The sequence below is a fragment of the Podospora anserina genome, chromosome 4 (genome assembly GCF_000226545.1).
Source record: "Podospora anserina S mat+ genomic DNA chromosome 4, supercontig 4".
NCBI lineage: Eukaryota > Fungi > Ascomycota > Sordariomycetes > Sordariales > Podosporaceae > Podospora > Podospora anserina.
In genome coordinates this window covers 1,601,107-1,669,353 of record NW_001914850.1, presented here as the reverse complement: position 1 = coordinate 1,669,353, position 68,247 = coordinate 1,601,107, and the positions used below count along the sequence as shown (strand labels likewise).

The 68,247-nt window shown below is 52.3% G+C and overlaps 14 protein-coding genes across 14 annotated transcripts, besides 1 other annotated feature; 5 read left to right on the top strand and 9 right to left on the bottom strand.

Annotated features, from left to right (window-relative positions):
- Nucleotides 1–6,447: 6,447 nt before the first annotated feature.
- PODANS_4_6350 (uncharacterized protein) lies at nt 6,448–10,077 on the bottom strand (the record flags this gene model as incomplete). Its single annotated transcript, XM_001906172.1, has 1 exon — nt 6,448–10,077. One exon carries the CDS (start codon nt 10,075–10,077, stop codon nt 6,448–6,450), a length of 3,630 nt encoding a protein of 1,209 aa, XP_001906207.1.
- Nucleotides 10,078–12,511: 2,434 nt separating this feature from the next.
- Nucleotides 12,512–15,700, top strand: PODANS_4_6360 (uncharacterized protein; the record flags this gene model as incomplete). Its single annotated transcript, XM_001906171.1, has 1 exon — nt 12,512–15,700. One exon carries the CDS (start codon nt 12,512–12,514, stop codon nt 15,698–15,700), a length of 3,189 nt encoding a protein of 1,062 aa, XP_001906206.1.
- A 486-nt stretch (nt 15,701–16,186) lies between these two features.
- On the top strand, nt 16,187–17,815 carry PODANS_4_6370 (uncharacterized protein; the record flags this gene model as incomplete). Its single annotated transcript, XM_001906170.1, has 3 exons — nt 16,187–16,216; nt 16,275–16,702; nt 16,750–17,815. 3 exons carry the CDS (start codon nt 16,187–16,189, stop codon nt 17,813–17,815), a joined length of 1,524 nt encoding a protein of 507 aa, XP_001906205.1.
- Nucleotides 17,816–18,083: 268 nt separating this feature from the next.
- On the bottom strand, nt 18,084–19,796 carry PODANS_4_6380 (uncharacterized protein; the record flags this gene model as incomplete). The annotated part of the gene is made up of 1 exon (XM_001906169.1): nt 18,084–19,796. The coding sequence occupies one exon, from the start codon at nt 19,794–19,796 to the stop codon at nt 18,084–18,086; it is 1,713 nt and encodes a 570-aa protein (XP_001906204.1).
- A 1,008-nt stretch (nt 19,797–20,804) lies between these two features.
- On the bottom strand, nt 20,805–24,935 carry PODANS_4_6390 (uncharacterized protein; the record flags this gene model as incomplete). Its single annotated transcript, XM_001906168.1, has 3 exons — nt 20,805–22,346; nt 22,472–24,650; nt 24,709–24,935. The coding sequence occupies 3 exons, from the start codon at nt 24,933–24,935 to the stop codon at nt 20,805–20,807; spliced, it is 3,948 nt and encodes a 1,315-aa protein (XP_001906203.1).
- Nucleotides 24,936–25,981: 1,046 nt separating this feature from the next.
- PODANS_4_6400 (uncharacterized protein) lies at nt 25,982–27,580 on the top strand (the record flags this gene model as incomplete). The annotated part of the gene is made up of 1 exon (XM_001906167.1): nt 25,982–27,580. One exon carries the CDS (start codon nt 25,982–25,984, stop codon nt 27,578–27,580), a length of 1,599 nt encoding a protein of 532 aa, XP_001906202.1.
- Nucleotides 27,581–27,984: 404 nt separating this feature from the next.
- On the bottom strand, nt 27,985–28,284 carry PODANS_4_6405 (uncharacterized protein; the record flags this gene model as incomplete). Its single annotated transcript, XM_001906166.1, has 1 exon — nt 27,985–28,284. One exon carries the CDS (start codon nt 28,282–28,284, stop codon nt 27,985–27,987), a length of 300 nt encoding a protein of 99 aa, XP_001906201.1.
- Nucleotides 28,285–29,876: 1,592 nt separating this feature from the next.
- PODANS_4_6410 (uncharacterized protein) lies at nt 29,877–31,689 on the bottom strand (the record flags this gene model as incomplete). The annotated part of the gene is made up of 2 exons (XM_001906165.1): nt 29,877–31,476; nt 31,544–31,689. 2 exons carry the CDS (start codon nt 31,687–31,689, stop codon nt 29,877–29,879), a joined length of 1,746 nt encoding a protein of 581 aa, XP_001906200.1.
- Nucleotides 31,690–32,907: 1,218 nt separating this feature from the next.
- Nucleotides 32,908–33,021, bottom strand: a tRNA (tRNA-Pro).
- Nucleotides 33,022–33,814: 793 nt separating this feature from the next.
- Nucleotides 33,815–36,109, bottom strand: PODANS_4_6420 (uncharacterized protein; the record flags this gene model as incomplete). The annotated part of the gene is made up of 4 exons (XM_001906164.1): nt 33,815–35,423; nt 35,480–35,710; nt 35,888–35,907; nt 35,978–36,109. The coding sequence occupies 4 exons, from the start codon at nt 36,107–36,109 to the stop codon at nt 33,815–33,817; spliced, it is 1,992 nt and encodes a 663-aa protein (XP_001906199.1).
- A 2,151-nt stretch (nt 36,110–38,260) lies between these two features.
- On the bottom strand, nt 38,261–40,764 carry PODANS_4_6430 (uncharacterized protein; the record flags this gene model as incomplete). Its single annotated transcript, XM_001906163.1, has 2 exons — nt 38,261–39,648; nt 39,702–40,764. 2 exons carry the CDS (start codon nt 40,762–40,764, stop codon nt 38,261–38,263), a joined length of 2,451 nt encoding a protein of 816 aa, XP_001906198.1.
- A 683-nt stretch (nt 40,765–41,447) lies between these two features.
- PODANS_4_6440 (uncharacterized protein) lies at nt 41,448–43,363 on the top strand (the record flags this gene model as incomplete). Its single annotated transcript, XM_001906162.1, has 5 exons — nt 41,448–41,457; nt 41,528–41,545; nt 41,607–41,655; nt 41,729–42,845; nt 42,905–43,363. The coding sequence occupies 5 exons, from the start codon at nt 41,448–41,450 to the stop codon at nt 43,361–43,363; spliced, it is 1,653 nt and encodes a 550-aa protein (XP_001906197.1).
- Nucleotides 43,364–44,365: 1,002 nt separating this feature from the next.
- Nucleotides 44,366–45,546, top strand: PODANS_4_6450 (uncharacterized protein; the record flags this gene model as incomplete). Its single annotated transcript, XM_001906161.1, has 2 exons — nt 44,366–44,800; nt 44,923–45,546. The coding sequence occupies 2 exons, from the start codon at nt 44,366–44,368 to the stop codon at nt 45,544–45,546; spliced, it is 1,059 nt and encodes a 352-aa protein (XP_001906196.1).
- Nucleotides 45,547–46,056: 510 nt separating this feature from the next.
- On the bottom strand, nt 46,057–46,866 carry PODANS_4_6460 (uncharacterized protein; the record flags this gene model as incomplete). Its single annotated transcript, XM_001906160.1, has 1 exon — nt 46,057–46,866. The coding sequence occupies one exon, from the start codon at nt 46,864–46,866 to the stop codon at nt 46,057–46,059; it is 810 nt and encodes a 269-aa protein (XP_001906195.1).
- A 10,286-nt stretch (nt 46,867–57,152) lies between these two features.
- Nucleotides 57,153–58,651, bottom strand: PODANS_4_6470 (uncharacterized protein; the record flags this gene model as incomplete). The annotated part of the gene is made up of 2 exons (XM_001906159.1): nt 57,153–58,469; nt 58,517–58,651. The coding sequence occupies 2 exons, from the start codon at nt 58,649–58,651 to the stop codon at nt 57,153–57,155; spliced, it is 1,452 nt and encodes a 483-aa protein (XP_001906194.1).
- Between the last annotated feature and the right edge of the window lie 9,596 nt (nt 58,652–68,247).

Below are 68,247 nucleotides of genomic sequence, written 5' to 3'. Positions count from 1 at the left end.
GATTTAAACAAGCCGAAGGCCGGCATGACTTGGCTTGGCACATTGACCACCTGGTTTTAACTGGAATAGCAAACGCTTAACTTGATTGAAGGCTTAACTAAACTTTGAAAGTGGCTACAAGTTTGGCAGGACCCGTGCTCTACTGGCACGTCATGGAGCCACGGCGCAAAGATGTGAGCCCATCCTCCTGGAGTTACCTTATTTGAAACCCTTAGCCTTTGTAATTGGTTTCTGCGTGCTGACCAATCACACACCTTCAAAGCGACCGGGGTTAGGGTACTTGAACCACCACCCATTTGCAAGGCTCACCATCCAAGATTCAGCCACACATGATTGCACACGATTGAGAGCCTTCGGATATATAATCCTTTATGTTAACTCCTTGTTGGTGACAATTTTTGGAAAGTGCTGGAGTTTGCAATCGCTCCATCCGTAAATTTGGGATTAACGAAATGTAGATCAATTCAGAATCAGGCATTTGGGTACCTCTTATTGACTCGTGATCAAAATCCGTTCCTATCCTTATCAATTTATATAGTTTTTCTATAAATATTTGTTGATAAGCGCGATTAGGCCAGAGGGAAAGAGAGATTCGGAGTCCGGGTTAGGAGTTTCAACTTGCTTCTTTTCCACAAGGTAAACCAGGGTAATCTTAGGGGATGAGTCAATTCAACATCAAACTTTGGACGGAAGGAGCGAATGATAGCATAGGCTCGCAATATATAACGAAGTCGGGGTCAAGCTTTGCATTTAGAGCAACCACCCAAGAGAGCCCCAAAGAACAACCGCGTCGAGGTGGCCATCTCGCGTCAGGACGCGCCAGGCTACTGGTCAACTCTCTGCCGGCCTCCATGAAGAAGTTGGCTTTTATTTCCTCTTCTGGCTTCATTTCTCCCGCCTCGCAAGCGCACACATCTCCAAATATCTGACACTCACATTACCACCAAATCAGACCTGTCAGGTACATCATCATCAAACCCGACACCTACATTGTCATCAGACCTAAGGTACCATCTACAACTGAATTCCAAGATGGCCACCCTCGCCTCTGCAGCCTGGCAACAAATCGCCACCTCCGCGAACCCCAACGCGCTCCCTCAAGCAACCCCATCCAATTCTTCGCTCCTACTGCTGAGGCTGCCTTCCGGCGCCGGTACATACCCTTCACCTGAGCGCGTGGCCGCGCGATCTTTTCTACAAGTCGTGTATCAATTCTAACCAGTAGTTGATTTCGATGTTCTAAGGTTTTTGGCCGTCAGTGCTCAATAAGGATCGTTGCGGTGGAAATCAATACCATGGAGCACTCACTGTTCAACCCCCTGATGATTGGAGAAGAGGATCCCTATGCCGACTCCTCTGACTCGGAGGCTGAGTCTGTGTTTTAGAGCGCCATGAACAGGAGTTAGTCAAAGCTTGCCAACCATTACGTTCCATGTCGTCGCTAATTCTTCAACCTAGGCCGCGATCCATCTGTTTACTCCTGGAAATGGTTACGAGGCTGTGGTATCTTGGTCACTTGGATTCTCAAAAGGCGCGGAATACGGCTAGATTCAGGAGGGGCAAAAGTGTATTGTGTGTTCTTATAGAGCAGATCAACCCCTGTGGAAGTCCGTTTGGGAAAAGGAAGCATTACGGACAGAAACCTCTGGACCTCCAGTTCAGGGGTGTGTAAACCTTATCAAATTAATCAGAATCAATTCTGCAGGGCCAGCGTTACCTTGCCAGTTCAGGGGTAGGTTTCCACGAGAAAAAGATATCAGGTAGCATGTCAAAAGATCACATTTTGATTTCACGTACGAAACACACTTACAAACCAGTTCTATGGTATGAAAGATCGCACCTGTGACGAACACACTATCCACCGTATCCCCACAGGTCAGCGCCGATAGGTCTCGAACCTACTTTGGGTTCAAAGATAGAGCCTCACATATCCTTAGACCTCATGTTTACCCAGAGCTTCGACGAGTCTGATACCGATATTGAGTCGGAGAAGAATATTCGGTTGATGAAACATGTTTTCAGACACCGCTTCTAATTCTTTGAAAGTTGAAACCTTGCATATATGCCGGATAGAGCGATTAAGTTTCTGACCAAGTTAGCATACCATGCGAGAATCCCGAGAGTCATAGAAGGTCATCAGAGCCACAGCGACTACTCGACTACAAGGGTATATATAGGGAGAAATCTGCAGGAGTAGAGGGAAATAAAAGGAGCCAGCGCATTGCTTGACATCAAAAGCTATACTGATGCGGCATATTCGAACATTGAGATTATGATTGCAGGATACAGTGCAATTCGCGACACACCCAGATTCAGACTCCCCCTTGTGCCCGTTCGAATCTGGTTAGCACTCATGAGCTCGCTCAGTCTGTCACGCAGGTTGAATGGCCGGGATTTTCTGAGGAAGGAGACGCAGCTTGACCCAAGACTCACATAAAGATGAGCTGACGCCAGCGCAGTCCTTCCTGCACATATGTATTGCCTGTTGGACTGACTGTCAGACATAAAATTGGTGCTGATGAAGCATATAAATATGTAGGTATCTTTGGTCCTGATATTAGGCTTTGAGCGCCACTTGACTGGAAACAAAAACTTTAAACGCCACATGAAATGCCACTTCGAGGTCGTCTGTTGATGCTTTTACTCTGATTTGGAACCAAACATCGATTCAGAAATCACGTGCGCCGTATTTTCCATAACAAACTACCCTGCTGCCCGCCACGCATCACACCGCAAGTGGTCGTGGCCACGCGGAGCAATCAATTCCTGGTTTGCGCGCAAGTCGGTCTACCCTTTGTTTGACCAGACCTTTGTTCTCCCACCTACTCTTGCATCACGCGACCTCCCCTCTCCATTGTTTTCTCTCTCACTTCAAATCCCAAATCAGGTAAAAAAAACATTCTATCACGGAGCCCTCCAGTTACATAATGCCCTTCGGTCACATGATACCGTCCCGTCCAATAATGCCCTCCCAGCATCGTCCGGGTTCGGCCATCGCTTGGCAGCGCGTGGTGAATCAGCCAGACTCAAACACAGTGCTAGCGACGAGTATCAACATTATTATCGACGCGGCGTACATTCATCATCAACGGTGAGTTCCCCCCCAGAAACCGATCCCAATGGTCCGCTCCTTTTCTGATTTAATCGTTGTTTCTAGTCGTATGGCCGAAATGTCAAGACCTCCTCAGTCGCGGACTCCATTGGACGTTCGCCGGGAGTCCAGTTCATATTGGACGATAGTGTCTTTTGTGCTTGTTGCTTGGTATCAGGAGTCTGAAACAGATGATGAGGAGCATGAAGTCTTGCGTCGAGTTTGGAGTTAAGACTTCCAGACGTATGCCGGAGTTTACTTGATAAATAAGCAAAGCCATTTGCTAATCGCTTTTTGGGGCTTTAGGAGGAGGGCAGGAGCGATTTGATTCATGATAGAGCAATCTCACCATGTTGGGAAAGCGCCAAGGATTGGAGTGACATCAATAGAGTAATAGACATGGCTTTCGTGACAAAGTTTTGCAGCTCCGGAACTCTCTGCATGGAATTTGTTGTGGAAAGGAGTGTCTGTGAGCCTACCGAATAGCCACAAGCCCAATCGTCAGAAAGGTCAGAAAACTGGAGCACATCTTGGCCGGACCTTCAGATAATAAGGTTCAGAGGCTTGCAAAAACTTCGTCACAGACTCACAACCTAAATTCATGTCTAAGCTTAAGAGAAATACATGGAACAATGCTTCATTCCCTCTAAAAGATCAAAAACGTTGACACCTCCAGTTCAGCATCCGGAACATCTCCATCGTTGTCTCCCACAAAAGGTCTTCAACATGTCTTCATCAACCGTCAACACCGTCGCGGGTTCGCCCACCACCAACCCTCTAAACCAAGCCACCGCACTCTCTGGTGGTGTCATTCCCCCACCACCATCTACCGTGACAGTCAGCACCGTCTCCCACCATACATACTCATCCAACCGGGCAGACAACGCCCAGAATAGTCTCTCTCAGCAGCAGCATCGGCAGTCTTCATTCGCAGCCCCCCGACGCACTGTTACCAGAAGCACCCGACCAAGGACACAAATCCCTGGCCCAGCACCCCAACAAACCAGAAAATATACAGGTCGCTGGCCACGAAGGACAGACTGGGCCGAGTACGACGAGTACCTACGATCAGGCATCAGGCATGAGGCGCGCGCGTGGAGGGAACGAGCAGAAGCGTTCCCCAAAGAGAGAGAAGCGTGTTTACGACGTGTAAATGAGATCTGGGACCGCTGGACAGCTGTATTCGAGGACCAGGTCCGTAGGTCGGACATCAGATCGTCTATCGTGCGTGTCAGGGATGCCACGGCGGATTTGACAGCTAGAAATTGGTTGAGGAAGTTTGACGAGATTATGGGTGCGGATGATGGGGAGGGGGGGTTTGTGGTTGATGCGGAGTCTGATGTTGATTCGGATGAGGAGAAGGGGGATTTCTGGGCTTGAGGGGCGGATGTCGGAGTCCACCTATGCTTATGGCGCTGGAAACATAATGAAGCGGGAGGAGCTGACGCATTTATGCGCAGTTGTAGTTAAACCTAGATGTTGGGTGTGTTCTTTAAGCTCTGCTTCGCGCTATGCCCATGCTGGCATGCAATGAAATAAGTGTCCGACCTATAAGCTGCTGATATTTCATATATAATTCAAATGTAAATCGGGCTTTCGTCTCCAAATTTCACTGGCCGAGACTTTGCAAACATGGAAGTAGCTGTCTTAAAGATTTCGAAATCTCCTACATGTCCATTCCTGACACCTACCACTTGACACAGTTCATCGTTCGAAGTCTAGAATCAAACTTAAAACCTCCTTACGTCCCTAGCTCATACACCCTATTTAACATCCCTTCTATTCACATAACCAAGACTATTAACACGACAAGTACCATATAGACATCTGCCGTTATACAATAGTCACAACCCTGATTCCCCCAAGACGCCAAACTTCCCATCACCCAGACTTTACACAGTTATATCAAATACCACCACCGTCCAACTCCACAACATTAACTCTCCATTGCCCAAACCCCACCTATCCCCATCAAATACAACCCCCATCCAGTTTCTGGACACGTAAACCATCTCTCCCCCTCTCTCCCGACCCTAAACACCTACTCTGGCTCTAAACCAACACAGCCAGAACGACATCACCCCCCCCCCCCTCCCTCCCCGCTCATCTCCCCCAGCACTAATTAATCCTCATCGAATCAAACTAAACCCTTCCTGCCCCCACCCCTTCAAAATGGGTTCAACCTCCATTCGAGACCAGCCAAAAGTTATCGTGTTTCCAGTTTCCCCACCCCACACTCGCGCGTCGAATAATATATCAGCAGGTGAGCTATGAAGGAGAGGGGGAACAGACACTGCGAGCGTAGACTTCTCCATGGCTGATAGTAGTAGTTCTCTCGCCTTGGGGAATCATCAAAGCAACGCAGTCGTTGCGGTCAGTGTTGAAATGGGCTGGGAGCCGTGCACTGTACCTCCGGCATGGGCCTGTCTCGTCCTCCCTACCTAGGCTCGGCCAATCGCTTCCGGAGCACAGCAGAGGGATGGAGAGCAGCCGCTCCACACATATATTAACTGGGGGAAACAGATGCAGTTGTGCCCAGCCCATTCCAGGGAACAGCGCCATGCTGGGGCAGCAACAACTGACTAGTTGGACGCCTGCGAGCTGATGGTTCTTTCTGACCTCAGGTAGGCAACAAGTACCTAGGTAGTAAAAGGTCCTCAGGCTCGTCGCATGTTCTGGTCTGGTCTGGTCTTGCCCGCGCCCGCTCCCGAGCGCTGTTAATGACCAACCGGAGCGCCTGTGTGGGTGAGACCGGTCGAAGGAGTTGGGAAGGCTGAGAGAGAGAGAAGAGAAAGTGGTCAAGCAGAGGGATGGCTGGGTTATGTGCAATGTCTCTAGGCTTGTTGGGTATACTCTTCTGTACCTGCCTGAGGCTGTCTGGCTTTACGGTTAATGCACATACCCAGGTATGCAATCTCGGACAGATAACGAGACAAGTTGGGATTCATAGAAAAGACATTGGGCCTGATATTTCAAGACGCTTAGACTGATAGAAAAGGAAATTAAGTCGAATATATCGAGATCCGACCTTGTCAAGGAAAAGGTTGAGCCCAACAGACTCCAGATCTATACCACACGCAGCGCAATATAACCCCCATTATCCATTCTGAACTGCCGAGTAAAATCCAAGTCCAATTTGCTACCAAGACCTACATCACCTGCAGAAACATTAAAAAACATCGCAATTTCACGCTATCCGACTACAATCCGCTCGTTTAAAGCCTCCAAACCCCTTCCCAAACCCAGAACCTAGCCCATAAGAAATTAAAACTCTCCATTTGTACCAAGGGTATCATTCCACCTATGTGTAATTTTCTCTTTCTCTTCTCTTTCTCCCCCCTTCTTACACCATTCCTCTACTCCCCAACAACAAACCTCCTCTCCCTAAACCCCAACCACCTCCACCTCAACGCCAAAGAACTCAACACGACACTGATACTACTCAACGCCATCGCCAACGCCGCCCACGCAGGGTCCAGACTAACATGCTTCCCCTGGCTCACAATCGGATAAAACACCCCCGCCGCCACCGGGATCATGACCGTGTTGTACACAATCGCCCACCCAAAATTGAACTTGATCCTCCTAAACACCACCCTCGACAGATCCAGCAGCGTCACCACCGTCTTGAGGTCCGACTTGACAAGGACAAAGTCGGCGCTGCTGATGGCTACGTCTGAGCCTGAGCCGATGGCGATGCCCACGTCGGCTGTGGCGAGGGCGGGGCTGTCGTTGATGCCATCTCCTACCATGGCGATCATGGCGCGTTCAGTGGAGGACTCGGAGTTTGTACCCCTGCGGGCCTTGACGGTGGACTGGAGGTACCTGATCTGGTCGGCTTTTCCCGCTGGGAGGACGCCGGCGATGACTTGGTCTGCGGGGATCCCGAGTTGTCGGGCGACGGCGGTGGCGGTGGTAGGATTGTCACCGGACAGCATCCAGACGCGTGTGCCAGACTCTTGAAGAGCGGCGATGACAACCTTGGCTTCCGGGCGAACGGGATCCGAGATGGAGAGAGCGGCAGCGAGTGTCCAACCGGAAGAGGGCAACTTGGTGGCAGCCAGAGCGATAGACTTGGCCTCCGTCTTCCACCTCTCAAGACTCTGTGAAGTTTCGGGTGAGATCACGACACCAAAGTCCTTCATCAGAGCCTCGTTGCCAACGATCAGCTCAAATGAAGCCTCAGGAGTAGCAGCCTGGCACATCGCCTTCATGCCCTTCCCAGGAAGCTCCTGTAGATTGTCGGCTGTGACCTGGGGCAGCTCCTTGTTGATGGTGCAGAATGTGATAATCGCCTTGGCAATCGGATGGCTGCTATTCTCCTCGACACCCTTCAAAGCAGCCAAAAAGGTACTCTCCTCCGGTGTTCCCTCACCGTGGATCTCAGCGTCGGTTATCTTGGGCTCCCCTCCCGTCGTCAAGGTTCCCGTCTTGTCAAAAACCACACAGTCGATCCGACTCGCCTTCTCAAAAGCCTCACCACCTCCCTTGGCCAAAATGCCATGATTCGCCGCCAATCCACTCCCAACGAAAATTGCCGTCGGAGCCGCAAGCCCAAGACCACAAGGACAAGCCACCACAAACACAGCAATTGCAAACTGGAGGCTGAACGCAATCCACCCTCCTGTAGTCTTGCTCAGAAAGTGCTCCGGCAGCCTACCCCCATACCCCAACGAAAACCAGACAATCCACGTCAAAATCGCAAAAGCCGTGATGGCGGGCACGAAGTACGAAGTCAGATAATCCGCCACTCTCTCAATCTTGGCCTGCTTCGTCTGCCCCTCCCTCACCACATTGACAATCTGATCCAGCAACGACTTGCCCGCCACCCCTGTAATCCTCACCAGAATCGACGACCCCTTATTGACCGTCCCCGAAAAGACCCGATCCCCCGCCCCCTTCTTCACCAGCCTCGACTCCCCCGTCAAACTCGACTCATCAAAGCTACTCTCCCCACCAATCACCACGCCATCGCTCGGCGGGGACGCCCCATGTGGCACCCTGACCACATCCCCAAAGTCAAGCAAATCCGCCTTGACAACCTCATCCCCTTCCTTCTCGGACCCAAACCCACTGACTAATATCGCCGTAGTAGGCCTCAGCCTCCCCAGCAGCTCCACCGCGTCTCCCGTCCTCTTCTTGCTATAACTCTCAATGTACCTCCCCAGCAGCAAGAAGAAAGTCAAAAACACCACAGTATCAAAGTAAAAGTTCCCATCATGCGTCTCGGTAGCACGGCTTGCTGCAGCAGCAATCATCTGAGCAACCGACGCAAAGTAGGCCACCGACGTGCCAAGCGACATGAGCGTATTCATGCTGCCAAATTTGTAGAAGCGCTTCAGAATCGGCACTCTGCTGCCGCAGCGCCATAGCGTGGCGATTTCCTTGACGGCGCTCCTGTGGAAGACATCGGCGGCGCCAAAGTAGACTGGGGTGGCGAGGATGAAGAGCGCGATTTGGGCCCGGTTGATACCGGAGGTCCAGGGTTTCATGAGAGTGTGCGCCTTTTCGTGGGGAATCAGCATCATGTAGACGATGCCAATGACAAAGGTGGGGATGCAGACGAGGCCGGTGAAGATCACCCGGTATAAGATGGCCCTCTGGTGCTTTCGTTGGATGAGCTTGGATCTTTCTTCCAAGGAGGGAGGATGGTAAATGGATGCCCTGAAGCCGGGGTCGCTGGCGTCGATGGCCGCGAGGATTTGTCGGACTGTGAAAAAAGGGGCGTCAGGGACGTAGGTGACCCTAATGACAGGCCGAGAACGAGTGGGGGGGTTGTTGATCTCAAGCTGACGTCGAAATCCACCAAGACAGTTTACCACCCGTGCTGGACAAAGATCGCAATGTAAACCATCTATCCTGATCTCCACCGCTCTTTCGTTGTGTTCTGTCTCCTTCTCATCCAAGCTGATCACGCTGTCAGCAACTGCGTCAAACCCTAGCTCTTCGATAGCCTCAACGATCCTCGACGCGTTGTGCTGACCATGGAACTTAACCGTGGCGCTGTTGGAGAGCAGGTTGACCGCAACATCATCGATCCAATCCAGCTTCTTCAAGCCCTCCGTGATCCCGTTGGTGCAGGATGCACAAGTCATCCCGCCGATGGCCACTGTAGCTTGCCATGTGTCCGACTTGTTTTTCCGCTTGTTTGGTTGGACAACAACTACTTGGCTGAGTGTGGCCTCGTATCCCAGTTCTTCGATAACTCGGACCAGGTTGTCTGTTCGATTTGGTTCTGTCAAATCAACAATGGCGCTGTTGTTGAGAAGATTGACAGTGGTCTTGGAGATCCAGTCGTATTGCTTCAGCCCTTCCGATATCATGTTGACGCAAGCTCCACAGGTCATCCCTCCAACGGCAAGGGTGGCTCTCCATATTGGCTGTGGTGACAAGGCGTCGGCACTTTCGATCGCGACAAAGGTGTGTGGATTCTTTTCCTGAATGACAGACAAGCTGGTACGATTCGTGTTTGTCTGCACGGGAACAAGGCTCTCGATATGGTGCATTTCTTCCAGTTCATGCTCCTTCGAGTTTTGGCAGTGCGCGCAGTTTTGAAGATGGGCCTTTACTTTCTCGGGTTTCGAGGCAAGGGGTCGAAAAGGGTTCATCCATCGGGCCAGTGCGGAACCGGACGGCTCATTCTGAGAGGAGCTTCCCTCTCCATAGGGGTTGAGGTCTCCCATTTCCATGCCCATGTCGATATCCGAGATGCTACCAGACGATGTTGTGACACCGCATACCTCGAAGCCGTTCTCCTCGAGCAGCTTATGCATGTGCTGGAGGGAGGCGGCTGGACTGTGCTCAACAGTGACCACGGACGTAACGATGTTCGGTGAAACCCATTTGACGATGTTGCTGCCATACTCTTGTAAGACAGTCTTTATAGTCGAGACACAGGTGGGACAGTGCAGGTTTGCGAGGAGGAACGAGGTCGTGGCAGTCTCAGTCGGCAAGGCGGGCGCAGGCGTGCCGCTGGTGGGTGCCATGGCGGATAGATTGGGCTTGTCTGCCGGGTACAACGACGGTGGGTGACTCGATGATGTATCAACGGTAGGCTGTCGTCCGTCGGCTACCTGATGCCGAGCCTTGGGCAACGGCCAGTAGCGATGTGAGTGGTGATGGGCAACGGCGGTATATTAATACTTGCCGTTATAGGAAGTGCGGACCTCTGGCGAGCAGAAGCGCGATATAGCCTGAACTCGCCAAGGTTGTCAAAACCTGCACACAAGTGTCCTGTTCGGGCTGTGGCCGAGAAGATGCCGGAAACAGGTCGTCGTCAGGCTGGAATGTACCCAGTATAAGTAGTTCGGAGTGCTTGCGCCTGGTGGTGTACGCTGGGCGACGAGATGAGCTGTGAGAGGCAAGCTCAAGCAGATATGAGCAGATTGCAAAGATAAAAACCTGAGCAAAGGGGTCGAGTGGCGGGCGATGATGCAGCCATCAGATTTATCAACTGGCTGACTTTCCGCACAATTGACGCAGTCGATAGAGTCACCCTGCAACCTGTCGTTGTGGCGGCACGCTTTTGCGCAAGACTTTGGGGACTCGCGGGACTGCAGTCGACCACGCCTTCCATCTTCGATCTGATGCACCACCCAACCAGCCGGCTCCACAGTAGCCATTGGCAACCGAGATACCTGTCCAACATGTTGAAGTTTATCTTTGTAGGCATCGGATCGAGGTCAGAGAGCATCACCGGAGACACGGCCCCTGTCCGGCACCTACCGACCGTGTTCATCATCATGGCTGTCTTTGTTCCCCATCTTCCGTCAGTCTGGTCCTGTCATTCTCGCGGCAGAATTAGTCATTGAATGGGACCCGGGCACATCTTCTCGGAAGAGTCTCGAAGTTGGAAGACATGTCGTCGGGTGCTGACAACGCCAAGGCCATCTACAATTGATGGGCGCTGTTTGTGGCTTGCATTTTGACAGAGACGTTCTTGCGGCAGCCGGGGCCTTATGCAGTTGATTGGCACAGCGCGCCGCACAAAACTCGCAGGCTTTGCTGCCGAACCGGGAAGTGTGAAATCGGAATCAGTGACGCATGGGATTGTTTGCCGTCCCGATAAGCATATGGCTCACCGGGCCTCGACGTCTTGAACTCATGTTTCCATTTCCAAGCCGGGTGCCATATCCGAAGCTGCGGTGGTGTGCTACCTTCCCGGTCCCGCAAGATACCTATTTCTGCATTCTTCCGAGCTATCTTTACGATTGCCATGTGGTGATGGGATGAGACATCAGGTTGGACGGAAATGCATCTGGAAGGCGATGGTGTTCCCGGCGATGGTTGTGGTGGAATATCAGACTGTTTCTATTTCACAGGCACAGCATCCAGGTAGATTGTTTCCATATTGTCTTACCATCACCATCATGCTGTGCTGCGATAGTGAGGAGAGCAGATGATGCCCACTCCCCCGCAGAATGGCATTACCCCACATCAAAAACGTGCCCTGCCTGACAGTGGACAACCCGCATGCCAAGAGATGGAGGGGCCAGGGACATCCTGTCTGGCACACATTTCCTGTCAACGACACATCGCCATGAAGGCATCTCCATCTGAAGCAGCAACAGATGATTGAGGCCACAAAGGACAGAATTGAAACTCTCTTCGTCGAGATCAACACGTCTCTTGGATTTCCACCCCAGTACAGTCACACGAGACCTCACATTCGCCGCCGAGATCACGTCATTGCCGCTAGAGTGCGACATCGCAAGGTCTCCAACCAGTTGAACATGGATCGTTTGATCTGTTCAAGACAGGCCGTTGTTAATCCTATCTCGTGGGCTACAAAGAAATCGTCCTAACAATAGCAAATTATGCCTGGTCGGCTGTCGGTCAAAGAAGCCGAACAATCACCAGCACCGACAGCCGACATCGCCACGAGATACAGACATCTTGTCAGGCATAACCCCAACCCTGACTGTGCTGCATTACAAACCAACATCCCCAAACCTCCAAGTCCCCCCACATTTCCACCAAATGCGGTTAGCTCACAATCACGCAATCGACATCCATCAACGCGAGCCTCGAATCGCAGCAAGGGTCCAACGCCCCAAAGACTGCTTTTACCAAAGATTTTGGCTGTGAGATGCGGCACTTATGGGGAAGTTGCTCCGGCCGAGGAGAACGGTAGGTTGTTATTTTTTGTTTTTATTTTTTTCCCAAGACTCATCTCCAATTTTTCTCCTTTTCGCCTTCTTCAAAACCAGCTGTTCCCGCTGGCGCCGTCTCTTCTTTCTGTCTACTCAGTTCGTGAGCGCTTCGAGGCAACCCCTGGGCCCCTTACTACGCTATTGCCTCGATATTTCGCGAGCGGCCGAGTCTTTGCTCTTGAAGACGCCTTCAAGAGTACCCCTCCTTCTTCTCCCTCCCTTCTTGCCATTGAACCCCCCCCCCCCCCCCCCCGAAACCGACATTAACATGCAGCTGAAGCACGAAGAGACCACCGGAGGCGTTGCCCCGGTCGTCGAGACTAGCACCGTCTCCTCCGGCTTCGAGAAGACCGTGCCCCTCAGCTCCATCTCCGGCCCAACCTACGTGACGAGCCAGCTCCTCGTCCAGCAGGCTGCTTACAAGCTTTCCGACAAGATCTTCTCCTTCTCCCCCGAGACCTTCGACCTCGATGCGGCCGTCAAGGACTGGTCGCAAGCCCAGGAGAAGAACATCCATGGCGAGACCACCACTGTTGTCCCTCTCCAGACCAGAGCCGGTGCCGGCACCTTTGCGCTTGGTTACATCTTCTCCAAGGACTTTGACCTCAGCAAGAGGCGCATTCCCCAGACCCTCCTTGCCCCCTCTCTGAGCCTCCGGCACTTGCGCGCGGCCTTGGACCAACTGTCTCTCCTCTATGGCGTCTCGAGCCCCTTCGTTGCCCACGTCGCCGCTGCCGACTACTCCAATAGCGATGGCCTCATCACCGAGTACGAGAGCGCCCTTCAGCTGGCTGAGGACCTTGGTCTCGGTCTCGTCTCGACCTCCTCGGCTCAGGAGGTCCAGCACATGGCTCTCTTCGCCACTCTTCTGGCTTCCCTTCTGCCTACCCTCCACGTCTACGACGGTCTCCGCACCGCCAGGGAGACTTTGAGGGTGGTGGATGCGCTCAGCGAGTCCAGCATTGCCGAGGTCTACAAGTGCATCTCCCAGGAGGCTGGTGCCCTGAACAAGAGGTTGGACACCGCTGGCAAGGTTGTCGAGCTTTTGCGCCTGTTCAACAGCCAGCTCGGCACTTCGTATGCTCCTTTTGAGTACCACGGTCACGAGGCCGCTGAGACTGTCCTTGTTGTCTTTGGCAGCGCCGAGGCTCAGCTTGCCAAGCAGGTCGTTGATACTTTGGCTGCTCAGGGCCAGAAGGTTGGTGCTCTCAATGTCCGCATCTACCGCCCATTCATCGAAGAGGCTTTCCTCGAGGCCCTCCCGGATTCGGTTCGCCAGATTGCCGTTCTTGGCCAAGTCCGTGATGCTTCGGCTGTGGAGGATGCCTCTGTCCAGTCTGCCCTCTACTCTGATGTCCTGACTGCGGTCACCTTTGCCGATAGATGGTCGCAAGAGCCTGCTGTCGTTGATTTCAAGTACCCTGCCTCCGCCGTCCACACCCCCAGCTCCATCGCCACTGTTCTCAGCAAGATCACCAGCAAAGACGATCACGCCGAGGTCTCCTTGACCTTGAGCTCCCTTGAGCAGGCCCAGCAGTACATCTTCTGGGATGTCGACAACTCCGAGGCCGTTGCCTCGGCTTCCGTCCTTGGCAGGCTCCTCTCTCGCGAGTCGTTCAACAACATCTCGGTTCACGAGACTTACAACAGCCTCATCCAGGGTGGTGTTGTCCGCACTGAGATCAGGAGTTCCGAGAAGCCAGTCGATGCTCCTTTCGCTGTCGAGGAGGCGGATGTTGTTTTCGTTGGCGAGGAGAAGCTTCTCAAGGAGGTTGCTATCGTCAAGAGTGTAAAGGCTGGCGGCAAGTTGGCCGTTCGTCTGCCCAACTTCAAGGCTGAGGAGATCGAGAAGCGCATCCCTGCCTCCGTCAGAAAGGAGATCCAGGAGAAGAGCCTCCAGCTCTTTGCTCTTGACTCTTCCTTCTCCCCCGCTTTGGAGAACCGCGCGCAGCTTCTTGCCGAGCTTGCCTTCTTGCAGGTCGCTCGCCCTGACCTTGAGGCTGAGAAGCTCGTCAAGCTTGGTGGCCTCTCTGGCGACCAGGTCACTCTCGTTGAGGTTGCCGATGCCCTCGCCCAAGCCCTTCACAAGGTTGAGGTTCCCGCTACCTGGGCTGAGGAGGACGCCGCTGCCATCTCTCTTGTAGAGGAGCTCAAGCCCACCAGCTTTGTTGCCTTTGACAAGAGGGAGGCTGAGTCGGCTCTGCAGGTCAGCACCTGGCAGGAGATTGCCAAGGGTCTTGCTTTCCAGGAGGCTTACAGCCTCAAGACTGAGCTTCGCCCTGATCTCACCGTGAAGACTCACACCATCCACGTCAAGGAGAACCGCAGACTCACTCCCCTCACCTACGATCGCAACATCTTCCACATCGAGTTCGATCTCGGCACCTCTGGCCTCACCTACAACATCGGCGAGGCGCTCGGCATCCACGCCGATAACGACCCCAAGCAGGTCCAGGACTTCATTGAGTGGTACGGTCTTAACGGTGATGACCTTGTCCAGGTCCCCTCGCGCGAGAACCCGGCTGTCTTCGAGACTCGTACCATCTACCAGTCTCTCCTCCAGAACATCGACATTCTCGGCAAGCCTCCCAAGCGCTTCTTCGAGTCCCTCGCCGAGTTCGCCACCGATGAGGCTGAGAAGAAGAAGATCGAGTTCCTCGGCAGCAAGGAGGGTGCCGAAGAGTTCAAGAAGCTCTCCGAGGTTGACACCGCCACCTACGTTGATGTCTTCCAGACCTTCAAGTCGGCTCACCCATCCTTCCCTGACCTTGTCCGCATCGTCTCCCCTCTCAAGCGCAGAGAGTACTCCATCGCGTCTGCTCAGGCCGTCACTCCCACTTCCGTTGCTCTGATGATTGTCGTCGTCGACTGGGTTGACAGCCAGGGCCGCACCCGCCAGGGTCAAGCCACGCGCTACCTCTCTGGTCTCAAGCCCGGCACCCCCGTCATCGCCTCCGTCAAGCCCTCGGTCATGAAGCTGCCGCCCAAGGACACGGCTCCCTTGATCATGGCCGGTCTCGGTACCGGTCTTGCTCCCTTCCGTGCCTTTGTCCAGTACCGCGCTATGCAGAAGGCTCAGGGCAAGGAGATTGGTTCCATTCTCTTGTATCTCGGTTCCCGTCACCGCAGAGAGGAGTACCTCTATGGCGAGGAGTGGGAGGCGTACATGGACGCCGGCGTGCTCACCCTCCTCGGCGCTGCCTTCTCTCGTGACCAGCCTGAAAAGATCTACATTCAGGATCGCATGAGGCAGACGATGAGTGATATTGTCAAGGCTTATATTGAGGAGGAGGGATCTTTCTACCTGTGCGGTCCCACTTGGCCGGTGCCGGATGTTACTGCTGTGTTGGAGGAGGCGATTGCTACTGAGGCTAAGCAGAGCGGGCGGAAGGTTGATCCCAGGAAGGAGATTGAGAGGCTGAAAGAGGACGGAAGGTATGTGTTGGAGGTGTACTAAGTTGCCGTTTTTGGACATGTCATTTTAGCGAGGGTAGTTTTGGTAGATACAAAAAGGCGTTGTTTATTTTTGGTTTGCTTCATCTTGGGATATCTTTCCCCCCTGAATTGATGATGGATGGTGTTGTTGCTGTTGAACGGTGCGGGGGAATCTCCACTCGGTGGGCCATGATCTGCAGCTACCCCAACCCCGGATAATTGGTGGCCAATGGTATTACACAAAGAAGACGCGGAAGACGCCAGCCGGAGTGTGGGGTAAACCGGGCTTGTTTGGAGGAGGGAGAGGGGGGGGTGGAGGGGTGGACTTGGGACGACCTCGGGCCTCGCCGCTTTGCATCGCATGCAGGAACTGGAACCTACATCATCACTTATTTTGTCTCCCATTTAAATAGGTCTTGTCTTGGTTGGCCATTGGATGTATTTGTCGCCTTTTGTGACCGTTTACTCACGCGTGCCTTTGAATAGGTAAGCTTTTGGAACCATCACCATGTCCGGCGCTATCCGAGCCCTGCCCAACGTGAGTTCTTTATCGTCAAGGTCATGAATCATGGAAGGAGAACTGATGAGATGAACAGCGGGCAACCAAAGCCGCCTCCCTCCTCCGCACAATTCAATATACTCATCCCCCAAATTGCCCATGCCACTCCAACCCCGGCCATCACCACCACACCCAGCACCAACAAAGAACCCAGGTCACCCGCTTCGCGGATAGGGTTCAGAATGGCAGCAAGAGGGGATATGCCACCCCGTCTCAGGACCCTTCCAAGCTGAAGGAGTACGCCTTCGAAATGGCTGCCTCTTCCATCCGGTTCGGTCCCGGGGTGACGAGGGAAGTAGGCATGGATCTGAGCAACATGGGGGTCAGAAAGGTCGCCGTCGTGACAGACAAGACAGTGGACCAGCTGCAGGCGATGAGAGCGGTTCGGGAGGCACTCGACAGCCAGCCAGGGATCGAGTACAAAGTCTTTAACCAAGTCAAGATCGAGCCCAAAGATTATTCGCACGTCCCTCCCCTTTTCTCCCCGCCTTCCCTCACTAACCCCCTCCCAGCATCAAAGAAGCCATCGCCTGGACCCTCCCGTACAACCCGGACGCCTTCCTCGCCGTCGGCGGCGGCTCCGTAATCGACACCGCCAAGCTAATGAACCTCTACTCCTCCTACCCCGAAGCCAACTTCATGGACTTTGTCAACGCCCCGCTCGGCCTCGGCCGCCCGATAGACCGCAAGCTAAAACCCCTAATCGCCATTCCAACCACGGCCGGAACCGGCTCCGAAACAACCGGCACCGCCATCTTCGACCTCGCATCCCGCAAGGCGAAAACAGGCATCGCCCACAGAAACCTCAAACCCACGCTTGGGATCTGCGACCCCCTCAACACGGCAACCATGCCCTCGGCTGTTAAGGCCGCTTCCGGTCTGGACGTGTTATGTCACTCCCTAGAATCATGGACCGCAATCCCCTATTATGAACGCACACCCCGCCCTACAAACCCCATTTTACGGCCGGCATACCAAGGCTCGAACCCCATTTCCGATATTTTTAGTTTGTCCGCGCTGAGGTCAACGGTCAAATACCTCCCCCGCGCGGTCAGAGATCCGGAAGACACGGAGGCACAGTCGGAGATGCTCCTCGCTGCCACCCTTGCCGGTGTCGGGTTTGGCAATGCAGGTGTTCACCTCTGTCATGGGATGTCGTATCCTATCTCGGGGCAGAACAAGGGGTATAAACACGCCGGTTATGACGTCAGCGATCCGATTATTCCCCATGGGGTCAGCGTGGCGGTGACTGCGCCTGCGGTGTTCAAGTTTACGGCGGCGAGTAACCCTGATCGACATCTCCAGGCGGCGGAGGCGTTTGGGGTTGATGTGAGCAATGTCAAGAGGGAGAGCGCGGGAGAGGTGTTGGGCGAGGCGATTAAAAAGTTTTTGGAGGAGCTGGGGGATCAGCCCAGGGGGTTGGGCGAGCTGGGGTTTGAGAGGAAGGATATTGAGGGGTTGGTCGAGGGGACGATACCGCAGGCTAGGGTGCTGGTTTTGGCTCCCGGGTTGGCGAAAGAGTTGGAACAGGAGAGGGAGGAGTTGGGGCAGCTGTTTGAGGAGAGCTTGAAGCATTAGGGCAGGGGAAAATGGAAATGTGAATTGGGCAAGTAGGTGAAGCAAGTGGGATCTTGAGATGATTTATGCAATCGAATCATGGAACTTGAAACAACATCACAGAGTCGCCGGTTTGATACCAACTACCGCATCTCTTCTTGACATTCTCCATCCGACAGTATTTTCCACGTCATATATATATCACACTATGTAACCCCCATCTACCGCGTCTCTAGTCAAGAATCCCTTCCCATCAACCGCTCCAAAATGGACCAAACACACTCTCCTTCTACCCAGTCTTCAGCGGCCAGCTCTTCCACTTCGTAGCCCACCCGTCACTCCCAACCGTCACGGCCTGCGGCCACAACTTTGCAAAAATCTTCCAAAACAAGTTGTCAGATTCGATCCCCCCCACCCGGTCCCGATTGAAAGCAATGTCCAACTCCCGGATGGTCGTGCCTCCCAGCCCCCTGTTGTCAAGAAAATACGTCCTCTGAAGTCCACGCCCCCATCGATCGAGCTCGAGATTGCTTCGAGAACCAGCTAGCCAGAACGACCCGTCCCACAGGAGATGGGGTATCCAGAACAATTCAAAGCCCCGGGCTCTTAGTAGCATTGTTTTCAGTTGGCAGGTGCTACCGCTGGCGCAGCTGGCTTGGATGATGGTGTGAAAGATGGCTTTGGCCAAATCAGAATCCACGGCGGCATTCACCATAGCTTCCATAATGTGGCCATTGGTGTAATAGCGCCCCAACTTACCAGGCGCAAGCTTTCGGCCGAAACTGTTCTGAAAATGGGACGTGGCAAACGCAGGGCCTGATGGTGGTCTATTGCGAATCACGGATCTCGAGGGCGAGGCATCCAACTCCAACGACAGCCTCTTTAGCATCTTGAAGCTACCACCGATAGCTCTATATCGATCAACCTCATCCCTATCGCCTATCGACCGCTTCACCGAAATTGACAGGTCCTCAACAGCAGGGTAGCGGTTGCCCAGCTCGATGATCTGTTGCTTTGCTGGGGGCGGGCCCAAGTTATGTCCATCCGCGGCATATTCGTGCGATACAGGTGCAAGCCACAACCTTTTGAGTCTGTGATTCGGAAGCCCCGAGATGTTGCCGTCATGCCCGGCTAGTGAGACGACCCCGTGGTTCCATCCAAGCAGATGCAACCTTTTCAGCTGCGCCAGGGTGCTTAGAAAATGTCTGGCCGCTTTGTAATAGTCGACTGCCTCCAAGTCTTCCTCCCTTAGTGCTCTGAGATGGAGGGATAGCGACGTCAGCAAAGGGAAGCTCGGTGCCGAGAGGCTCTCGATTGCGTCTTGGCGAAGAGGCGCCAACAACGTCAGGCTTTCAAGCGCAGACATATCGATGCGAGCTCGCCATTCGGCAACATGTCTCTTTTCAAAAGGTTCACCTCTTTTCATGTCACTTCTCGAACTGCAGGGCCGCGAAAGTTGAAGGTTTCGAAGGGGAAGAAGCCGAGTTTCTTTCCCAAGCGCATTCTCACAACTTTGTTCTGCCCTGAAAATGAAGGGATGGTCTCGTGGGACTGGTTCGGGATAGTGACACTTGCGAAGGTCGCGCAGGTTGGGTGCCAACCCTTTCGTCGTTAACATCTGATAAACTGCCTCCACCTGGGGGCATCGTTCAACTGGCCGTGCGTATGGTTCCAGGCACTCGGCGGGAGACAACCAGATGCTGTAAAGACTTGATGACCTGATGAGCGCGAGCTCGTGGGGGTCTTTCACCGTCCAATTGTCGAGACTTCGCAGATGCCAGGTTCGCAAATGGAGGCGTGCAATTCGCTTCTCGTGCACTACCAGCAAAAGGGAGGGTGGGAACTGGCTAAGACACTGAAACACGAGATCCGTTAGACCCGAGAGCCGTCGAACCAGCTCGACGACCGGTGTCCAAACGTGATCTGTTTGGTACATGTAGTCAAGAGAACTTGTGCTCGGGATGTCGCGAACGTCGTGTCCGAATTCGAAATCGGCACCCATAATCTTGCTCTGCTCGAGCTCCCATTCGGTGTCGTCTCTCAGCTTGGCAGGAAGTTGCCTTTCGAAGAGACTCCAGATCTTAGGCAGGGCTTGGTCTGTCGGAAAATCGTGGGGTGTTTGAACAAGCGGCACAAGACTGTAACGACGCTTTGAATTTTGAATCAGGGAGATGTTGCGAACCTTACCCCAAGCCTCATGACGGAGGAGAAGGGCTTCACATTCTGATACTTGTCGAGCGAGTCGAGATGGAGTTGAGACGTAAAATATGATGGTATGAAATAGACTGTCCTTCGCGCCTGCATGGGAACTTCTGCTGGTCTGGGCCAAGTTCCGAAGGCTCTCCAAGTCGTCATCAGTTCGGAGGTGTTCACAAATGAGAGTCTTGAGCTCCACGGGAAGCCCATCAAACGTAGCGCTCCCCATGTTGAACCGTCGAGCTTGCTGTTTGAGATAAGATGTGGGAGAGTGAAAAGTTGAAAATCGCAGCCGAGTTCGCAGCCCACTTCGCAGCCACGCAGGAGGATATTTAACAGCGGAAAGTTTGGGATGGAGCGAGCTTTAAGGGCCCGCGTGATGCTCTCTGTGTGGCAACCGCTAACAACGTGATAGGCGGTGCCTAAAAGTTTAATCGATTGAAACCTACGTTATCGCAATCTCTGTCTCTCCGTCGCTGCCTCGTATCCCATTTGACTTCACGCCTCGCACGTCAATCAGAAAATAAACACTAACCCCAACATCACCCCATTACACGAGCGCAGGAAAGAAGGCCAGGGACCCCAAGGTGTTTCTCAACGGTGGCCCTTGAACTCACCTCCTGAGAGCACCCTGTTCAGCTAGTTTTTCTCCTTCCTCCTCAGGCTCCCGCAACATTCGAAATAGGCTTTTCGACACCGGTGATAGTAACAGCATCTGGCAGTCACATATACATCATTGAATAAACAACCATCCAAGAATTGGCTAAAAATACCACCACTTTTAACATCTCCTTCCCCCGCGCTAATCATGACCCTACGCAAACCCAAACCCCCTCGCATTCTCCAACGCCATCCCCAACCTCTCCCTCAACGTCTCCTTATCCTTATACTCGGGCAACAGCAACGTGCTATAACAAGTATAGCTCGTCGGCAACCTCCCCCTGTTCCCCGTCCCCCCCGGTCCCAGCTCATCATTCTCCACCCCGTTCTTCTGAATATTAAACACCACATACTTCATCCCCCCGACAGGAACCCGATCGCTCGCCGTCACAAATTCGAGCAACTTTCTCTTCATGTCCTCGTCATACCTCTTCACAATCGACCAAAAATCTTTGATTGTCCGGTGGTGTTCATCATAACCAGTGTATTTCGCGTAGCGTTTTAATTCAGAGATGTCAATTTCCTGCACACCCTCGACGAGTGACTGAAGGAGCGAGGGTGTGAGGAGGGATAAGGATTTAGGCTGGAGGCAAGTGCGGAACCCACGGGCGAAAGCTTCGAACTGAGGGCGGACAGAGACCGTAGTCAGGTAGCGAATGTAATCAGCAATGTACTCGTCCCTGTTGTGGATAGTGACTGGCTTGGACTCTTCTTCCGGGTTGTACTCATGGGGAGCCGGATTGCACGAGGCGTGGGAGGCAGTTTTGGAAAACTGAGGCCACTCCTCCTCCGAGGGGGTGTGGGTGTCCCAATCACCGCCTTCTTCGTCACCCCCCGAAGCAGACGGCCGCATCTCCCTGATGACGTGGTGGCCAAAGGCCGACGTGGAAAAGTCGTACGTGATGCAAAGGTCTTCGAGCTTTCCTTTCGAGCCATTGTCATCCCACTGCTCAACTTCCGTAAGCGAGCTTGCAATATCTGGCCAGCCGTCGGCGATATGGCGGAGCTTGTCTACCGGCTTGCCAAGTAGCTTGCGGTAGAGAGCCTTTGGAAACGTCACCGGCAACGTCAACCCGTTGTAGACCGCAAGAGAAACAAGCAGCCCAATCAGCTCAAACTTCCACTCGTCCTCCAGCGACCCAGGCACAAACCACGCCATCCGACTTCTCTCATCGACCGTAAACGCACCATAATCCGGGTTCAGCGCCTCAGCCAGCGCCAAGCGGAAAAACTCCTGCTGAACACCACCCAAATCAAACCCTTCCTCTCCCGTAGACTCCCCAAGACGGACCTTGAGCGGCCTCAACAACTCCCTCTCCTCCCTCCTCCACAACTGGTTAAACGCGTCCTCGATAACAGCTTCCCTACGGATATCGAGAACCAAGTACTTTGTAGCCGCCGCACGCAACCGCTCCGTCAGCACCTCCTTGTGATGCCGCGTCAAGCTGGAGCGTGAAGCAATCACGTCAATCCTGTCCTGTAACGATGTCGACTCCTCGTACGACCTGCTCATGCGCGAAAAGTTGATGGACCGGAAATAGGTAACCAGAGTAGAAGGGTTGAACAGAAACGGATAGTCGAGAAGGTGGATCTTTTGTCTTGTTGACACGTGTGATAACCACGCGATGGGCATCTGGACTGTGTCGAGCCTCTCGGCAAAGTACTCGGAGCGGAACTGAGCATCGCCCAGCAAGAGCTCATGACGTTTGTTGTCTACAGGTCTGTCAGCATTTGACCAGGTCAATCTTCACAATAGAGGTGCTCACATATAGCCTGCATCAACGCCAGTGCGCCACCAAAAGGTCCATCCCCCTTGATCACAGGGGAGCCACTCCAGTCGCTAAGCATGACAGCCCTCGCCCAGTCCAGCAAAAGGATCGGAACACGGGTCTCATGCAGAGCCCGCTCATTGAAAGAAAAGTCCAAGACGTAATACACCGCACCGGCATGAAGAAAGTTTAGTTGAGAGAAGAGAGGCGCCAGCACATCAGGCTCTGGCTGCGAGTCATCACCGTCTAGGTCTCCATTGGATTCGCACAGGGCATCAAAATATCTCCTGGTGTTGATGGCGGTAAACAGCCGTCGAGCCAGCCTCAGGGCCAAGTCGTCCGTGAAGGCGTCCTCGTACTGAAGACACAGCTCCGTGGGCTGGTCGGCAATGGCACCGCTACGAGTGAGGCTCAGACCGTGCGACCGGATTCTCGACATATCATACAGCCGTTGGGTAGCCTTTTCTGGGTCAGATGGATCCGGTGTTATGAGTGGCGCAGCGGCAATCAAAGCGTGGAGGCATATCGACATGAGACGACCCGCCTGTGTGTTTGAAAGAGATTCCTTGTCCCTGAATAGCTTCGCCGTCGGGGATCGGGGCGCTAATAGCGACTCTGGAGGCGCAAATAGGCTTCCCGCCGCCATCCAGAGACTGTGGAAAACCAGGCTTGGGGCAACCCGGGTCATCCTGAGCATGCAGTACCATAGTGTGTGAGAATCATAGAGTTGTCCTTGTTTCGAGAACGATTGAACAGCGAGTTGTGGATCGCTGAGGACGTTGAAGAGAGTCTGTTCAATGAACAACTTCCACTCTAGTTTGAAGTTTGGGCACCCAGAGGCAAGCTTCTTGCGCTTGAGCATCTTGCCCCGGCCGGGGTGTCCGTTGTGAAACTTGGTGACTGATGGCGGCTCAAGCATGTGTTCCTCTGCTGTTCCATCGTCTTGCAGGACATCGCAGATGAAGTCGACAACGTCGGCATGTAGCGTCGATAGTGCCTGCGGAAGAACGCTTTCGTCGCCAGACTCTGGCTCTGGGTGAACCATCTCTCCGGATCCGCTGCTGCACGATCTGTCAGAGGACCACCCTGAGGGAACGCCTAGCTGCTTTGGACCACTTGAATCAGAAGTCCTCGTCCCGTCTAGCTGACTTCGCCCAAGATAGTTCTTCAAATCAAGGGTTTTCGGCGGCGGCATCTTCTCCAAAGCAACATGGTCAAAGTAGCCAGCCGATGAGAGCTGCGATATTGGTCTGGAGAGTGCCGACCCTGTTGGCTTCGGCCCCCTTGGCCCCCTATCTGTGCTACCAGAGTTTCCGCGTGGCGATCTGAGTAGCCCAGGGTAGGGGTCATCGACCAAAGAGTCTTGTGTGTAAGGGTCAATGGAAAGCTGCCGCTTAGGCACAGGAGGATTTGATGTCCTCAACTTGGCGTTGGAGTTGCGGCGGGGGTGTGTAGAGCGAGAAACGGCCGGCGGGTCGCGAGAGTGGCGATCATCTTTTGAATCTGAGTCTTTCCCAAGTTGTCTGCCCTTTGGTAGCAGTCGACTGTTAGCCGACGCACCGTTGGGCTGGACCCACGACTCCCTGGTCCGTGGCTTCCCCCCGTTATCCCGGTTAGCCTCTGCTTTTACTGCTTCGGCATCACGCCGGTCTGGAGCCGACTCCTCCTGGAAAGCTTTTGTCCTTTGCGTCATGTCCTCTAGCGCAGCCGGCGTGAGCCACTCCAACATCTTGAAAGCCACAGTACCAAAGACGTTGGCCGCAAATGATCGGTGGTCTTTGCTCACTGGCTCCTCCACCACCTCAAACCCAGGTTGCCATTTTTGTTTTGGACTTTCCACATCTTTCGCAATATTCAGTGACCTGCCTTTTTCCCTCGCATCTCCCGTTGATGGCCTGCCGTTATATCCATTCGTCCGTGATGACACCGGGCGAGAATTGTTGAGCTGTGGTTTCGGAGACGTTCCCGTAACACGATCGGTGTGCAACCGCTGCTTGGGCACAAACAGGAGCGAGTTGAGCGCAGCCGGCGGGGCCTTTGGGGTTCGCAGGTTGGGACACAGGCCATTCTCAGGGTTATCTTGGCTAGCGAGGTAAGTAGCCAGCGTTCTCGCGCTCGTTGTGTTGTATCGTTTGATCGGGGCCTGGCCAGCGGCTCTCTTCCGGCAGGTGAAGCAAGTCGGCGTTACGCAATGTTCGGCGCCGCAACCTTCGCGGAGCTGGACGATATACCTGGGCAGCAACAATCGTCAGCCAAGACATCTAGGTCCATTACCCTATCATGACATACCTCTGAACTATTTGCTGAAAGTTGTGTCTTCGACTCGCTTTGTGGACGGCATAGACACGCTTCGGGTTGTCGATGTCCTCCACCAGGTCCTTCAGCTCGCTGGGCGCATCGCATGGTAGTCTCGCGAAGGGGGCCTCCTCCCAGAGCCCTGCCAAGACGTCGAGGTCATCGGTGCTGCTGTAGCTGTGGCTGCTTCCGGCCGCTGGCCGCATGGTATCTCGAGTCATGACATGGAAATCGATGGTTGTAGAGTTGGGTGGTAGGAAGTGGACGTCGGGTTGATATCGGGATGGAGGATGCAGAGGGCTGGCTGCTTGTGGTGCGGTGGGCAAAGCGACAGCGGGGAGGGCGAGACACAGGCGATGATGGGACACGGCAGGAGGTGCAAGGGTTGGCTCAAGTCCTGAGCGATCAGTTTGGCAGCGGATGTTCTCTGAGCAACGTGAACAGGTAGCTAGTTTGAATGCTGGAAACAGAAGACGTTAGAGGGTTGAGGATGGTGAATGGCTCTCGGTCAGCGACTGCGGTGCGGCATTCGCACTGGACCCTCGCTCAGCTCGCTCGCAGCGTTACGCTATGCGGCCTTGGCAATCTGGAACCCGTGCAGCGGTCCCACCTCTAAGCCAAGCCTGGAGCCTTGGCAACAACCGCACGGTTTGAGTAACAGCACCTGTGAGAGTACGCCTGACTCGGCAAACGCCAGACTTGCTTGCCACCATCAGAGAGCTTCGAGAGAGTTCCAATCTGGGACTCATTTGAACGTTGTGTTTGGAGCGTTGTCGCTGCAAGGTTGAAAGCTGCAAAGATCAGGTCGGGTGGGGTTAGCTCAATCTGCTAGAGTTCCGAATCCATGGGTTCAAGGTTTGCTGGAAGTGCTTGCAGACTTCAACCGCTATTTTGACACTGCAAACAGCAACTAAACACGAGACCCTGGCCATCTGATTTCGATTCTTCCCAGAGCTCGACAACTTTTGATTCTTCTCGTTGCATCCGTCTTTCCCATCCTACCACCATCACCATCTTATCTTCCTAACGCCTGTGGTGGGGGTTGAACAGTCGCCCTAGAAACAAGGTTACCCTGCGCCGCTATCAATTTCACACTGCCGAAGCTCAGCGCTCATCACTTTTCAGCCCGCGACAGAAGCCCACCGGACCTACCAAATCGAAGCGTGGGGAAGCACCGCGGCGCGCGCGACTTTGCAGGTTACCACACCAACTTTTTGCCCACCACTCCCGGAAAATCTACGCGCCCAGCCATTCCCCTCCATTCAACATGAACGCAACAGTCAAACGCAAGTTCAACGCCCTAGTCCAAGGCATAGGAAACACCTCCTCCCCTTCCTCCACTCCCACCGACAACACCAACAGCAATCACAACAACCCTGATTCCCCTCTTTCAACACCCGGCCTGTCACTATCCCGAACAATGACAGCAGAAGACATCCTCTCCAAAAAGCGACGCGTCAACGGCGGGTCAACTCCCACACCCCCATCCCGATTCGCGACACCGCAACCCCAGCGCTCGACAATCCTGAATTCCAGCCCGGGAAGTTCGATTCGTTTGAGCAGTAGTAATAATGGAGGGCCAACAATGATATCAAACGTCATGCTCAGGAAATTCAGCCCAGCTCCACGAGGAGGGGCCTCAGCAAAAGGGGACACAACTAGAGAAAAGAAACAACCGCCTAAATACTGCCCCGCCGACAGAGGGGAGTTACTCAGGAGACTGGCCACGTTTCAGGAGCTGACGGATTGGACCCCAAAACCGGAGCGGATATCAGAGATTGAGTGGGCGAAGAGGGGGTGGGTTTGTCTCGGCAAGGAGAGGGTGAAGTGTACGCTCTGTGAGAGGGAGGTGACGGTCAAGATTGGGAGGGGGAGGGACGTCGAAGGGGAGGTGGGGAGGGAGATGGAGGCGGAGGTTGTGAAGAGGTATGAGAGTTTGATGCAGGGGGATGGGCACGGGCAGGGGTGTTTGTGGAGGGGAACGGGGTGTGACGATTCGCTGCTGAGGCTGCCGTTGCCGAACTCGAAGTGGGCGTTGACGGCTTTGCGGGAAAGGTATGATGAGTTGTGTCAGAGGAAGGACTTTTTGCCGTACGAGTTCAACTTGAGACTGCCGGAGGGGTTGGATTTGGAGGTGGTGGTTGGATATTTACCAAGGACGTTTTTTACGGAACCGGCACCAGCGGCAGAAGGGGAACAGCGGAGGGAGGGGGAGGTGAATAGGCCGGCGTTGGCGCTGGCGCTGATGGGCTGGCAGGGGTTGACGAACCCACGGTTGGGTAACGCGCCGATTCCTAACAGTGCGAGTTGCCATACTTGTTTGCGGAGGTTGGGGCTGTGGATGTTCAAGTCGCGGCAGATCAACCCTGAAACGAACGAGATATTGGAGCCGGCACCAATGGATCATTTAGATCCGGTAAGAGAGCACAGGTTCTTTTGCCCTTGGAAGAACGGCGAGGTGCAACGGAATCCAGGGGCCAAGTTACTACCAAAAGGAAGCAAGGAGAAGCCAGCTTGGGAAGTGCTTTTGGAGGTCCTGAAGAATGAGAGTTTTATCCGAGAAAGGGTGGAGGGAACGGCTGGAGGGCATCATGGGAGGAGTAAGAGCAGTGCTGCTGCTGTTGGGACGTCAAAAACACCTGAGAGACCACGGCCGACGACTGCGGGTGGCACACCGATGGCAGATGGGGAGGATGACCGGGATGTGCAGGAAGAGGATGAGGAGGCGAGAAAGAAGAAAGACCAGGATGTCATGAGCCGGTTGAGGCGGGTGAAAAGCTTGTTTAATACCAAGGGAGGGAAGTTGTCGAAGAGGCTGGGTAGTAGTAGGCCCGGGACTTCCGGATCAATCGCACCTGGGGAGTAACATGGAGGGCTGGCTATTTGTACGGACATGGAAGCGTTCTTGCTGATGAATCGTTTGGTATAGTTGCAGAAACAGCGTGAGGGCGTTATCGCGGTGTTTGTTGAGTTAATTGATGGCGGGATATCTCTGAAGTTATGCACAAAAGAATAGCTATACATACAGCTCCGGGTTGAAACTGCAGTAAGGAAAAGCCACGCGGTGATGTCGGTGTGATTTGAACTTGCTGCAAAATGTATCCAAGGCTCTCTTAGCCTCCGTCTAAGTACGTGTGATCATTTGGGTATCGCAGTTCGTAGCCGACATCTCATCAGCAACCTTGAACCTAGCCCTGAGAAGCCCGCATTTACACTCCCACTTGGTCAGTAAAACAAAACAAACCTCCTTCATATGTTGATCAGCTCATGCTAGGGCTGTGTGATCTGCGCGGCAGGAGAAGGGGTGATGTTTGGTGTATTGCCGGAAGAGGTAGCAGGCGGCACGGTTTCCTTGGGTATCATAGCCTGCGCGGGAGATAAGGCGGTTGATGTATGATTAAAAACAGACGCAGGAGGTTCCTGTGGCCTTGGCTCCGGCAAAGCCGCTGCCTTTCTATCGCGCTGGCTTTTGCGGTGAAGCCACAGTACCAGAGCGAGGCCGAGGCCGAGAGCAGCTATCCCGCCGATGACGGTGTCGGCGATGGCGGCAGGGGATATCGATGATCCCATTTCGTTGTTGCCACTGCCGCCGTCGCTGCCACTGCGCGAGATGCCTGGAGTGCTGTCTGGAGTGGTGTCAGCTCCCGCAGTTCCCCCTCCAGCGGTGGAAGTTGTCGCACCAGAAGCACCACCCGTGGTTCTAGTCCTCGGAGGAGAAATGGGAAGTTGCGATACGGGACTGGGGAAGCAACGCGGCTATTTCAGGGTCCTCACACAGGCCGCCATCTCCAACACCAGTGGTACGGTGCACGCCGACATACTCAGGAGGGCAGCAGAAATACCCGATGGCCCAGGGCTGTCCTTGTAGAGAACCCAAGTCGAGTTGGCGCACGTTGTCAGGCTGTCCACGGCGTTTTGCAGTCGCTCTCTAGGTACATGGTCGGTAAGCTTTCCATTACCCCGACTTGAGGATTCTAAACACATACCCCCTGGACAGCAGTAGTAGTTGAATCTGACGCTAAGGCTATTTGTGCTGTAGCAGGTATCGCCCGAGGGACAGCATTGAGTGACACTTCGGGACCAATTCTTCTTGCACGCCACCGGAGCGTGGTCCGGGCATGTTCCATCGTCTAAGGAAGGTATCATGCTATGGGGAATTCCCCCTCGATATTTTTGACGGGGCGTGATCCTCTGGGGGACAGGCTGAGTTTGTTGGCGCGACATGTTGACATTTGATAACAAAACTGGAACTGATGAACCCCTCGGCTTCTCGTGATGTTAGAGCCAACGGAATTTCAAAGAAGCAGAAAACTGAGGACTCCCCGCTTGAACTTCCAGACTGGTGGGTGTCCAAGCTGAAAACTCGCGTGATCAGGCTCTGGCTGAGAATCGCTTCCCTCAACTGGAAGCAGAATGAATGACCAAGCCAATAGCGCTGCTTATTGCATTACTTATCCCCCAACACCGAACCAAACACCCTCGTCACAAAATAATTGAGACACTAAGGTAGGCTAACATGCCTTGAAGGATAGTCCATAGGCCTTTAAAGATAGGTAGTTTATAGGCACTTCAAGATAGTTGATAAACCTTCAAGGATAGTTAATAGGCCTTAGAAGATGGTTTAAAGGCCTATTAATTAACTTTTAAGGTATAAGGTAGTTCCCGGTATAGTATGGGTTAACCTACTTTTGTGTCTCGATTATTTTGTGGCAAGGGTGCCAAACTAAAGGTCAACCAGTGGAAGAATGAGACGTGGTTACAGCTCTCGGCGCAGAGCGTGATACCTATTCATGATAAACAACGGCACCAGTGTGACGGGCCATAGCGACGGTAGGCGAGTTGTGATGATGGGTCTCAAAGAGGTTGAAGAGAGATTCAAGTCTTCTGCCAAAGATAGGTTGTGGCACAGTGGCTAAAAAAAGTGCCGAACTCTTAAAACGGAAGGCGACGAAGTGCCGTGGTAAAATTTGCGAAATGCTTGCGCTGCGTCAGCGACAGCCTTGCTGAAGACATGCTCTTACACAAACAACAAAGATATTGTCAACAGATGCCCAATCATGTGAAGACCAAAAAGACCAACTCATGCAACAAACATGTAACCATTTCTCAGTTCTAAAACCCCAATGCACAAACAAAGTGGCACACCCCCTCTATCAAGCGCTCTAACGCAAGTATGTAGCCGGATGAGGCGCCTTCTCCTTGATGCCCAGTCTCGCCTGAAGCATGCCTCTGTCCTTCTGGTCCTTCCACTCTTGCTTCTTACCCTTCACCACCACAGCCCTGTGCTTCTCCAGCTCGCCAGCAGACCTGACACCCAGACCGGCAACGTCTCTGCCCACCACCGCTCTCCCCCTGGCCTTGGGGTTGGGATCCCGCAGCGGGACAACCGTCTGTCCATTCCCATCCTCGTCCACGTCCATGACACCCTGACCTTGCTCGTTGGCCTTGAGCAACAACCTCTCGGCCCTCTCCTCTGGCGTGGGGTATTTATACAGATTTTGCCTGTAGTACTTGTTGAGCGATCTGTGACCAACAGCCTTCCCACTGCCGAGGTGTAACTCATAATCATCATAGAACACCGCGTGACTCTTCTTGCTGTGAGCATGGAACCCATCTGCCTGCTGGTGCGTCCTTGGTGTGCTTGACGAGTGGTGATGATTCTTTGACAGCCTCTCATACTGGTGAAGATGTAGCTCCGCGGGAACGGCGTGCAAATCATCAGAATTCAGAGACGACTCGTCAGAATCCGTCTCCCATCCTTCTCCATTCCCATCCTCCATGATCTCATCACCATTCTCGTCGACTGTAACTGTCCTGGTTGCGCGGTGACCACCAAGTTTGGCACCACCGTTCGTGTCAGCATCCTCCATCTCCTCATCCTCATCCTCCCACTCTCCCTCTTCGTCATCAGAATAAGTGGCGCGGAAGTCGTAGAATTCACCAATTTCGAGCTGTTCATCTTCGGTTGTGAAAGGAATTTGGACGTGGGCTTTGTCGCGCATGTGAGTCTGGACGGCGTAGGTGGTGTTTCTCATCTTGGAGCAGGTGATGCACTCGTTGAGGTCATACACGCGCTCTTGGAGGTAGTTTATCAAGCCCTCGAGATCAACGAGGTATTGCTTCTCCGGGATGAACATGCCGTGGGTCTTTTCCATGTGCTGGGCGTTGAGCTGAGGATTCTCGGACTCAAGATTGCAGAAAATACAAGTATTGATTGTCCGGGGAGGACCAGCTTGTTGTTGTTGTGAAACCACTGGGGTAGCAGAGGAAGGGGTAGCGGATTCCTCCTCCTCTTCACTGGGTGTCTCTGACACGGGGTGCTCAGTCTTGTGCTGGGCAGCGGCTGACAAGTGAGGGTTGGAGGGACGTCTAAGTGGGGAGACGTTCTCGTTCTCTTGCAGCTGGGTGTTCTTGATACCCTCAACCACCTCGTTAAACTCCTCCTCCGCGTCCGAATCAACCACAGAGTCTGTAGGGGCTGGCTCGCCAAGCGAGAAGGTCATGGAGCTGGCATCGTCAGGGATCTTGCCCTGTGGGCGAGCCGCCAGAGCAGCGACCTTGGCCTTGTGCTTGGAGCTGGTAAGATGGTTCTTGTATGCGCCCTCGCTGAAATAATTTTTCTGGCAAACTTCGCAAGCTCTCTCGAAGCCGGCCTTGTCCGCCTGCGCAGTGGTGGCAGCGCGGGCCTGGAGGACCTTTTCGGTGAAAATTTCCGAGGAGATGGGGGGCAGCGAGGCGACACGGCGCTTCAGGTTGTAGCGACTGTGGAAAGTAAATGTAAGCCTGTGAACTCCATGCGCCAACATGATATGACAGGGAGATAACTTACTGCCAGTCACTGCGCATATGACCCCTCTGCAAATCGCCATTGCGGAAGGCGACCTGGCAGGTATTGCAAGTGTAAGGATGCGAAGATCCAATATCTGCGCCAGGAGCAGCGCCTGAAGCAGCACGACTACCACTAATGGTCGCCATAGCTGAAATATATCTCGTTTCTCGAATCGGAGGTGATCGCAAGTTGGTGGTGGTGATGTCGCGCTCGACGGATGGCGGGGTTCTGGTCGAGTCAGAGTTTTGATGTCTCCTTTCTTCGGCCAAACCTGTCCGGGGAAAAAAAGAGCAATGGGCACTTCGATTTGTAGGTGCTGCGTGAGAGAAAGCAAAGATTCTCTCAGGATGTTTGAGGGTCGAGTGATGAATAATACACAACCACAGGCAAAAGGGGTATTAATAAGAGGCGGCCCGTCAGAACAGTTCCTCGCAATTTTCTGGTGGCGGTCCCCAATAGTGGGGGGTGGTCGTGTGGGCAACTGTGGACGTCACAACTCCTGGCAATGCGGGAAGCCCTGGGTCCAAGAGCCCCACTTTGTTTTCTAGAAGTGAACTGTGACCACCAGTTGCTCCGGTCAAGTCACTTGTTTACTCAAGATGAAGATGTCTTTTACGAGGCCCATACAGGTGGTTTCAACCTTTGGCTCAGTACTCGATTGAAACGGGCCTCGCCTAGTTGACCGGCTAGCTTTCTCCTCATTACAGAGCCAGTTGGTTACCTAATGTGGCCACCTGTGAGGAAGATGTGACACACCTCTCACCCACCAAGACAACGACCAAGACTGCGCAAACCATAATTGCATCCTTCTTACTAACATCATCACGTGTGAGTCAGACGCCGAGAACTATCGTCAGTCAGTTGATATGAAACAGAATCATGGCTTCGCAAAGGATATTTCGTTCACAACCATAACCCCAACTTCAGTCTCCTATTCTAACATCAGGTCTGTCACAAGATGCTTTTTGCTCGCCAGATTCAAGTTCACTTGTGCAATGAAAACACACTTGCAGGCTACAATCACTATTCCAACCAGCCAACTCAGTTTCGTGCCGTGAATGAATATCCAATGTGACAGGCTTTGCCCAATCTTTAGACCTGCTGATCTCAGCGTCATAATTCACTGGTTGAGCCTCCCAAGTCCCCGAGTCTCGTGTCTTGAGGTCTCCATTCTCAGCTCCTCAACCTCACAAAGCTCACCAAGACCCCCGTAGTCCAACAATCACCTACCAACCATCAATCCATACCGCAGCTTCCTCTCCCTCCTTCACACCATGCCAACTCCCCAAAGTCCCACCCCAGCCAAAAAGAAAGTGCTTACTCAACCCAACAGCACCACCACAGCCAAAAACAACAAAAGGAACGGGCTCAATCGGGATTCGAACCCGAGACCTCGCACAAGGCTTGAACTGGTTTCCCAAGTTCTGGATTTGTAAAGAAAACCCGAAGCGCGAATCATACCACTAGACCATTGAGCCTGTGTTGTTTACTTTACACAAACATAGCCATCATGATTGATCAATCCCCAAACCACCTTGTCACATCAAACACTCCCAAGTCCCAACCCACCACACTCCAACCAACACATAGCCTCTATTTTGTGGCAAAATTGGCCCAAATCTTCAAGAGTTCACAATCAAATGAAGAAGTGAGGCAAGTGATGAGTGGATTAAGTGATAGATCAGCGATATGCCGGTGTTGGTGAGGATGCACCCAAAGACGCAGCGACAACGGTTGATATCTTCGAGGCTGTCACATCATCACCACGATGCTACCTGCATCAAAGCCATGGCCAACCACTGTTCTTTCCTGCAATTACGAATGTCAGACGTCCGGTTCCAAATAGCCTCCATCATGCTCTTTGATGACATCGTAGCACATCCCATCGAACATTGCCAACTTCCATTCAACCAAGATTCAGCAGACAACATTCACATCATCATCTTGGGACATTCAAATGTTTCAAGTAGGTTCTTTTTCTTTATACTTCATACATACTTTACAAAAGCCCGCGATGCGCCCGCCACCTACTACAACCGACACACACCAGACAATCACAGAATATATGCCCATCCTTGCTTCCTTCCTATGACCATGATGAATATACCCATTTCACCCAACCCGAAAATCACAAAAGACCACATCCACAAACATATGACACATCATCTCTTCGAGGACCTTCATTATGTGATGATGATTCTCTCTTTTTTCATCGAGCCATCAAAAAAACGCGAAAAAACATTGGGGAATCTATGATGCTACGTTACTCCTTTAAAGCTCGTCATGGCCAGCGGGCTCGTCGTCCTCGCCACCGGCACCACCGGCGCTGTAAAGCTTGCTGGTGATGGGGTAAGCAACGCCAGACAGCTTCTCCTTCTGCTCCTCGAAGTCCTCGGTGGAGGCAGTGGCGGCATTCTCCTCAAGCCAGTCCTGGGTCTCCTTGACGGCGTCGAGGATGGTCTCCTTGTCCTCCTCTGAGATCTTCTTGCCCATACCCTCCTCATCGTTGACCTGGTTCTTCAGGGAGAAGGCGTAATTCTCAAGACCGTTGCGAGCCTCAATGCGCTCACGGGTGGCCTTATCCTCCTCGGCGTACTTCTCAGCCTCGGCAACCATGCGGTCAATCTCCTCCTGGGTAAGGCGGCCCTTGTCGTTGGTGATGGTGATGGACTCGGCCTTGCCAGTGCCCTTGTCGTGGGCGGAAACCTTGAGAATTCCGTTGGCGTCGAGCTCGAAAGAGACCTCGATTTGGGGAACGCCACGGGGAGCGGGGGGGATGCCAGTAAGCTCGAACTTGCCGAGGAGGTTGTTGTCCTTGGTCATGGAACGCTCACCCTCGTAAACCTGGATCAAGACCACGGGCTGGTTATCAGCGGCGGTGGAGAAGATCTGGCTCTTGCGGGTAGGGATAGGGGTGTTGCGGGTGATGAGCTTGGTCATGACACCACCAGTGGTCTCAATGCCGAGAGTAAGAGGGTTGACATCCATGAGAACGATTTCCTCAGTACCCTCCTCACCGGAAAGAACACCAGCCTGGACAGCAGCGCCGAAAGCGACGGCCTCATCGGGGTTGATGCCCTTGGAAGCCTTCTTGCCACCAAAGAACTCCTCAATGAGGGCCTGGACCTTGGGGATACGGGTAGAACCACCAACAAGAACGATGTCATCGACCTCGCCCTTGGCAACCTTGGCGTCCTTGAGAACCTGTTTCACAGGCTCGAGAGTCTTGCGGAAGAGGTCGTTGTTGAGCTCCTCGAACTTGGCGCGGGTAAGGGTCTCAGAGAAGTCCTTGCCGCCGAAAAGGGACTCGATTTCAATACGGGTGGACATCTGGCTGGAAAGGGTACGCTTGGCCTTCTCGGCCTCACGCTTGAGCTTACCCATGGCCTTGGCGTCAGTGGTGACATCAACACCGTGCTTTTTGTTGAAGGTCTTGGCGAAGTGGTTAATGACACGCTGGTCGAAATCCTCACCACCAAGATGAGTATCACCGGCAGTAGCCAAAACCTCAAAGACACCCTGGTCGATGGAGAGGAGGGAAACATCGAAAGTGCCACCACCCAAGTCGTAGACAATGATCTGGCGCTCGCCATCGGTCTTATCAAGACCGTAAGCGATGGCAGCGGCGGTGGGCTCGTTGACAATGCGAAGGACGTTGAGACCGGCAATCATACCGGCATCCTTGGTGGCCTGGCGCTGGTTGTCGTTGAAGTAGGCGGGAACGGTAACAACGGCGTGGGTGACCTTCTTGCCGAGATAGCTCTCAGCAGTCTCCTTCATCTTGCCGAGAACCATGGCGGAAATCTCCTCGGGGGTGAAGGTCTTGTCCTCACCATTGACCTTGACGGTGACGGCCGGCTTGTCATTCTTGGAGACGACCCTGCAAACGCAAGTTAGTGGTTGTCAGGAGCGACTCAAAAGTCATTGGGTACATACTTGAAGGGGAAGTGCTTGATATCAGTCTGGAGCTCCTTCTCAGAGAACTTGCGGCCGATGAGGCGCTTGATATCGTAGATAGTGTTGTAGGGGTTGGCGGGAGCCTGGTTCTTGGCGGCGTCTCCGACTAATCTCTCCTCATCGGTGAAGGCGACATAAGACGGGGTAATACGGTTTCCTTGGTCGTTGACGAGAATCTCGACCTTGCCCTTCTGCATCACACCAACGCAACTAGGGTCTAGTTAGCTTCCTGCTTCCCAAGTCTGCTTTTGCTCCCCCACACCCCGCACTGCCGATCTGTCAAAGTTGACACCGTGTCACAAGTGCTCGCAGTTGCGCCAAAGACCAGAGCAGCAGCGGCGGGGTGGTTCGAGAAATCGACGACGCCGTCGTTTGTGTAGAACTTACGAGTAGGTGGTTCCCAGATCCTGTAGAGAATGCTCGTTAGCAATTGTCCTGACCGCAAACCAAGGAGGGCTGTGGAGGGGTAGAACATACAATACCGATAACAGTGCCATATTCCGAGACATCGTCCGCTTTTACTTGCTGGACAAAGCCAGCAGAGAAGAGAAGGGCGAAAAACCCAATGATGCTGAGGCCGAGGGCCCAGCTCCGCGATCGACGTTCCATGCCGAAGGCTGTGTGTGTGACTGACGTGTAAAGAAAAGAAAACCTCTCGCTCTCCTGCTAGCAGGTGTGACAAAGAGTATGGAAAAAGGATGAATGCCAACTATGGGCTTGTCGTCAAATACCAATCCTACCAGCTGACCAGGTAAGAGAGGACGTTGATGTACCGGAGTGGTGGATCAATCGTTGAGATTGGGGAGAGGAAGAGGAAGAAGGAAGAGAGCAGAAGCTGACTTGTATCCTTAAATTTTCTGGTGGTGAATTGGGAAATCTGTCCTTATTCTGGGCTCTAGCCACCTCACACTTTAGCACTGGCCGCCAGCAGCCCGCGCCCGCCTTCCGGGCCTTGCAGGGCCTGCCCAATCGATTCACTTGGTTGGTTTGCCCCCGCTATTGCAACCTTCCATGGGAACAAAAGGTAGCGGTGACTTGCAGCCTTGAGCTGCTCCCACCAATTACCCCGCAGCTTGATATTCTCCCACGAGTCACTGTTACTTGAGCCTCCCCCGATTGTTCCTTTTTTGCCATCCATTCAACTGCACCTGAAGCGCGCCTAGAGCTCCGAAGCTCTCATCAGCACTTGCAAGATCATCCAATACGCTAGCTGATTCCAGATCTGTCTCTCTCTGTCCTCAACTACTTCCCCTACTTGATTCATGTGCTCCTCCAATGCTGTCCATATCCCATGTTTGCCTCTGTCTATTCACTTCACCCAAGTGTTGCTCCGACACTGCATTGCTCAACGTCCACCTGAAGCTTCTACACGATTCTGTCGTCCAACAGAAGCTTGGGGCATGGAACTGCAAGCTGTTCACTGGAGTTTCAATAACCCCACATATTGGCAACTCACGGACCATTCATCGGCACCAATCCCTGCCTGCTCAAGTGCCAGAGTGGCCTTTTCCCAAAGTTACGGCTTACGGCTATCCGCCTCCCGCTTTTGGTAGCGCCAAGACGCCCCACTTGTATCAACACCAAGCTGGATTGATTGATGAGGCGGCATGCCAATTCCAACGACATCTCTCTGTACTCAGGAAATACAACGTTGCTCAGCTCGAAGCATAGGATAGTTTTCTTGAAAAGCTGAGATAGTGTCTAATAATCTCCGCTCGTGGGGACTAATCTTTAAGGTGAAGAAGTCTTTTGAGGTTGTAAGATGTCTTCCTGCCAATTTCTAGATACCTCCGGCAACCTCCGACGGGCGAATTGTTTCGCCTTCTTGCAGTGGGCAGGGCCACTGTTCAGCGTACCTATCTTGCGTTGGCTTCGGGGTTTTTTTTAAAATCACTTACACTCACACTCATACTATCTAATGAAAACTGAGCTGCTGTCCAATGAAAGCTCAGATAATATCTAACATAAGTCCAAAGACTGGCTAGTAAAAGCTCAAAATCATTGTTACTAAACGCCTAGACATACAATTTATAAAGTAGATAGTATTTAATGAAACTTGGATACTCTGATAAAAACTCAGATAGTGTCTAATTAGAACTGAGAGATTGTCTAATAAAAGCTTAGAGACTATTTGATGGACAGAGACTTTATTTTAGACGAAGCCAGTGTGGCACTCCAAATGATAGGTGCAAGATAATTGATTTGGGAGAAGGCTGTCAAGTGGACTGGCACTGGTGGAGGACTGGCATATCATTCTTCATACTAGCTCTCCTCGATATCTCTCTTTTTGATCCATCAGCTTTGCACCTCATATATGGAGTGCCACCTGGGTTTCTATCCATTAAACCTGGAAGATTGCGGTGTGTAGCGAAAGCTACCTTATGTATTTAGCCTACATACGTCTATGGGCCTCTTCCACTCCCACTACAAGGCCTTACCTTTCCTACCTCTATTTAATGCAATATACTTATGTAGTATAACGCACTCAGTATAAAGATGGCGAGATTGTAAGTATGGGATAACTTCCAGGTTTCTTGAGAAGCTCAGATAATTCTAATAAAAACTCAGATACCGTCTAACAAAAGCTCAGATACTAGCCATGAAAAGCTCGGAGATTGTTTCACAAAAGCTCAAAAAAAATTACATGCCCCTCCTATCTAAAGATTCCCGAGAGATATCTGGTATAGCTTGCCTTGACAAAAGAAAACTGATTAACCCCTATAGCATCCCGATCTTGTCCCTCTATCGATATCTTGATAATCACTCCAGCAAACCAGCAGCAATAGTCTCCCCACCACTTCTCAAAACCACCCTCTGACCAGCCTCCAGCGGCACCTGATCGTCCAACTCCACTCGCACTCTGGCAACCTCCCCTGGCTTCACCAGCCTTGGATTCTTCTTCTTCACCCCACCGGTGGTCTTGTCCAGCAGCGCAGGCATCGCGATAATCTTCCCTGCCGAGTGTAGTCGTCCCCGGTGGACATCCACTTGCATCGGCATCAAAAAGTCAAACGCCAGCGCCTTCAACGTGAACGTCTTATCTTTGGGGATTGGCTTGTTGGGGTCGCAGATAATGTCGCCAGATTTGACATGCATTGGGTCGATGTGGCTGAGATGTAATACCACGCTCTGTCCGGCGACAGCCCAGTCAGCCGGGGCCTCGTCCACAAGGATGGACTTGATGAAGGCCTTCTCCGTGGCCGGCTGGACCAGAACGGCGTCTCCCATTTGCAAAGATCCGGCGTCAACACGTCCAGAAACTGTGGCCTGACTTTGCTGTGTGCGGAAAACCTCGGAAATGTTGACTCTGAGAGGCTTCTTCGTAGCTCGAGCACTTGGTTCCGAACGCTCAAGCTCTTCGATGAGGGTGGGTCCAGTGTACCACCCAACAGCAGGGTTCTCGGATCTTTTGACCATGTTGTCACCGTGCAGGCCGGATACTGGTACGAAGGCGATATTCATTTTTTGAAAGCCGGTGGCTGACAAGAATCCGGAGACTTGGTTCTTGATCTCGTCAAATCTCTCCTGTGACCAATTCACCATGTCAAGCTTGTTGACGGCCACAATAATGCGCGCCACGCCCATGCTTCGAAGTAGGAGAGAGTGTTCCTTGGTTTGACCCTTGAGCCCGGACTCAAAGGCACCCGTGCTGGCGTCGATAACAAGAACGGCAAAATCAGCCTGGCTGGCCCCAGCTATCATGTTGGGGATGAAGTCTCTGTGTCCTGGGGCGTCAAGGATGGTGAAAGCTGTCGTCTCTGTCTCGAATCGGTTCGTGGCAATATCAATGGTGACACCGCGGGTCCGCTCTTCTGACCCCTGATCCAAAACCCAAGCAAGAGCGAATGATGATTTGCCTATCGTATGGGCTTCTTTTCGGAGTTTCTCGACAGTACGCTGGTCAACAACACCAAGGTCAAGCAGTAGCCGACCCATCATGGTGCTCTTGCCAGCATCGACATGGCCAACCACAACAAAACTGGCACTCTTCTTTTTGGTGCTCTTCTCAAACTCGGAGAGAACGTTGATGTTTCGGCTTTTTGGAAGAGGGGTATCGTCGATCTTCAGCTCCGAGACCGAACTGGATAGTGAATCTGTATTGCTTGATTTTGACTTTTTGCTCTGGCCGGCTGGGGGCTTCTTTCCGGCTGTATCAACTATCAGCATCAATGTTAGCACCCGCTCTTTGTCGAAAGCGAACCTTTCGCTTGAGCCGCGAGAACGATGTCATCCGGACTGGGCTTCGAAAATGCTTCAAGGACAGACGGCGCGAGTCCCAATGTAACCACATCCTGTCGGATGGTGATGGTGGGGGTATGGCTGCTAAAAAGCGTCTGGGCAAAGGCGGAAGGTTGAGCTTTCTTGACAGGCCGGGCCTGAGCAGGCTCTTCGACCACCTCTGGTTCTTTTGTGATGGGATTGGCGCTCTGCTGCTCAGACTCTGATCTCGGCTCTGTAGGAATGATAGGCACACGCCCCTGTGCAGTTGACGAAGAGGTCTTGAGACGCTTGCTGAATGCACCTGACAAGGGCATGTTTTCCTTCTCTGTCGAACTGCTATTGACAGAAAGGCCCGTCATCTGAGCTCGAGTTTGTTCCACCTCTTGCTCCGACGATTTCTCCTGAGCCTTCTTCTTCCTCGCTGCAGCCAGTGCTTGGAGCTTGGTCATCTTTGGCGCCGCTCCTGTGCCTCCAAGAAGCCCACACCGCGATCGCGGTACCACGGGCGGAATCAAGACACTTTCTCTATCCTTTGGGATGTTTCCCCAAGGCATGTCGTGAAAGAGGGCAGGCAGGGATGCCTGGGGCAGGGGATATGAAGGGCATGATCCCGACACCCAGAAGCCCACATCGTCTTGTCGAGACCCCGTCTGTGATGAACATCGGCCGCCCAGTCCGTGTCGGTTGTTCTCGGCCCAGTCTGACGAGTCTTCAAACTCGCAGGAAATTGTAGCTGTTGCAGGGGTTAGGTACTTACCAGTGGGCTTCTGAGTGGCGGGCTTCGGTGCCTTTGGTGCTGGGCGGTTGATGAATTTGTTGGTCAGATATGTCACCGATTTGTCAACGTCAAAATAGTAGTGCCAGAGAGCCTCCTCGATTTGCTCTTTGGTGACCTTTGACGCCTCCGTGTCGAGGGCACTGCGAACATCGACCACGCCCTGTTCCATAAGAAGTCGATTCTCCTCCTCTTCCTGTAGATCCACCTCGTACTCATCCAGCACCTCCTCATAGTCCAAGTTGCGGATAGCTCTGTGACGCGACATCTTGTCGGTTGGTGTAGATCTGTGTGTATCTGGCTAGTGTTGGTGGGAAGTGCGGTTCAGGTGTTGATGACTTGGTCTAGGGTGAAAGAAATCTGAGGCTGGAGCGAGCGAGTCCTCTGTTTAAGTAGTTGTTTGAGTGGCGAGTGTGAATTTTGAGTTGTGGTGTGAAAAACTCTGTTGCGGTGTGAAGAACTCTGAATTGACGCCAATACAGTCCCTGATCTTGAAGAAAGTGAACCTCTCAATTAAAGTCTTTTGAGTTCTGCCCAGGCGCATTGGTTTGGCGTTGACCTTGCTTGGAAGCTTCTCTGGACTGTGATGGGGACAAGTGATGTCGATGGCGGGGTTGTCCTGCCGTTTTGCCAGGTTAACCCCACCATCACAGGCACAGTGCCCAAAGGCGGTGAACACCCAAATCGTGGGGCTCCTAGGGGCCGGGCTGTTGACAGCCAACCACAGGGCTGAGTCGGACTTAGATTCTGCCGTGGCCGCCAACTGGGAGGGTCAATTTTTTGAGATTGCGTCTGAGCTCTGGCGATAGCGAAAGCTGCCTAGCGGTGGAGGAGCAAGCCCAGGAGCCCTGTTTATTGACCAACCTCTGGAAACCGTCTCGGAAGCCAGCACCACCACGACCCTGACCTTGGCGCATCTTCCTACAAGAGACAAACAAACAATCCTTCAAGATGGCGATGAGTATGTCCAGAAGCACCCTTGCCGCTTTATTCCTAAGAAGACCCCAGCGTGCTAACTACCCGGCTTATAGATTTGGACTTGTCGAACGGTATGCGACGACACCTTCCCCGGGGTACGGTCACCGCGTTACTGACGGATGCATACCACAGCGGCGGTGATGAAAGATGAACAGGGACGGCCTTTCATTGTAGTCAGAGAGTCAGTACCGCCCTCGATTCTTTCAAGTCCAACACATCCTCCCCCACGTTGCCCCGCTAATACCCCTTTTCAGTCAGGGCAAGAAGAAGCGCCAGTATGGCAACGAAGCCGTCAAGTCCCACATCCTCGCTGCCCGCACCGTTGCGAACATCGTCAAGACCTCGTTAGGCCCCCGTGGTCTCGACAAGATCCTCATCTCCCCCGACGGCGATATCACAGTAACGAACGATGGCGCGACCATCCTGCAGCAGATGGAGATTACAAACCACGTAGCCAAGCTGCTTGTGGAGCTTTCCAAGTCCCAGGACGACGAAATCGGTGACGGCACCACTGGTGTTGTCGTCCTCGCCGGTGCTCTCCTCGAACAGGCCGCCGAGCTCATCGACAAGGGTATCCACCCCATCCGCATCGCCGATGGTTACGATCAGGCCTGCGACATTGCCGTAGCGGAACTCGACAGAATTTCCGATGTTATTGAGTTTGACAAGGAGAACACAGAGAACCTGACCAAGGTTGCGAGAACAAGTTTGGGCAGCAAGATTGTTTCCAAGGCTCACGATCAGTTTGCCAAGATCGCCGTAGATGCGGTCTTGTCTGTGGCGGATCTGGAACGGAAGGATGTCGACTTTGAGCTGATCAAGATGGACGGCAAGGTCGGCGGCTCTCTTGAGGACACACTCCTCGTCAAGGGTGTTATTGTCGACAAGGACTTCTCACACCCACAGATGCCCTCCGAGGTCCGGGACGCCAAGATCGCCATTCTGACGTGCGCGTTCGAGCCCCCCAAGCCCAAGACCAAGCACAAGTTGGAGATCAGCAGCGTCGAGGAGTTCAAGAAGCTGCAAAGCTACGAGCGCGAGAAGTTCGTCGAGATGATTCAACAAATAAAGGATGCCGGTGCCAATCTGGCCATTTGCCAGTGGGGTTTCGACGACGAGGCCAACCATCTCCTCCTCCAGAACGAGCTCCCCGCCGTAAGATGGGTTGGTGGCCCAGAGATTGAGCTGATTGCCATTGCGACAAACGGCCGTATTGTTCCCAGATTCGAGGACCTTAAGCCAGAGAAGCTTGGCACCGCTGGTATCGTCAGAGAAATGACCTTTGGCACTACAAGGGAAAAGATGCTTGTTATCGAGGAGTGTGCCAACACTCGTGCGGTAACAGTCTTTGTTAGGGGCAGCAACAAGATGGTATGTACATTCTCTAGAGATCTTTACCGAGAACCGGATTTCAACTAACACTCCCATAGATTATCGATGAGGCCAAGCGCTCCCTCCACGATGCCCTTTGCGTCGTAAGGAACCTTGTCCGTGACAACCGCGTTGTCTATGGTGGTGGTTCCGCCGAAATTGCATGCTCTCTGGCCGTTGAGGACGAGGCTGTCAAGACCCCCGGTCTCGAGCAATACGCCATGCGCGCCTTCGCCGAGGCTCTTGATGCCATCCCCATGGCCCTTGCCGAGAACAGCGGTCTCAACCCTATTGCCACTCTTGCCGAGGTCAAGTCTCAACAGGTCAAGGACCCATCTGGCCGTGGCCGTCTGGGTGTGGACTGCATGGGCCGCGGGTCCAACAACATGAAGGAGGCGTTTGTTATTGACCCATTGATTGGAAAGAAGCAGCAGCTCATGTTGGCGACACAGCTGTGCCGCATGGTGCTCAAGGTGAACAATGTTATCATCTCGGGCTCAGGGGAGGATGACTTTTAAGATGGGCGGAGTACATATAAAAGCTTAGACATGCTGAGATACCTACAATGCTGAGAGGGTTGTAATGACTATGTTGATTGCTCTTAATAGGTTTGTAGTACTGGATTAGGTCTGGGAAAAGCTTACCCTTGAGGCTTTTATGGTGTTGTGCGTTTCTACCAGGGCGTCCTTCCGGCAGGAATCTTGTGAGGGAGTGAGGTTGAGTGCATGGGGGCCTGTTAAAGTTCCCATGTGAGTTGAGCTATATCCTACCACCCTTACCACAAAATAATGAGATACTAAAGTAGGTTAACATGCCTTGAAGGATAGTCTATAGGCCTTTAAAAGATAGTTTATAGGCTTTTAAAGATAATTTGTAGGCCTTTAACGATAGTTACTAGGCTTTAAAAGATCGTTTAAAGGCCTATTAATTTACTTTCAAAGTATAGTTCATAGTATAATATGGGTTAACCTACTTTTGTGTGTCAAACTATTTTGTGGCGAGGGTACCTACAACGCCAGAGCTTAGTGTCCGAGCTTCTGGACCATCTGATCCCAGCTTTATCTGAGCATCTACAAGTCATATCCCATGATTCTAATTAAATCATCTATTAAATCATCTCAGCTTAAACTCACGGCACCTTATACATCGTCATCTTCTCTCAGCCTGCCATCGCAACCCTAACCCTTGCTTACCTTCCATCAGCGCCAACGTCCAACAACGCGCAAGCAAGTGGAAGTATTCGTACTTATCTTTCTGCACAGCCCCTGGATTTGATAATGTTCGGTGGCGTATGGCACTTCCTCTAGTTTTACACAGCCCAAAACACGCGTCATTCGGCCCCATCCCTTTAATGTGGTCGTGCTGACCAAACCCTTGAAGAGCGTCGAGTCCACGACAACCCCAGCCGCATCATCAGAAGGGGAGAATGTCCAAGGCCGACTTTTTATAACACCCTTTTTATGTAAAGAATTTGAGAATATACCCTTGACGAAGAGCCACTTGTGCATCATCAAACAAGGATGGACGACCACCACCCATCACCAATCTCTGACCACTGGGTTCCCTGCTCGACATGTTCCCCTGGAGGTGTCCCCGAATCAGCAAAAGACTCATCCGGGCCAGAGACAGCACCGGTATCAACCCCACATACCGGCACACCCCACACCAAAGAACCAGGAACCCGAGCCCGCCGAAAGCCAATCCCGCGAAAGGGACACACAAAGTCCCGGCTGGGTTGCTTCCACTGCAAGAGGCGAAAGGTCAAATGCCAGGAGACGATCCCCTCCTGCTCGAACTGCGCGAGGGTCGGACTGGTGTGTGAGTACCCTGAGCGGCCGAGAATGGCGTCGGCGTTTTCGGCTTCGGTGATGACGGTGGTCCCAACGAACAGCTTGCAGTCATCGACGGCTACGGTGTTTACGCAGGAGGATATGAGGTACTTTCATCACTTTTTGGTGACTGCGTACCCGCCTTTGCCGATACAGGGGGATCAGATTTGGATGCAGACGGCGTGTTTGTCGCATAGCGTAAGCTCTCAAACTTGGAGAACCCTCGGGAGTATCTTACGCTGACTGGGCACCAGTATGATTATCTTATGCATGCCATGCTTGGGCTGGCGGCGTCACATCTTGATTTGCATGGGGGGAATTGCTCTTCGCAAGCGCTGGCTCACCGTGTCAAGGCGATACAGTCTCTTAACGACAGTTTGAGTAAGCCTTGCTCTTCACAGGCTGAGGGGGATGCGAGGTTTGCTGCTATGATGGCTTTGGCGTTTCAAGCGAGCTGTATGGCTGAGGGTATGCCTGAGTTTCTCGCCATGTCTAGGGGGTGTCATATTATTGCAAATACCGCTATGGGCAGCATGAAGAACTCGTTGTTCCGTGAGTTTACACAGGAAGGGTACTGTGATAGCGTTCGACGAGTCATTGGGATCGTTCCTTTGGATTTGAGCGAGGATGAGGAGATTCTCATTGGTGACTTTTTGAAGTCTCTGAGGGCACTCGGACCTCTGTGTAAGAGCCCGTTGGAGGTCAAGTTCTTGGCTTCAACAGAGGCAATTGCAAAAGCTGCCAGGACGTCGGCGTCAGAAGGTCAGTACCAGTCCGGTCTTTCTGGGAGAGATCAAATGCTGACTTGCTACCTATACAGCCTTTTCTCAGTTTGCCGCCCTGTATTCCTTATTCAACCACTCCAGCAATGAAGAGTTCGCCCCCTTTATCGACCCCAACAACCATCCAGCCCAACTGCTCTTCATCCACTTTGTTCTCATCGAGTTTGCCATCGGGCACATTGCTCTCACTACGTGCAACAAAGGTGGGCGTTTTGCCTATCGAAAAAGAACCTGCATTGCTTGGATGGAGAAGCTTGCTGCCGGGCTGCCTGTCGAGTACGAAAAATACGCAGAGTGGCCGATGAATTATGTCAGGAGGCTAGCTGCTCGCTAGGTGAACGGCCATCTCTTGACAACAACCTCACGCCTGAGTGTCACTTCCCCCCTCACTCTTCTCCCCCTCTGTCACCTCCCCCTCTGTCACCTCCCCCCTCTTCAAGCAAGCCCCCGGGTGCCAAATACAAAACAGCCCTATCGCCAGTAGCATCCCCGTCCCCTCAAACACCCAAAACAACCACTCATTCCGAAAGGCATACCCGTCAATCCCCTCCACGAACTCGACCAGCCGGTAAATGCACCTCACCTAGGTATTATCCATGATTAGCACCCTCCCTCCCTTTCCCCAACCAACCGTCTCCAGTCAATTGAAGTACTCACGAAAATCAACCCACTCGACACCCAAACCGCCACCAGCAACCCCCCCCAACCTCCCCCCTTGCTCCCCAGCTGTTTCACCAGAAAAGTAAACCTCCCCAGAACCAAAAGAAAAACCCCCACTCCCGCAACCTGCACCGCCAGCCCAGCAACAAGCACGTCAACTCCCGATAGTGCCTTCAGTCCAGTCCAGTTCGCCGACGCGGCGATGGAGGTCCCAGACCCCTGGATCGCAGCGGCGAGGATGTCGAACCCGACGAAGAGGCGGGTTATGAAGCGGGTGGGGATCTTGAGGAGGGTGTGCCGGGTGGGGAGGGAGTGAGAGATCAGCCGGCCGAGGAGGAGGTAGTTCCCTGCGGCAAAGAGGAGGGGGGCGAGGACGTGGAGGGTGAGGGTTGCTATGAAGGCGGCCTTTTTTGGGTTAGAAATTAGAGACAAGAAGAAGGGATGAGTGGGGTTGAGAGGGAGGGTTGGGCTGTGTTCGGGGGTAGGAAGGGGGTCTCTAGGAGGGGGGCGTACAATGTTCCCCTGGTTCTTGACCGAGTATATCCTCACCGCGTAGCCTGCCACTTCCAGCAAAGCACCAAGAGGGAAGACGGTCATGTACCAGGTCTTGTACCGGTAAAAGGTGAGGTAGGTGATGTAGAGACAGGCGAAGAAATAGAGGATCAGAAAGAGGATGGCGGGTGGCAGGGAAGGTGAGTACATCCAGACGGAGCCCTTTTGGAAGACTTGGGTGGTGGGGATTTTGGCCATTTTGACGGCTCCCTACGAGAAAAGGGGGAGACTTGCGTTGATGGAAAGGATCAGGCAATGCATTGAGAGAAGGGGGCGCTATATACACGGGCTATGTGTGTTGACATATTGTTCTTTTGGTTGCTCCGGCGCTACCAGGCGCTGTACACGTTGTAGTAGAATCACTGGCGAGCAGACTAATCCTAAAAATGCAAATAAACCATCCTAGACTACCAGCATGTGGTGTTCAAGTCTCCCATACGCCTCTTTACATCCTTCCAGCCAGACTTCAACCACCAACTCAGTCTTGGCCACAGCCCAATCTCGGGTTCCCTTGGTTAATCCGATTGGTTTGGCGACACTCTCATCTTTCAGCTTATTGCCTTCAAGCCTTGGCGGCCCCATTTTAATGGTTAACGTCAAACAATTGGAGCAGTAGAACATTGCTGGACGATCAGACCGGAGGTGGTTGGCTGACAGCTTGTGTGACCTCCCATGGGAACGGTTTGCGTGTCCCGGCTCTCCCAATGCGAGGAATGCGAGTCAACAACCACGGTATTGGTGCGGCGCAGGAGCCTCCAAGATACTAAGCATCTCTTAAGGTATTCCGCCCGATGACGGGAAAGAAGGTTAATAGAGCTCGTATATTCCGCATTCTTCAACCTGTCAGGCCTTTTGTTGTCCTTATTTCCCATTACAACTTGTGATGTCGGCCATCGTATGTATCCTGCCAAGACCTAGTCGAAAAGGGGGCATAAATAGGGGTAGCGGTCTCTTCATAAGAGGCAAAAACAAATGCACCAGCGAATTATCTGTCCACAACCTTTCAGATAAAATTGGCTTGGAACAAGTACACAATATTTTCCCCTCTTTGGTTGTATATATCTGTTCTCTTGCACAGAAGGTAAATTTAATAAGCTTGCGATCAGTCTCGGATAACATCTAGATCAAGCTGAGACGATGTTGAAGCAAGTCAAGACAACACCATGGCAAAGCTAGGGCGTGACGATTAGAAGCACCGAGACGTAACACTGGTTTGCGAAGATGATGTGGTCGAGAGTAGATAACATGGTCTGTTACAACTCTCCCTCACTTTTTGCGCAACAGCTCTTAGGCCAGGTAGTCTCAAGCGAAGACAACATTCCCATTGGCATCAAGGTAAACCACATGCCAACCTCATCCAAGTCCGACGACTTCTTTCACTCCCATTCTCCCAACACCAGCCAACCCAGCAAAAGCCGACTCCTTCCATCAAAACAAGCCCGAGCACCACCCATCCAACCACACCCTCCGACTCTTCCCGTCCACCAGACCCTGCACGTCATTACGCTGGCCGTGCCTCTCCGATCTACCCCTCCACCCCCTGCCCCATGATTCTCCCCATCCGTGCGCTCATGCATAGCCAGCCAGGCGAGAGAAATGCATAGCTAATATTGATCTCGGGTGATGAAAGTTACTAGCCGTCATGATATCATCCTATTTTCTCACACGGAATGTCAAAGTTATGAAACGGAGAGCTTGAAACAGCTTTCCTCGGAGACTACCATTAGATATCTCACTGGAGAGACGCTTCAAGTTCATTACCTGGTCTTTGTGAACCTCATCCAGCAACAACATGAGAATAAACAACAGATTGTAGGTGCCAGTGAGGCTAGCCCTCGCTGTCAGTTGGTCCAACACATAAATGTCTCATCAACCGCAGGGTCATTGGACCACATGCCAAATTTAGAGGCCACTCAACCCTTCCGAGGAAAGACATCAAAAGACAACAGATGCGAAGCCAGAGCCCACGAGCTTACCTTTTCCCCGCAAAAAGCCACGATCTTGCATACCTCTCTGACAACTTGACTTCAAGCACACCACGTGGTGACCCACCCCTTCACTCTGGAATCTGCAAAGACACACAGACTGGCACGGTGCTTTCCATCCCCGGTTTGTTCTCTCCATGTCCTAACACTCCCGGGTGTACAGCTTTACTGCAAAAATCATGATGTAAACCCAGGCCCTGTGCAGCCCTGGCTCTATCATCCGGCATTCGCCAAGCTTTGGCCGAGGCAGAAGAAAGGATGTGTGTGTGCTGTCAGGTTGCCATCCTTTACAGAAATGGAGGCTGGAAGAGTCCAGACGAACGTCCACTGTGACAAGCACGTGGGCGATACTGGTGGTCTCAGAAGGGCTCTGAGCTCTCGCCACGTCGTGCTTTCGGTGGACCTGACCTCGCCATTAACCCGTCTGAGGGCCCCAAAGTACCATGTACATCGCTAGATGTACACTCAATGCCCAGCGTCTCGTTTGCCCAACAGCAAGAAGAACCGGGTCAGTCGCCATCCCAACTCTGGTCATCAACTCTAGGTGAAACGGCTTCTTCCTCAATACCAAACTCGTGCCCGTTGTGGCCCCGTCATCGAGTCAGTCTCCTCAGTGGCGGGCGGGTAGCGGAAGACGCTTCAGGGTCAAAAGGAACGGTAGCCTCGGCGCTCGTGGCCAACTACTATTCATGTTCATGTGTCAAGAGTATCCCATCCAAGTCAGAAACGTGGTGTGGACGGCGAGTTCTTCTAGAAGCCTTCCTAACACGGAGTCGGTTACCGTTCCGATTCCAGGATGGATGCCGGAGACCTAACCGAGGTTTGAAACGCTGACCGGAGCGGGGAGAAGATCCAATCCTGACTACACCTTGATACGCCGATGACCGACAAAGGGCCGACCCATCAGACCGGCCGAGTTCAAGCCGTTAACTTTGACAAACAGAGCATATTGAATCCTTGTTGATTGCATCATCCATTTTAGACGATGCCCAATCTGTGTGTCGACGTTTGGGACATTGATTTGAGACTCCCAACCTGCTCACCGTACCCAATCTTGATGAACCAGTACGTAACGGTTATTCAGACCATGTGGAAGCGAATACCTATTATCGCTGTCTCTCGGCCGTAGGTTCGTTGTGTGTCGAGGTGAGAGTGGAAAGTTGACCAATGAGGTGTAAGAGAGGGTTTAGTTCGGACTCCCGACAAAACAGTGTGTATTCAAAACATCCGGGACCAGACCACGGAAGTAGGCGCGCCAAGTATACATATGTGCTGCAAGACGGCGTCGAAGAAGATGCTGCAAGCAAGATGTCGATCAATTCCTGTTGTCAGCAGTTTCTTTAGCTTCCTCTACGAGAGGACCAGAGGACCGGACCCAAAACCGTGAAGCTTCTGTTGGCCGTGAATGTGTTTCCGGATGGCGATGACAAATCCCCCACGCTGGCATCCGAGATGGCTCGCAGAGGACAGGCCAGCGGGATATCGCCATGGCCGTGGCAGTGAGCATTGTTTGGCTAGGAATGGCCCGGGGAGGAGAAGAGTTGGCCGAGCGGAGGGGCAAGACATGAAAAAAATGCAGCATTGCAGTCAGAAAAAAAATCGGTGAGCGGGCAGTAAGAAATGGGCCACGATGATTTGTACACGATGGCTGGCGGGGATGGGCAGCAACAAGTCAACGACAGGGTCGATAAGGCTTATCAGCGGGAGTGATGCAACTCGACACCTCCTTCCCGCAAAGCTACCCCTCCTGCCTCCTCCTGCCTCCTGTATTGCTGCTGCAATGCTCCTGCCTCGATGCAGCTTCGCGCGGGGCTTGCTGCTGTCGTGCATGGAAGGCGTGCTTGCTGCGGAAGCTACGATCCAACCGAAGGCCTGATGCGTTGTTGCCGTCTCCATTCGCTCTTTTGGTTATTTTGAATAAATCAATTTTAAAAGAATAATCCGGTTTTCTGATTGCTGGGATATCAATATGTACATACCACCTCACTGCAAGCCTCCTGCAACAACCTGCCTGTTCCCTTTGGAGTCTCTCGCGGATCTCATCCCCGCCATCCACATGGAACCCGTTCTGAAACTGTTCAAGATGGACCGTTATCTATCCATCTCCGAGGACAACACCCGATCATGCGAAGTATTTCGACAATCTCGTCGAGGCGTCTTAGACGTGGGATGAGACCGAGACCAAGGCCGCCAGCGGCAGTCCCTGTTTGGTCGATGTGACGGCGTGACGTTCATTCTCATTGGGGCTCTTTTTACGACACCTCAGCTCAAGTCTCTTCCGATCACGGGGTTACAACACCAAACTCTCTTGGTCATGATAGTGTTGACGTGGTCCTCACGGAGCCGGGGACCCCCATCTTCCATCGAGATCTGTCTGATCTTGAGATCTGCGCCCTTTCCGAGAATAATGCAGGCAAGCGGGAGGTAAGCGCTGCTCGAAAAACGGGATGCTCACCGACTGTTCCAGTGTTCATGTGTTGAATGCAAGAGAAGCTCAGCTTCCCGGCTTCTCACCTGAGGCACCGAGTTTAGGGCTGTGTCGTCCCCGCAAAGCTCCGTAGCGTCTCCCAGTTTCCCCGCGTCTCTTGTGTTTAGCGATACCAGCACGAGAACATTGTGAAATTAGCGCAGCTTTGGGCGTCTATTTTAGTGCTCTGCCACAGTTGACATTGAAACGGACTAGCAGATAGCGTCACTTCCAGTGCCATTAAATTAAAATCTCCAGTCGAGTCTAGCTAGGGAGCAAGGCATAGCGGCTTTTACGCAGCGTAGTCTAACCGTCCTAGGTAAAACATTTGAAAATATAAGAATATATTAAAACTATAGCTAAAAATAAGTCTATTTTATATCCAGAAATACAGCAATATCTTAACTTACTCACATTCAAATTAACAGCTTAGAAATACTTTATTTTTAGATTTTTTAAATCGATAACTTTTAAAAGCTTTTTAGTTACTAAGCTTTATGATTAAGCTACCTTATAATTACTATTGAAGGTTATGTTCCATATATTGGTTTGGGGTGCGGCCACAGGCCTGAGAGTATGAGTAAGGAAGCGGGGCTCTCAGAGGACTCAGGGGTTCAGGGGTCATGTATATAAGCGGTCTGCTTCGGACATTCTATTTTAGACAGGACATCGACTTTTATTCTTTTCTTCGTATTTTGTGCCTTGCACGCGTGCAGGCAATTCTGGCCCTCTGATCAGGCCAATCCGGTGCTTATTATGTGGCCTGCGAGCCCATAGTGTCTTTTCTTTGTCCTACGTGAAGTGCGGCCTGCGAGCGAGTCACTGTCACGCAGGTGTGTTCATTCTGAGACCTGTTGAGGGTATATTTGTGGTGTTGTGGTTGTTTTGTGTGTTTTCTCACCATTTCAATATAGGCTTAAGAATCCTGTAACGGAATGCACTTACAGTTTGTATGGTGCAGCGAAAATAGCTTATTGTGACGAACCCCTGTACAGAACCTCTGAAAGGGATACTGGTTGAAGGTAACTTCTAACGATTAGTTCGGTGCAGCTAAATAGTGCACAACAAAGATGTCTCAATGTAAACACTAGATACCGTGAATACAAGCTGAATTGCATACTGCGGAACTGTCTATCTATACCGGCCAGTTCCTCCGTATATATAGACCTCAATCCTCTAGGTACCTCCGTACCTGGATCACCTCGATCACCAAGCGCTCCTGGTGATCCATCCTGGCTTACCTCGCTCACCCAGCGCTCCTGGCGAGCCGGCTTACCTCTGCCAAGAGGTGAGCGCCCCACTGTCCTACAGCCCCGCTGTTATCTATTACTTAACTGGTCACCACGGCCTGCTGCAGTCCCCACTTTGTCTTGCTATATGGTTGGTCTGTGACACTTATATAAGACCTATGGCTCACTACTAAGTGTACTGGAGCTACAGCGCTGTAGACGCTGTGATAATAAAGTAAAAAAGGGTAACCTTCTATAATTTAATAATAAATTGCTATATACTAACGTAAAACTCTGTAGTAGAGTTCGTACTCGACTACTACCTTATACCTACGAAGGCTTCGCATATTACAACAGGCAAATGAGCTAGAATTTGATTTAGAAGACGACGATTTAGCTGCGTTTCGCTAAAAGACATGCTCACGCCCATACAAAATAAAGAAAATTCGGCTACCGGCTTACTGTAAGTACGGGTAGTTATGAGCCCGTTGGGACATAACTTCCATAGGGCACTTATAGGGCCTTTAATAGTCTAAATATAAAATCTAAGCCATTTTAGTCCACGGTAGCGCTAGATGCAAGGCTTCGAAAAAGCTTATAGCATTGGTAGATACCTTGTAGGGTTGCCGAGTAGGTGCCGTACGAGATATCTTAGCTGTCAGCACTAATTCTATCTTAACCGACGCCACATTGTGACAAACCCCTATCTAGAACCTTTGAAAAGGATACTAGTTGAAGCCACCTCTAAACAATCCTGGTTCGTTATTAGTCTATCTTGTCCACCTAGACCGTGACCCCGCTCAATCGCCCGGTCCAGTCCTGATTGATTCTTTGCGTCTTCACCTGCTCCCAAAACCGTGACAGACGTAGTATTACAGCAGTAAACCCACTGTAAAATAGGCTTCACAGAGACCAATTTTAACAATTACTTAGACATACGTACTTATATAATCCCTTAATCTAATCAATATTGTAACTTCAATTATATTGGTTATTTTATGCCTAAATTTTTAAACTGCGTGATAATTAATTAAGTAATGCTTAAGATATATATATTAGTAGTATGTAGCCCAGACATTTATAAGTAAATAAAAAAATATTAATTAAAAAATAAAAATTAGAAAATCGCAAATAGGCGGGAGCCTTGGGTATAGCAAGTCTAGCTAGGAGCTAGTCCGAATTACCAGTCATCTAAGAGAGTCCCATGTCAGCAAGTAACCAAACGGGTGAATAGTGGGGCTTATTCAAGATGCTGTCTCCCATTGGCCCCACCTTCAGCTACTGCCTTCAACATCAGCCATCGACATCTCCGTCGATAGCTGCCTGTTTTCGTAACTCTTACCGTTTTCCCATACACACGATAACCGCCGCAAGCTCTACCGCTTCTAGGTCCGTTTTGTCAGCCTTTCACCATTGTACTTTGACTTTCCGGTTTAAAGTCTTTGAGCACCCTCGTGGCCTTGTCTGTTCACCCCGCAGCCGCCCGATGCGGGGCTCCGGAGACCCCGGATCGGTGGACCGATTGACCCCAGACTTCACTCAGACATCATCGCGCGCTGCTTACGCTGCCATCGTCAAAGTTGATATTCAGGGGCCCTACCTATATGGGTTGAGTAACAAAAATAATACACACTCACACTAACAGCCACGCAAAATCACCAACAAGGAAAGGCTGAGACGGTGTCTATCGACACCGGCAAACACCGGCAGCCGCGAGCTCTTGATCAAGGTGGATCTGACGGCGAGTATGTTGTGCAGGCAATAGAGGCGTCGCTTCAATGCGGGTCAAGCAAGCAATGTATGTCTCGGGATCTCGTTTGCTCTTGTGCCGCATATATCATATCCACCCTCACCTCTGCCCAACTGACAATTGGGCCTAGTCTCATCAGATTCCTGGCGAGCCTGCATGCATTGACATTCTTCAAAATCTCTCATAACCTCATGACCTCTTCTCAGCGCTACCCCCTTTTTGACACCTTTGCAAACAACAATGGTTGAACTGGCGTTTCTTCCACTGACCTCCACGGCCCGGTGCCCCTGAAAGACAATGGCCGGGAGATGATGCAAACCATGGTTCAAAGACCGCCACATTCCGGGGTAAACAAAAAGGACAGCCAGGCATGGACAATGACCGAAAACGTGGGCATGGCAAGGCACCCTCCGCTGTTGTTTCCGGGCTTCACTTCTTCACGCCGGCAACACAGAATTCTAGACCCCGGGGAGATGCGCTCAAACCGTTGGTAGGGTGCCACCCGCCCTCGCAGTCAGGTAGTACCACAGGGTTTTCAATGCCTATTCTACTACCATAAGGCTCTGGACAACTCAGCAATATGGCGGCAACACTCTCATCAGTTCTCATCATCTTAGGTTTCCCCCAAACCGAGCAATTGAGAGGGTATACTGCCCGGCAGTGGAGATGAATGCAACACACCCCTTTGGACAACAAAGATATGCTTCTGGTCTGAGGTTTTCGAATGGGGGGTGTTCTGGACCCTTGGGAGGAGCAGCTGGCAGCCTCACCAACCGGCAAAATGGAGGGGATAAAGTCGTACCCGTTCGGTAGTGCGCGTAGCTTGAAAGCCAATGGATGGTGGAGGGAGGCAGGTACCGAAGTACCTGTCATGGGAAGAATTAACGACGCCCCTGGTAAAGTGACATTTGCACACACCATGCCGGGGAAGGGTTGGGTAGGAGGGGGAGGTGTCCGGGTAATTTGTTTGTATTCATGGTTTGTACCATTCAAGGTTGATGTACGGATTTAGAGATTCATATCAAAGCAACAGCACATAATAATCCTCACAAAACGGTCAAGATATTCCAAGGCCAGGATCCAGAGCATGGCCACTGGCTGTCCAGATCTCAGAAACTTGTCATCAGACAAGCCCAAAAGCCTAGGGCAATCAGATCTCAAGACCCTGATCGAGGTGGCATCCCCCATCCCAAGGCTTGATTCCTTTGTTCACCTAAAGTCCACCACAAATACACGTGGTCCCTGATATAGGTAAGCAACTGGTTTTGTGGAGGATCCGTGAAGAAACAAAGAAAAAACGTCTTTTTCTTTCCCCGTGACAGGAAGGAAACGGTTACTAAGTTGCAGCATACAGCCACCCCTTCGTGGGAGAGAGAAAGAAACAAGAGCTTCACATGTCAAAACTTTCACGAAACATGACGCAGAGCCTGCTTAGCAGCAGACCGACGACCATCTGAAGTTCGAAAAACACAATGAGAATATACCGGGATAAAGCGGAGACCTACCTACCTGCCTACCTACGAGCCGTTAAACCAACTCACACGTCCCCCTGTCCTCATCACAACTACGTCCCCATCACAAGATATGGAATATCTTTATCACGAGTCCTCATCAATGCAAAAGGCAACCCCCTTTTGAAACTCCCAAACAAAACACCGCCCATTTGTGCACACTGTGACCACAGCAAAGAAACATCGTACCACTACACCCACCACCACGGGAGGCGATCTCGAACACCCCCTTCTTTTCCCCGTCGAAGCCTTCCCCCGCATTGTGCCAAATGTCAAATGTCAAATTGTCAAAAGACATCAGGTACCAGAGACATGTCATGTGTAAAAGTCCATGTAAAATGGAATTTCACATGCTTTTCCCAGGCTTCAAGATTGGAAAAACGTGGATCATGGCACCCCTCTCATCATGGAACAGACACTACACTTCCCCGCATTTTCATCATGCCATGCACCACCAAGACGTTGTTGACATTTAACAGTGCCGTATGTTCCCGGACCTAGGATAAGGTGACACAATACCGCTCCTTAAAGGATCATCAAATCAAGCAGTCACAATCAAGCAATAAGCACAACAAGTTGTCATAATAATTTTCATTTTGTTTTGTTCTGTTCTTTTTGAGTTAATTTCTGTTTTTTTTTGTTCCATTTTCCTTTTCATAATCATGGAATTTTAGCTTCCTATTCTTTCCCCCCATCTCCCTCCATCCATCCAGCCCGCAGTGTTTTGCAACACGCAATACTTTTTTGTCACCACCACCCACCACCCCTTCCTCCTTGCTAGCTCTGCATGCCCCACACAACTTTGCCAACCACCACCACCACGACCAGGAGAAGGGTCCGATCCGGCTCAGCCATAACGTACATACACCCCCGCCCACCTAAAGCCCACCGCCAGTCCGTCCGACCCTTTTTCGTTGCTCCTCTTTTTTTTGTTGATGCGTGGTGTGTTGTGTGTGCATGTGAAGAAAGAAAAAAAAAACTTGCAATGGCCCAATCCCATGACCAATTGCTATGACAGAAGATGAAAACAGTCGATCAGGTCGGGAAAAAAACAATGCTGACTGATCGTGGTATCATGTGACCCCAAACCCAAAAAAGAAAAAGAAAAACGCCGGTTCAAATGTTTGCACAATGATGAAAAGCAGAAAAGCTCTCCCAACCAAAGAGAGCCCGAGGGCAGTGATGCCATCCATTGTAAACATCGGTCAAAAACCATAGCCATGCCAAGCCCAAGACCATTCGACCCCCAAACTAGTTTAACCTTTCCCACCTCCCAGATATTAAGGGGTCGAATTGATGAATGCAATGCCGGAATGAAAAGATGCCCATTAAACTGCAAAACGCCTTCCGATTCATGCATGATGTGTCGTAAAACCGTAGCCGCTTTCGCAAATGCTCGAATCAAAAAATAATACACGACAGCATGACCGCTTGCCAGATGCCACGGTTGCTGCCTCCCTGGGTATCTTAAAAGTAAAGACGTGTGTGTTATGTGCGATGATGGGTTATATGTCGTGGTTGATGTGTTTGGCCGGTGGGTGTTTACCAGCCTTGAGCATGGTAGCCGGTGAAGGCGTTCTTGTCGAAGACTTGGTCGTCCCAGACCCGGTTGTTGGTCTCGTTGTCCTTCTTCATGTAAGGACGTTCTGGATATTGCTTGAGATTGGCAACATCGTGGGAAGTGTGGCGTCGCTTAAGGACGGCATTAGCAGTCGACGTTTTTTGCGACCGTTCGTGGAGAAGGTTTCTTCGGAGAGACTCTGTGAGCTCGGTAGCCAGCATGTTGCGCCGAGTGGTGCGCGGGGAGAAGGCGGCCTGATGGTGCATCCCCATGGCCATTGTGTTGATGGGCTGAGCTTGGGACCGAGGAATCTCGGTGATCGGGCGCATTGGGGGGGCGCGAGAAGGGCCCCTGTTCTTCATCATGAGTGGGGCGTCATCCGAGTCATTCGGGGAAGTGACGACGGATGGTCCGTTAAGTGCGGCCCGAGTGCGGGGGATGGCCGAGGTAGACTGCGAAGCAATATTGGAGTACTTTTGAGCACGGCTAAGACCGCTGTTGCCCGCCAAAGCGAGAGTAAGGAGAGATCGCCTTGAGGTAAGGTTGGCAGTTGAGTCAACGCGCTTGAAGTGGATCTTGTCCTCCATGCTTGACTTGCCACTCTCCTCGGCCGACTCGTCCTCCTCCCAGTCATCCTCATCATCATCGATTGCGCTCTCGTCAAGATACTCGGACTCAGAGTCACTGATAGCAGAAGACTCAAATGTTTGGGTAACCACCTCGTTGTTGAAGGAAGCAGTCTTCTTGTGCGCGTTCATCACGGAGGGGGCTCTGTTGAGGACTTCGGGGACCTTGAGAGATCCATCCTCGTCTGACGAGGCAACTCCAAGCTGGAACATCTTGGACTTGGTCGGGACCTGCTTCCTGATCTCGACCTTTTCGGGGCTGTAGGAGTTATCTGAGCCCGATGAGCACGACCCAGAACCGCCAAGAGCAAACCTCGCAGCTTGCTTCTTGGGCTGGACAAACTTGGGCGCTGGGGCCTCAGTAGGAAGAGGGATGGCGTCATTGTGAGGAGCGGGAGAAGCGGCTGGCGAGGTGATACGGCACGCAGGCAACGGAGAGGTGGAAAAGCCACGGGTCACAATTGTCTGCATTGCCGGCTCCTCGGGAGTGTTTTCGGGCTCCGAGGGCAGGGAATGAGGAGTGTTGTGTTCGGAGGTCTGGGGGGATTCGTCGGTAGTGGAGCCGGAGTGTTCGCTGTCGGGTGGGCACGATGGCTTCTCTTCGATCGATGCAGGGAGCGTGTACTCAATGGGTTGAAGAGGGGCCTTTCCATCCATGATCTGAACGACCATCTTCTCCAACTCGTCCGAAGTGATGTGCCTTTCACGGCCTCGACTACGGCTGCTGGCGCAAGAATCCTGTCTGAGTATTCTTGGGCGTACAATGTCCAAGGGGGCTTGCTCGGATGAAAGGTCAACGGCCTCTTCGTCAGCGACCGAGTCGACGCTGGCGGAGAGCTGCGGAAGCTCCTCATCGCTCGCGCCGCGAGGATACTGAATATCTCGGGGTTGGCTTGTGGCGGAGGACGAGACGAGAACTTCACCGTTCTCGCAGCAAAAGGTTTCTCTGTTCCAGAGGCGCCACTGAGGTTTTCTAGTCTTCTGCCGTGGGCAACTGAGTCACGGCATCTGGCGAAAACTGCGATAGTGTGTTAGCACGACTTGGGCCGCAGAGAGCCGAGTCGAGTCAGAAACTCACCTGTCCACATGCTGAATAGGTTCTCTGGATTGGTGGTGTCCACCTTGTGAATGACATTGGCATCCACTGTGAGCACGGGTATCTCTAAGGACTGCGGCATGATGACTGCTGTGGCTGCTCGGGTGCTCGAGCAGATTCTACAGTGCAGTCAGGATGAATCGTGGCAAATTATTCGCGACGGTCGATCGCGAAGGTCGGTCCCACGTATTTGAAGGAATCAAAAGGTTTCGAAGCGATCCGTACGTTTTTGGGGATCTGCTCTTCACCAACGGCGCACGTTCGAGACCTGGCGGATTGCTCGTATTGGCTCGGATGGACGTCTGGAAACTCTGGTTGTGGTGACTGTAGTCGAAGTCTGTTCCTCCTAGTCGACCTTCCAGTTCAAACTGTTGGTGGACCCGTCGACGTTTTCTCTTTTTCTGTGCGGCGACGACTGATGGAGTGAGTCGCAGCGAAAGTCTTGTTCGTCAGTAACACTGTAGCTTCGATTCGAAGAGCAGGTAGTTGTTGCTGGTGATCGAATATCGAATGTCGACGATGTTGGTTCAAGGTCGGTTGGTGGTAGACCAGAGATGGAGAGGAAAGGGAGGTGTGTGTGGTGGGGAGCGGATGTTCATGTAATAAGGCAATTGTAGGGACGCCGAGTGGTGGATCGGCCCTGGGTGCGTGGGAGTTGGGTGGGGAGTGGATTTCAATTGCGCGGTGAATAAAACCAATTGCCTTGGGCAGGTACCCACGACCTGAGAGCGCCCCCTGTCAGCGTACCTTATCCCTGTCGCTCGCAGTCGCCGGTACATGTACAAGACAACAAGTTCCCGACGTACCGACAGGGACCTGAAAGCAGGGGGGGGGGGGGTTAAAAGGCACCTGAAGGTTCCAGGTTCTCTTCCAAAAGTCACTCTTTCCCCGCAAAAACTCCCGTCGTTATTGTCAGCAAAAGCCCTCCTTTTCTTCCTTTTCTTTGATGCCCCTTGTGAAAACGGACGAGCTTGTGATCTATGAAGGGCACACGCGGCCACCTATTCTTGCTGGGACAGACAGGACGCTTGCTCTGACGAACTCTTGAGGGCAGTTCTGACACCTGGGCAAGGGGTTTTGGCTTCTCGGGACTCAGGGATAAGTGTGCAATTCGCACGCACGAACGGACCGAAAAGCCTTGAGCTAGAGTGGGTTGACACTTATCCTTATGGGGCAAGAGTATGAAGAAGATGGTGCCCCAGATAGCTTAGCGTTATACAGTTCAGGCTAACCATTCTGGGCAGTTTGTCTTGCCGTGGGGTTCGGGCTCACTCTCGGCTTGTGTGGGATCATGCGCGTTTTCGCAAACGGTGTTCTTCTGCCAAGGGGAGATGGTAACTTTCCCAAAAGGTTTAGCTAATACCCGGAAAGGAATGGAGGTCACGTTGATATGGCGCCAAGCATCCAAAAGAGAAGCAATTCCCTGAAAAAGACAAGACAGAGAGCGCCCGGGGAAATCTGCCGGCACAAGCCAGCAGCGTCTTGTTTTTGCTGTGCTCATGAGAAACGTTTTGCTTTGCCGTTGCTCACATTTGCGTCCATCTGAGCTCTTCCCAGGTCCTCAAAACGGCCATCTCCCTTCGAGAGTGTTCAGTCAGGAGGGAGCCTTGCGTCGGGTGCCCTGCTGTCTGTCGAGCCAGAAGTCAGGTGCTCTGGCTGGGGAAGCCTAGGCCTTTTTTCCCCACAAATCGCCACCAGCGCTCACCTGAAGCCGCCGTCTCAGCGGGTCGCTGGTCCGCCAGTAAATTCGGCCCACGGCTTTCTGAGGCGCGCCAGCGTGCCTGTTGTTGATCAACCCGTGATCACGAGCCGGCCTCGTGAATTGCCCATTCGCCGCCCCCAGCCTATGGCATTTCCCCAAATTACAGACACAGAGACGTCACCATCAGTCAGCAGCCCCAAGCTCACCTCTAGGCTCAATGCCAGTGGAAAATCAACACACGCCGTGACGCCTCTTGTTGAAAGCGCTCCAAGAGACCAGAATAGCGAGGCCAGAGGACCAATTCGCCGGTTAGGACAAGCCTGCGGTCGAATCGGTGACAGCAGCACTCTCGTTTTGCTGACACGACCTGTGATGGCGACCGCTGAGTGGTCGGTCTGGCAGGTGATGTGTTTGGTCACCTCCAGAGTGTTTTTGCTCCAGGCTTGGCTCTCCTTTTGTGCCCCCTTCACCCCGCTGGCCCTCGTGATCCCGCTGGGCCCCATTCCGATTGTCGCAACCAATCCCTCACGCCAGCTGTTCAAGGCGATGAACGCACTCGCGCGGGGCTCGATATCACGTCGCTTCTCAAATACCATCAGGCAGACACTCATAATTCATATGCGCCCCGTCTCTCCTCCTATCGCAACACCAAGCACGGGATATCTGACGACCCCAGCCCCTCGGCACCACGATATCACATACTGACTGGACCCTGGAAGCATCTGCAACCAACAACAGCCCGAACATCGGCCTGAAGTCACAGTCTGGGCCCGACCTGGCACAGCGTATGATGATGATGGACCGCCAGACACAGATTGCGTCTTTTGTCTTGCATTGATTCGCAGTTCTCAGATTTGTTTTTGGGATATCTGACCTTTCTTCTGCCAGCTCTGAAATGGTTTCATGCTCCTCCCCTTCGCATGAGCCAACACGCGCACCACCCCACGCCGAGGATTGACAACAGCCTTCATCACTGCCAAAACCGAGTTAGAGATGCTGTGGCCAAGACCTCTTCTTGCTCACAGGCAACTGTGCCGCCGCCACGGTCCCTGTCAGCGGAAGCGGCCCTGCTGTTCCGGTAGTTTGGAGGTGATTCATCCACTCTCTCTTGCCAAAATCAGGTCGAATTTCCCCCTTGTTATCTCACAATCAGCACTCGTCGCTTTCCCCAGATTCTTCCAGCGCAGTGGTTGACGGAACCTGGTAATATCGACGTCGTGGGCTTGGGAACGGGGCGCATATGCTCCCTGGAAATTGGGTATTCTGAATTTCAGCCTCGTGACATGCGCAAGACACGGGCTGGTTGATGCAAATGTTGAAGTGGCTTTGCAACCAATGATGGGGAAAGGGATGGGAACACGGCCATGGGATCTGTCCAACCGACCTTCCCGCCACGTTTGCGTGGCTGAGAACAAGAAATCTGCGCTGTACTTTCTATCAGGTAAATGTCCCTCTTCGATAGTCTTGTTACAGGTCTCTCAACGACTTCAGCCAGATTAGGAAAACCACCTGTCTTTACAAATTCCCTATCAAAGAGGTACTGGTACCAAGGACCCTGATGGCCAATTCCTGAAAACCGGGAGCGCTAGGTTCGCGGAGGCTAGGATGAAGCAGCCGGAGAGAGAAAAAAAGCAACAATATCAAGACTCCAACAAGCTGCTGCCGGAGGCCACCGTCAGGAACAAGTCCGGTTTTCCCTTTATTACAACGCGGGGGTCCGTCACCTGTGTGTCGGTTGCAGCTTCAATCTCCGGAGCTCTGGGACGCTAATCGGGTTAGACAAGCGAATCTGATCTCCCCATCAAACCCCAGCGTTGCACCAAAAACCCTCAGGCCATATTCATATCATATGGGACATGTCAGTTTCTGCCATGTTCTCCTTTGCAGAGCTTGGGTTTCTCAGCCGATGAGCTAAGATGAAGCAAACAGGCTTTGCTGTCTTTCTGGTCATCAAAAGAAACCGCGGCTCACGACAGTCGAATGTGGTGTCTTTGCATTCTCCCCTCTTGGTGGCGAATTGCAATTCGGGTGCACACGGACTGCTCCCGTTCGCTTGCGGCTCGCGGCGGTCACCTGCTCTGAGGAGAACTGCTGAAGTGTCAGCCTGCGTCCCCGGATGCGCCGGCCAATCAGAGCGAGCGTTTTCGTGCACATGGCTGCCCCTCGAACCCCCACGTATTAATGAACTTCCCCCGCATTCAAAATACCCGGTCCCGCAGACGTCCTCTGTAACCACACCTGTTACCTGCCTCATGAGGGGACCTTGGACCGTGATGGCCATCAATCTCTCGACCTTCTATCGTTCCCTAGCAGGCTCGACAGGGAAGGTCCAGTCTCACGAGTTTCATCTGACCTTTTTATCTCCCCCTCGGTGTCCGAAATGATCCAAGAGAGGCAATTCCGTATCCCAATGCCACGGAACGGCGCACGTGGGTGGCAGGTTAGGATGACACTATTCCCCTATCGAACCACGCCATCATTAGCTCTCTGAATTATTGACAAGTATCAAACAGGTTCACCTCCTTGTTTTTCGATACCAGACACCACAATAGTTTGCAAGCCTCGCATGTTGACACCAACGGGACTCGGTATGCTCACAAGCATGCCGGCAGGGCATTGACTCGGGATTGCAACCATAGAGAGGGGCAAAAGGGCCGCAAAGCAGACATGTGAAGTGTGATGATGTGTGATGATGTGTGATGACCAACCCCTGGATTTGCTCGCTGCGGATCGTCCCAGAGATCTGTCCGCGCCGGAAACCTGGACTCTTCCCCGGCCGGTTGGTTTGATTCAAACATATCCCGCCTGTCAGCTGAAGTCAGATAAATGTGAGAACTGATACGGATTGGAAAATAAACCACAAACCGGAGCCGGAGTACGGATGTCACGACATGATGTAGCTTCTCGGGCGAGGAGTCGACAGGCAAACAGGCACAGGTCCCAAGAGTTGCATTTTGTCGTAGGTGGCTGCAGTCGTCTATCGCAAATCAATTTAATTGCTTGCAGCGCCGAGTCCTGCATCAGATAGATTGATCACCAAGCCGGCAGATTGGTTCAACTTTGCAGGACGCACCCACCCAAGTTCCCGGAACACGATGGCGCACGTTTCTTGCTTTTATACACACCAAGCATTTTTCTCGACTCAACTTTGTTCCCGGTTTTGACAGCTATCATAAGAACACTCTCTTATAACCTGCGAACGCAGATCGTGTTTCGACCTCTGTTTCGAGATTCTAGCCCCTTGGGTAGTTCATGTCAGTCTCACAACACAGACTCTGATCTCTAAGAAACACGTTTTGGTAAATCGAAACAGTCTCCTATCACTACCAACATCTAGACCTCGTTTTTCTCATGGCGCGATACAAGACAGTCTGTGGGCAACCGTTGCCCTCGTTTTTCATGTGCCCTCATCACACTCAAACAGACAGAGACAAAACAAAACCTACATTTTCTTTCTCGTGAGAGTAACCATGGGAGGGTGCCAATGCGGTTATATCAAGAACAGGGGATGAGACAGCATGCGGGACGCCGCAGTTGCCCTCCCTCTCATGCAGCCTCTCGAGGCTGCTAGTAAGTACTACCTACGGCTAGTTGGTGATTGATTTGCTTGCTTGCTTGCTGACATACAGGTTAATTGTAGGACTATGCATTGGTAGTGTGTTGCACTCAATACGTACTTGGGAGAGATGCCAATGACCGAGTAGTTGGGTCTACATCAACCTCCTGTTCTCAAAATCGTCGAGGGCTGGCTGAAATGCACTCTAAATCCGGCCACCTACATCGGATAGATCACGCCGTTCGACGATCTGTAAGACCTGACCTTTTTTTCTTTGTTTCTCGTCATGCAGCTACCCCCCTCCGAGGTCATTAAATTTCCCACCGCAGCCCTCGATAAAAATGTAGGTACTGTTTGCTTTTCGCAACCATGACCCAAATTCGGAATAACTAGTAAATGGCTGCCGAGTAGTAGCGGCGTTGTATACCGAGCTTTTAAGCTCCCATCTAACCGAACTCCCGAGGAAAGAAAGCCGGCCCTGCCCATTCCGAGAACCCCGGAGCCGCCATCTTCCTTCCCCGCTCCCCGCAGCGGACTGTCAAATGGGACCCCGAAAACGATCGACTTACCCTCCCCGCATAATGATGAACGGTTGTCAGTCTCCAGTTGGTTGGAGTTTTGATGTCTATCAAAAACGCAGAAAAAGCAGGGGCGCGTCAAAAGGTGAATCATACAGATGGAGAGAGACATACAGTGGACTGTCTTGGTCTCCCTTACATCATCATAGCGCGGGGATATATGATATCAGATTTTGCAAAAATCTGGGATGTTCAAAGCAAAACCACGGGTAGCTCTCCCTTTTTTTTTTTTTTTTTGCGGAACATCTCCTCCCTGCGCTGATATTCACGATTAGCGAGACTTAGACATATGTTGGTGTATACGACCGAGACTCTCCCCGAAACCATCTCAATTGATAGTAGACGGTGACGGCATGGCAGTGAGTGAAGCCTGTCTCGTTCACTGCCACCAGGTCACCACGAGAGATCACCCCTCTGCTCAAAACATCAACTCATAAACTTGGCAGTCTTTGCCGATCTTGCACTGTTCCTTAGACCTTTTCCAGTTTTCAATGACGATACAAAAAAAAGCGGTGATCAGAAAAGTCGACAAAATGTTGTGCATATCGCAAAGTGTATGTACCGTTTCGTTGATCAGTGACGTTACGTCTCCACCAAAAGCCGAACCACCTGTGTGGAGAAAACCGTTAATACTCACCCAAAAACGGTGAGCTGGTTAATCATTCACGCCAAGCAAAAAAACACCAACCCTCAATATCAACACTCATTCATCGTCGGGAGTCCCTCCCGCTCACCAAAGGCCACATCCACCCCTTCCTTCCTTCCTCCCTCCGAAGGGTCTTCATCGGTTTTGACAGTGACATCGTCAAACCTCCTCTCAGCCCTGGGCAACGGTCGCTCGTGTCTGGATCGCTTGGAGGACCTACCAGGGAACGGATACCACCTTATCAAAATAAAGCTCCGAAACCTACCCCCAAGGATGCACTGTGGGGAATTCAGTCTCAGGGTTACATTTGCGTTCGAGGTAAATTTTTGCATGAGACTTATTTTCAGGTATATCGGTCCTTCCAGCCGAGGAAGAGCAAAAGAGAAAATCCCGAGTCCGTGGGCGGCAGCAGCAGAAGCGAGCTGTCGTTTGCGCAGAACCGAAACCCGAGATGGAGGGTAAGCGAGTGCGATTGACCACTCTGTTGGTGATGGGGGGATATAAGATATTCAAGGTCAATGAGATGTTGGAACTTGTTGTTGGGAACTCCTCAGCCTTGCGAAATTGAAGTGTCCTGGTGAGGCTCCATCCAGATAGGCGATACCTCGGTGCGTCTGTGAGATGGGCTTGGAAAGTTGAGTAAGTGAAAGAGCGGTCACCGTTTCACCATCAAAGTGCAAGAGACTTCAATAGCGGCCGTTGCATTGCAGTAACTGCAGGACTCACGACAGACTCGCATCCGCTACCTATCCGCAGCAGCTAAAATAAACGAGTGAGAAAAAAATAACACTCCTCAACCGGCCGTATGATGTCGTACGTAGCTAGCCTCGCAGTGCCGTCCCGACGGTTATTTTCATCCATGTCATGTCTCTTGTTCATCAGCCTCGCATCGCAGCTGTCAGTCATTGCCGGAGGTTATAGCTTCAACGAGGTAAATTAACCGGCACGTGGTCGACCGGTTGAATTGCCTAGGTATACGATACTTTGTTAAAAATTGATGTTGATATTATCCTGATGAGCTAGGAAGAAGGGATTTGAAATCGGGTTCGGGTTTTCCAGAACAAGTGGAGTTGCACTTGATCCCGGGTAATGGGCATGATCGTAGTCGTCATCGCCGCGCCGTCGCCGTTATATTCCTTTTTACCGCCGTCGTCCCGTAATGAAGCCTCCGGCTCACCGTCTCTCTGTCCGGCGCGGGTGGTCGTTGGTAAATTACGCCGTGGCATTTTCACCAATACCCCGGGTGCAATTAGCATTCCTCACCTTTAGGATTTTGCTCTTCCCCATCTGGTGGACCTTTGTGCCCCCCGGGCTTGCGTGCGATGCAATGCTGGATGCTGTGCTTGCCTCTCTCTCTCCACCGGCCACGGCCCGACTGCCTAGTGCCGACCCATGTTCACGATGCAAGAAACGGCCCCGTTCGCGAGGCTAGCAGAGTTTTTTGAAGGGTTTTCTTCCCCCGGCCAGCAGAAATTGAGGCTTTTGTCAGCCTCGGAGGTTGAGGGACGTCTGTGTCGAACCTTCTGCTTTTGGTATAGGACTCAAACATGCCGCTGTCCTGAATTGTGATGGCCAGGTGGACATGAACGGAAGCTCCGAACGGCATCCTGTTGAGTTGAGGTTCGAAAGGCATTGAACAGCATGAATGATCCACAGCGTCCACGTGCCTGTCTGTCAGTCATGTGGCTGGTGGGCCTTGGCGATAACTCGGGAGGAGTTCGGGCGATGCGGGTGTGGCGCTGCCGAGTGCTTGACTGCGCCGCATTTTACCCCAGATCTAGACCCCAGCTTGGCGAGTCACATGAACGAATAGCCACACACCCGACATGATTTGATGCGATTCGCAGCACTCAAGCTTTTCGACTGACGTTTCGCGCGCTGGCAATGTCGATTGGAAACCAGGGCAATATGCATTGATTTACCGCGTCATTGACACTCAAAATAAATCCCCTAATGCCATGCCGTCATCCCGCGCTCCTGCCTTACAATCTTACCTAACCGTCTCGTCCAAACTCCTCCTGCCAAAACCAGTCTTTCCTTGTCCGAGGGGTTTTCCTTGCACGTTGGGCATTTGCCAGCTCACAAGTCGCAGCCTTGTGACCACACGATCTCTGGTAACAAAAGCTTTTTCCCTGCTTCCCTCCTGATACAACGGGCCGACAGGGACAACCCTGAGGGACACAAACAAACCGAGAGATGGAATCCCACCGCAGCAGCAGCGCCTTACCTCTACCTCTACCCCTCCCGCCCCGCCCGGCCGTCAACCCCGCCTTCGCCGGAAATCCCCCCCCCGCCTCATTGAAGGCCTCTCACAGGCCCGGATGCCCGCTGATGAAAAGAGTTTCTCTGCGAGTCCACCTGACTTCTTTTTTCATGAGCCCCCCTCCCCCCCCACGACCTCCATGCTTGGATTATGTTTACGTGTTTCTAACTGCTGTTCTTATTATCATCAACACTATCCCGCGTGTAGGCAGACATCGCGAGAGTTGCATATGTATTGCAGAGGAGCCTGACCGATATAAGCCGAGAGAGCCTGAAAGCGGAGCTGCCCTGCCCCTCTTTCTCTCAATGTTGTTTCTCTTTCAATTTGACGGGCAGAACCGGTTTATTTGCAACAACTGCGGAGTCGATGTCGTGCTGTAGCGGCCATGGCAAGAATGGGAGGAGGGGGTGATCAAATGGGCGTCCTCCGTCTAGCCCACGTGAGGCGAGGAGGAAACAGCACTTGCTGCTGTTGTTGTTGTTGTTGTTGTTGTTGTTGTTGTTGTTGTTGTTGTTGTTGTACATAGCCCCGTGAGAAGGTGTCATGCTACCGGGACGTGTTTTTTTCTAGGTCCGCATGTTGGACCCGTCTTGGTGTGGATGCCCTCAC